Source organism: Ovis canadensis, chromosome 3, assembly GCF_042477335.2.
Source record: "Ovis canadensis isolate MfBH-ARS-UI-01 breed Bighorn chromosome 3, ARS-UI_OviCan_v2, whole genome shotgun sequence".
Lineage (NCBI taxonomy): Eukaryota > Metazoa > Chordata > Mammalia > Artiodactyla > Bovidae > Ovis > Ovis canadensis.
Genome location: NC_091247.1, coordinates 13,377,006 through 13,449,094, shown reverse-complemented (window position 1 = coordinate 13,449,094; position 72,089 = coordinate 13,377,006). Strand labels below are relative to the sequence as shown.

Here is a 72,089-nt window from a genome sequence, read left to right as displayed (position 1 = left end):
AAGAAATTTAAAAACTGAGGTATACTTGATGTGCAATGTGTTAAGTTCCAAGTGTACAATGTAGTGATTCTCATTTTTAAAGATTGTATCCCATTTATACTTATTATAATATAAACTATTGGGTATATTATCTGTGCTGAACAATACATGCTTGTATAAATAGGTCACTTGTTTTACACATGGTGGTTTGTACCTCTTAAACCTCTATCCCTATTTTGCCCCTTTTCTGCTCTGCCTCACTGTTAACATAGAGTTTGTTCTCTATATCTGCTTTTTTTTTTTTTTTGCTATCTTCAATAGTTTCTTTTATTTCTACATTCTACATATAAGTGATATCATACAATACTTGTCTTTCTGTTTTCTTTTTCTTAGGGGAAAATTGTTTTACTTAGTTTTCCTTTGTTTATTCAATGAAAGAGTCGTTCAATTCTACAGTGTTTTACAATTTTCAAAAGTTTCACATACATGATTTCATATAACTCCACAATTGCCCTTTTAAAAATTCCTTTCTTCTATATACCCCTGCATGGATCACAGCCTTGTCATTGCAAAGGGTTTTGTGTGACTCAAAAAATTATTAAAGAGATGGCAATACCAGGCACCTTACCTGTCTCCTGAGAAATTTGAAAGCAGGTCAAGAAGCAACAGGTAGAACCAGACATGGAACAGTAGACTGGTTCCAAACTGGGAAAGGAGTATGTCAAAGCTGTATACTGTCACCTTGCTTATTCAATTTACATGCAGAGCCCATCATACGAAATGCCAGGGGGGTTCATGTTTGGGAGCTCATGTATACCCGTGGAGGATTCATGTCAATGTATGCCAAAACCAATATAGTATTGTAAAGTAAAAATAAAAATTTTTTTTTAAAAAAGCTGAAACTCCAGTACTTTGGCCACCTCAAAAACAAAACAAAACAAAACAAAACAAAACCAAAAAGATTGGCAGGAGAAACGTCAACAACCTCAGCTATGGAGATAATACCACTCTAATGGCAGAAAGTGAAAAGGAACTAAAGAGCCTCTTGATGAAGGTGAAAGAGGAGAATGAAAAAGCTGGCTTGAAACTCAACATTCAAAAAGCTAAGATCTTGGCATCTGATCCCAACACTTCATAGCAAATAGGAGGGGAAAAAGTGGAAATAGTGATGGACTTTATTTTCCTGGGCTCCGAAATCATTGAGGATGGTAACTGCAGCCATGAAATTAAAAGATGCTTGCTCTTTGGAAGGAAAGTTACCTCAAACCTAGACTGCCTATTGAAAAACAGAGATGTAACTTTGTTGACACAGGTCTGTATAGTCAAAGCTATGGTTTTTCCAGTAGTCAGGTATGAATGTGAGAACTGGACCATAGAGAAGGCTGAGTGCCGAAGAATTGATGCTTTCACCTTGTGGTGCTGGAGAAGACTCTTGAGAGTCCCTTGGATAGCAAGGAGATCAAAGCAGTCAATCCTAAAGGAAATCAACACTGAATATTCATTGAAAGGATTGCTGAAGCTGAAGCTCCAAAACTTTGGCCACCTGATGCAAAGAGCTGACTCACTGGAAAAGACCCTGATGCTGGGAAAGATTGAAGGCAAAAGGAGAAGGGAGTGACAGAGGAGGGTTAGATAGCCTCACCGACTCAAGAGACATGAATTTGAACAAACTCCAGGAAATAGTGGAGGCCAGAGGAGCCTGGCGTGCTGCAGTCCATGGGATCGAAAAGAGTTGGACATGACTCAGTGACTGAACAACAACAAAAAGGAGGTGATCACATTAAAATGACCTCCTGATTCTCACTGAAAACACTTGATACAGTAGAACAATCAGATATGTCCTTAATGTTCCAGAAGTTTTGATACCTAGAATGCTGTATCCTATCAAATTATGATTCAAGTGAAAGAGCCAAACAATGATGTTTTTCATATTTGCAAGCACCTAAAAAGTTTCTATTCAGCTGGTATTTTACAAACAGTCTTTCACCATTGTGTTGGTCATTTGATTTATTAATAAATTTCAATTCCATGAGCTATAAATATTCATTTATACAATTTCAGATGGATGTGTATAGAGAAGTGCAATTTCTCCCCCTCTGTGTCCCTCTCTACCCTTACACTTCCATTCTTATTCCAGTGACTATATAGATATACAACATTATTTTGAAAACTAAAATGAATTCATACTTTCATACTCAGGTCTACTTAAGATTTCTATTTAATGACATTTCAAGAAAATAACAGAGATCTGCATGGTATTTTCTGCTTGCTGCATATTGTTATATTCGATAATTAATCACAATTAGTTTCTCCAGTCCTTATTGATAGGGTTTAAGGTTTTTCCCAAATTTTTATCTGTTATAAAATTGATTGACTAAAATAAATCATCTGGAATCAATATACACTTATGATATTAATAATAAACCTGCAAGTCGGACTCAAGAGTTGGAGTTTCTAGAATACAGTTTAAATCATATATTTTAAACATGTAGGTTTAAGGATAGACAGAAGTAAGAAATGTTTCAATATTCACACTACGCAATGGATAATTTTATGTTATCATTCATGATGCTCATTCTTTCTGGCCATTAGCATTTGGCAGTTGTATACTAAAAAATAAGAAACTGAAAAGATATAAAACCACAGAAATATAGTAAATCAGGAGAAAGATAAGAGAATAGTAAAAGTGAAAACTTAATGTGTAAGCCAAGAAAAAGTTTTGGAAGAGAAAATTAAGGTGTTATAAAAAATCCTGATATTGAGATAATTAAGTAAAATATACTCCATCTTCTCCTTTTCCTTTTCTCCATTCATTATCTCCTCATTCAAACACTTTCAAAGACAATCAGCAGCTATAAATTAAGTAATTAGTTTTAGCAATTTACTGAAATTGAAGAATTTTGGAGGATAATTCTTGATAAAAGACAAAAAATAGTCCAGGAAATATCTTCGAGAAAAGGCTTATCTCAAAGCAATAATTCTAAGATGCAATGTGATGAATCTTCATAGAAAAGAGAAGAAATGGTGAGGGGGTGTGTCATGCTTTAAGTTGAAGCAGAGCCAATTTATGGGTCTTCATCAATGGATGTAATTGACCACAATGCCTATTCTCATATGGGTTAAAAATGCTCACCTCCTTTGCTTGATCACCAAAAGCCAGTAGAAACCAGATTCAAATGGAGAAGATTCCCTTGTGTGTTCATCAAGGGGGTGCTGCCTGAGGTTTCCTCCTGCCCAACAGCTTCCTCAGACCCTGTTTCAGGTCTTTGTTTCTTAAGCTGTAGATAAAAGGATTGAGCATGGAGGACAGAACTGTGTAGACAATTGTTGCCATGTGGTCCCTGACAGTGTAGGTGGACATAGGTTGTAAATAGACATAGAAGATGCTTCCATAAAAGAGTGTTACCACAGTGAGGTGCGAACCACATGTGGAGAAGGCTTTGCATTTCCCAGAAGTTGAGGGAATTTTGAGAATTGCAATGAGGATTCGTATATAAGAGAAAGTAATGAATAGAAAGGGGGTCACCAAAAGAACAGGTCCTTCTGTCATTATCACAATTTCATTGATTAATGTGGGGGAGCAGGACAATTTCATCAGAGGGCTGATGTCACAGAGAAAATGATGGATAACTTTAGAGTCACAGAAGGTGAGCTGATTCAGCAGAAGTACATGTAGGAGTGAGTGGAAGTGAGGCAATGAGCAGGAGAAGGCCACCATCAGGACACAGCGGCGGTAGCTCATGGTGGTGACATAGTGGAAGGGGTCACAGATGGCCACATAGCGGTCAAAGGCCATGACTGCCAGAAGGCAATTATCAGTGTTTCCCAGAGCATATATGAAATACATCTGGGTAAGGCACCCAGCATAGGAGATGGTCTTATGTGACAGGAAGTTCACCAGCATCCTGGGGACAATGGTTGTTGTGAAGCAAATGTCAGTGAAAGACAGGACACTCAAGAAGAAATACATGGGGATATGAAGTTGGGGGTCAGAGTGGACAGCAAGGATGATGAGCAGGTTCCCTGTTATGGTGACCAGGTATATAATGAGGAAGAGGATGAAGAGTGGCTTCTGGTCCTCAGGCCATGAGGAGAGTCCCAGGAGGACGAACTCAGAAACACTACTGGTTTGGTTGAGTCTTTCCATTGGCTTGGTTCTGGTTAAATACAAGACATCCTGTTATTTCACATGCTACCATTCCATAGCCCAAATCATGATAAGTCTTTGTTTCCTCTATTTGGTCATCATTACCAGCTATTCAGGCAAAGCTTGCCACTCTCATGGTTCTTGATGTGGACCTCCCTTCCCAAACCCACGGGCATCACATGCAGGATACAGGAGGCTCGGGGCTGGTACACTGGGATGACCCAGAGGGTTGGTACAGAGAGGGAGGTGGAAGGGGGGTTCAGGATGGGGAACACGTGTACACCCGTGGCGGATTCATGTTAATGTATGGTGAAACCAATACAATATTGTAAAGTAATTAGCTTCCAATTAAAATAAATAAATTAAAAAAAAAGTTGGAGGGGCAGAATAAGAGCTTTCCCTTAGAAGTCATCAGAGGTGGACCTCTCTGATTCAAGCTCCTTAGATCCCAATCTGGGGGAAGCTCTGTTTCCCTACTGGGAACATAGCAATTCAACTGAGAAATCAGTTGTGCCATTCATGTTTTAGTTTGGGTGACAGGTCATCAACAAACAGAATATGTAATATAATATTATGAAAAACTCTATATCTGCAGAGTGTTTTAAAAAAGTGTTTTATGTCAACTTCTTAGAGTCAGCATACTCACCCCTGCCTTTTCTATAGACACATTCCATAAGAATTTCAATCATTTTTAGATATTGGTTATTTATAGATGCTTGGTTACCATAAGAATCTCTACAGTGAACATACTGTATCAAGAAAGTGTTTAAAATCATTTTTTTTAGAGGCAGCATACTCTCACACATTTTGAACATACATTGGTATACTGTGCGTGCATGCTCAGTCACTTTGGTAGTGTCAGACTCTTTGAGACACTATAGACTATAGCCCGCCAGGCTCCTCCATCTGTAGGGTTCTGCAGGCAAGAATATTGGAGTGGGTTGCCATTTCCTTCTCCATTGGCATAGTACGTTGATGCATTAATATATTACTTCATTGAAAAAATAGATGCTTTAGTTGTAAGCTACTGAACAGTTTTTAAACCTCAGTTACTTCATATGTAATATTGGACACAAATATCTACATTCTCACGAAGGTTTAGTGAGAGAGGGCAGTTAAAACACTTGGAACAAAGACAAGCATATTGTAAACATCCACGAGAAGATGTTGATACTCATCAATCCCTGTGTCATCATTCCTTATGCGCTATTTCCACATGTTCTCATAATCAGTTAATTCACATGTATAAAATACCACATTCTTCATTGTTGAACTGTCGGGCTAATTTCAGGATTTTCCAGGATTTTATAGAAGAACACCTTGCTTATGCCTTGAGCTTTGAGTGAATTAGTAGAGTTAATATCCAGTTATTTATTGAAAAGTTATTACATGCCACATTTATGCTAAGTACCTCACTACATCCCCCAAAAAGAGGAACTGAGAGGCATGTGTTTTTATCAGGAGACTGAGGCTTATGGAGGTGAAGTGGTTTGCCCAAGGTCATGAAGGAAGTGAGTAGGAATCAGGATTTGAATCCTACTCTGATTTCAGACATGCTCTAGGCTCATGCTCCCAAATGTTATGCTACCCTCCTCTAGTTTTGGTATACTCATTATCTGTCACAATTTGGCACACACACTGTTTTCCTCATTTTGAAAATTTCCTACATGAATTATCCTTCTACCCTTTTAAAGTGACAAGTCTTTCTTCCTCCATGTTCTTCTAGTCACAAGAAAGTTGACCTACCTTTCTGTGTTGAAGAGATGGTGGAATTTGAAAATTGAAATATCCTTGCTTGATCAAAGGGCCCAAATGAGGCAGAAATAATTAGCCATGCTTGACTGGGGTGTGCCTGGTGTGTGGAGCTGTGACTGTGCCGTGGACAGTACCCTGAAGACAAAAAGTATGGATTTGATTTATCTTGCATCATCTGCTCACAAGTTGATTCCTGATGTTTTATGAATAGTCAGGGAATATCACGTGCATAAGGAGGTTTATCACACACAGATCAGTATTCAAAAATGGGTCACTTGTGAAAGGTCTGCCTGGAAAATGTGGAATATTAAAAATCAGTGGTGATCTGGTGAATTAATGAGATTGGACCTCCAGGTTGTAGATGTGAGGAACACCCAGGCTGATGACTAGAAAGAGAGGAAGGTTTGGGATCTGAGAATCAGGAAGATTAGCTCTAAAAGGACAGGGTGTATGAATGATGCTGGGAATACAATTCTTTCTTTCCTCTTATTTCTGTTGAGGGATTTTGCTTCCACCAAAACATATGGTATAGGTGTCTAGAAGTCCAGCTGGATGGATTTAAAACCAAGTGACATATGGAAATGTTACTTGGATCTTATGACTTCTCAATCTATGAAATATTTGAAAGTATCAGGGAGAAAAGAGTAATATATCAAGCTGGGTTGGAGTAGTCAAGTGAGTGGCCAGCTTCTGAAGCTCACCTCCATGTCCAGATGCTTTTCTTTCCTTCCCAGCCACTCCAGAAATTGATGTGCACTACGTCTGTTCATCAGGTCAAATCTGCTTCTGAGCCAAAGTTCAGCTTCTGTATGTGTCTTCCACATGCAGACTGGACTGATTGACAAGGAGAGAAGCAGGGATGGAGGAGGAGCCGACATACTACTCCAAAGGGATAACACATTCCCCTTTCCTGACCTCAACCCCCATTTCTTCCCTAACACCTGGTCCCTAGCATGATACTGTTCCTCCCAGCTCCAGATATCAGAAGGCAGAGATGCTCTGACTCAAGTGGGAGGACTCTCCTGATTGTGGAAGCCCAGCCAGCTTCTCATGAGTCTGAGATCTGCTCTGCTGGTCTCTGGGGCACTTATTAGGCTGAGGGAGTTGTGATGTGAGGACCTCTCAGAGGAGTTTGTCCTTGAATCTCTGTAGGCAGAGAAAGCAAATGGGAATCACAGCTAGCACTGCTGACTCCAGGGGGACAGGGGACCCCTGAGGCTTCCTGTTAAGAAAGCACTGATCTCAGAGTTTCTGAACCTCAGTACATCATCTCAATACTATGCTTCAATTTCCCCAACTATGGGCTATTGTGAGTGGACAAATATTTATGTGGGTGAGTACTTTTATTTGGGGGGATTCAGACATGGACCAAGGTGTAGTCTAGATCTGGCAGATCTTAAGTCAATATGAGAACATTGTACTTTTCAGGGGATTCAGTTGAGGGAGATGAATGGTGTGTATGTGCTTGCCAGTGTCTGGGGAGGCATGTGGATTAGATATTTTCTGTGTGGGATTAGGTTAATATGGGGGTATTGGGTGCAGGGGGAGAAGGGGACGACAGAGGATGAGATGGCTGGATGACATCACCAACTCAATGGACGCGAGTCTGTGTGAACTCCGGGAGTTGGTGATGGACAGGGAGGCCTGGCGTGCTGTGATTCATGGGTTCACAAAGAGTCAAACACGACTGAGTGACTGAACTGAACTGAACTGAATGTATTTTTAATGCACAGGGTCAGGCAAAATTTATTGTCATATTTAACAAAGGAGGTTTGGAAAAAATGTATGTATTTCAGAGTTCATGTGGTATGCATACAAAATAGAATATTACTCAGCCAGAAAAAATGAAATTTTGCCTCTGGCAACAACATAGATGGACCTAGAGCAGTGTTTTGAGGTTAAGTTCTTTCTTTAAATTTTTTAAAATTGAGGTATGGTTGATATACAACATTATGTAAGTTCGGGTATCCAACATAGTGAATCGCAATTTTTAAAGGTTATACTCCATTTATAGTTATTATAAAATATTGAGTATATTTTCTGTGCTGAACAATATGTCCTTGTAGGTTATTTATTTCCTACATAGTGGTTTGTACCTCTTAATTCTCTACCCTTATCTTGTCTCTTCCCTCTCTCTTTGCCTACTGCTAATCTATAGTTTGGTGTATGTATCTATGAGTCTGTCTTTTTAAAATTTTCAGTAGTTTGTCTTTTAATAGTATATATATAAGTGATATCATATAGTATTTGTCTCTTTTTTTTAGGGGAAATTGTTTCATTTAGTGTTTTGTTTTTATTCAATGAAAGATTCTTTAAATTCTATAGTACTTTACAACTTTTAAAAGTTTCACTTACACAATTTCATGTAATCCCACAGTAACCCTTTTTAACAAGTTCCCTATCCCTGTGTTTCCCCTCCCCTTCTCCTTCTCCCTGCTGGTAACTATTAGTTCTTTTTGTATAGCTGTGAGTCTGTAACCATTTGTTCCATGCAAAGTTATTATAATACTATTGACCTTATTAAGATGTACATTGCTACTGCTAGGTCGCTTCAGTTGTGTCTGACTGTGCGACCCCATAGATGGCAGCCCACCAGGTTCCCCTGGGATTCTCCAGGCAAGAATACTGGAGTGGGTTGGCATTTCCTTCTCCAAGATATTTATTTATAACTGGAAGTTTGTATCTTTTAGTTTCCTTCAACTATACCCTCTCCCCTCCAAAGTCCATCTCCTCTGGCTACCACCCATCTCTTCTCTGTACGTGTGAGACTTTACGTTTTGTTTTGCTTGTTTTGTTTCAGATTCCACATTGAAATGAGATCATATGATATTTTTCTTTCTCTGTATGATTATTTTACTTAGAATCATACCCTCTATGTTCATCCATGTTGTTGCAAATGGCAAGATCTCATTTTTTCTGGCTGAATAATATTCTATTTTGTATGCATACCACATTGTTTTAAAATCTATTTATCTACTGATGGATACTTAATTAGCTTTCATACTTTCTCTATGGTAAACAATGCTTCAGTGAACGTTAGGGTGCACTTTTTTTTTTTTTCAATTAGTGTGTTTGTTTTCCTCAAGTAAATGCTCAGAAGTGAAATTGCTGGATCATGTGGCAGTTCTATTTTTAACTCTTTGAGTTCCTTCCAGTATAATTTTCCACCCAATTTAAATCTGTTGTAGTTAAAAGACCAATTAGATTCCAACATGTAGGGTGGAGTCCCGCAACATGTCTCTCTTGTACTCAGGTGCCTGCTTTAACCAAGGTGTCATCCTGGTCATAGAAACATAAAGGAGCAGTTGCTCGCTGACAGTCACAGTATGTCACTGATGTTCAAAGGCAGGTATCCTCTCTTAGTGCTACAGCAAATGTAACAGCAATATGTGTCTAAAGTGATAATCCTAACTTACTATTGTCTAGGCAGGTCTTTGAGAAACTCATTGATATCTTCTCTCTAAATTGTATACAAAATGTCTCAGGAAATTATTATAGTTTGGCTTTGGCCCAGTACTTCATCTCTTGGAAAAATGAACCCTGGAAACATCCTGTATTGGCCCTGACTCAGCACTACACATAAGAGAGGCAGTTAAAAAAACTACACTCTTGCTTTGAGGTAGTTTTGTAAGAAAGGAATATTGAATCCCTTTCCTGCCTTTATTTTTCATTAGGTGATCTCACTTCAGCTCCCTTAGTTCTTCCACTTTTTTCGATTACTACCTGTCCTAAAACTAAGATCATGGTATCCAGTCCCATCACTTCATGGCAAATAAATGGGGGAAACAATGGAAACAGTGATAGACTTTAATTTGGGGGGCTCCAAAATTACTGCTTCTGGTGACTGCAGCCATGAAATTAAAAGACACTTGCTCCTTGAAAGAAAACTATGACCAACCTAGACAGCATATTAAAAAGAAGATACTTTGTCGACAAAGGTCCATCTAGTCAAAGCTATGGTTTTCCAAGTAGTCATGAATGGATGTGAGAGTTGGACTATAAAGAAACCTGAGCAGCAAAGAATTGATGATTTTGAACTGTGGTATTGGAGAAGACTCTAAAGAGTCCCTTGGACTGCAAGGAGTTCAAACCAGTCAATCCTAAAGGAGTAGACAGCATATTAAAAAGCAGAGATATTACTTTGCCAGCAAAGGCCCATTTAGTCAAAGCTATGATTTTCCCAGTAGTCATTTATGGATGTGAGAGTTGGACTATAAAGAAAGCTGAGCACCAAAGAATTGATGCTTTTGAACTCTGGTATTGGAGAAGACTCTTGAGTGTCCCTTGGACAGCAAGGAGATCCAACCAGTCCATCCTAAAGGAAATCAGTCCTGAATATACATTGGAAGGTCTGATGCTGAAGCTGAAACTCCAATTCTGTGGCCAACTGATGTGAAGAACTGACACATTGGAAAAGACCCTGATACTGGGAAAGACTGAAGGCAGGAGGAGAAGGAGACGACAGAAGTTGAGATGGTTGGATGGCATCACTGACTCAATGGACATGAGTTTGAGCAAGCTCCAGGAGTTGGTGATGGACAGGGAAGCCTGGCTTGCTGCAGTCCATGGGGTCGCAAAGAGTTGGACACGATTGAGTGACTGAACAGAACTGAGCCTGCCCAAACCCAGACTGCACTTCTCTGGATAATCAGCTCTGGTTCAGCTCTACTGCCTTCTATAGGCGTGCAGAAAGATGAGCTCTCCAGAGCTGCTTTTTTTTGTCCATTTGTAGGAAGAAGTGCAACACCAGTGGCTCAGATGGTAAAGAATCTGCCTGCAATGCAGGAAACCTGAGCTTGATCCCTGGGTTGAGGAGATTCCTGGAGAAGGGAATGGCTGCCCACTCCAGTATTCTTGCCTGGAGAATCCCATGGACAGAAGAACCAGGCGGGCTACAGTCCATGGGATCACAAAGACTTGGACTTGACTGAGTGATTTCAAACAAGAAGACCAGAAAGAAGTAGAAAGACAAAGAATGATGGGATTATCTCTAAATAGAGGGACTGAGGCATTACTCATGTTCAGTCTTAATTTGGCCCAGCTAAAGGAAATCATGCTCCAGAACATTTTTCCTTTCGAAGTAGGCATAGTCAAAATTTGTTGTTGTTCAGTTGCTAAGTCCTGTCTGACTCTTGGAGACCCCATGGCCTGTAGCATACCAGCCTCCTCTGTTCTTTATTATCTCCTGTAGTTTGCTCAAATTCATGTCCATTGAGTCAGTGATGCTAACTTCATCCTCTGCTGACTGCTTCTCCTCTTGCCCTCAATCTTTCCCAGCATCAGGGCCTTTTTCAACGACTCAGCTCTTCACATCAGGTAGCCAAAGTATTGGAGCTTCAGCTTCAGCACCAGTCCTTCCAATGAATATTCAGAATTGATTTCTTTTAGGATCGACTGGTTTGATCTCCTTGCTGTCCAAGGGACTCTCAAGAGTCTTCTCCAAAAGCATCAATTCTTTGGTGTTCAGCCTTCTTTATGGTCCAACTCTCACATACATATGTGACTGCTGGAAAAAACCATAGCTTTGACTATACAGACCTTTGTAGACAAACTGGTTGGACTTTTAAAAATTTTATTATTATTATTTACTTTACAATATTGTGTTGGTTTTGCCATACATCAACATGAATCTGCAATGGGTGTACACATGTTCTTAATCCTGAATCCCCCTCCCACCTCCATCCTCATACCATCCCTCTGGGTCATCCCAGTGCACCAGCCCCAAGCATCCAGTATCATGCATTGAACCTGGACTGGTGATTTGTTTCATATAAGATATTATACATGTTTCAATGCCATTCTCCCAAATCATCCCACCCTCTCCCTCTCGCACAGAGTCCAAAAGACTTTTCTATACATCTGTGTCTCTTTTGCTGTCTTGCATACAGGGTTATCGTTACCATCTTTCTAAATTCCATGTATATGCGTTAGTATACTGTATTGGTGTTTTTCTTTCTGGCTTTCTTCACTCTGTATAATAGGCTTCAGTTTCATCCACCTCATTAGAACTGATTCAAATGTATTCTTTTTAATGGCTGAGTAATACTCCATTGTGTATATGTACCACAGCTTTCTTATCCATTCATCTGCTGATGGACATCTAGGTTGTTTCCATGTCCTGGCTATTATAAACAGTGCTGCAACAAACATTGGAGTACACCTTTCTCTTTCAATTCTGGTTTCCTCGGTAAGTATGCCCAGCAGTGGGATTGCTGGGTCATAAGGCAGTTCAATTTCCAGTTTTTTAAGGAATCTCTACACTGTTCTCCATAGTGGCTTTACTAGTTTGCTTTCCCACAAACAGTGTAAGAATGCTCCCTTTTCTCTACACCCTCTTCAGCATTTATTGCTTGTAGACTTTTGGATCACAGCCATTCTGACTGGCGTGAAATGGTACCTCATTGTGGTTTTGATCTGCATTTCTCTGATAATGAGTGATGTTGAGCATCTTTTCTTGTGTTTGTTAGCCATCTGTATGTCTTCTTTGGAGATATGTCTATTTAGTTCTTTGGCCCATTTTTTGATTGGGTCGTTTATTTTTCTGGAATTGAGCTTCAGCAGTTGCTTGTATATTTTTGAGATTAGTTGCTTGCCGGGGTCCAGCCCCGGTGGATCCAAGGAATTTGAAGGTGGGGACAGAGTATTTTCCTTGGAAAAATACATATTTAATTACAGATATATATAGAGATTAGAAACGGATAGTGTAGTAGGAAGATTAGTGGAGAAAAAGAGGCTGAATAACTTGGATTACGTGGAATAGCATCCATGCTCCAGATGGGAATTCAGCCAGAAAAACGAGGAGCAAGAAAGAAAAGACATGGGGGTATCAGTCTTTCCAGAAACTGATCCGATTTCTTTATTTTTGGGTTTGCTTATATACCTTTTGTTACACATAGGGATGAACACAGAGTCACGCGGGGGTCAGCAGTCCTGACCTTTATCAAAATCAGGTGCTTCACATAAAAAGGGATTTTATGATCCTTTCTTTCTGGTAACCGAAAACTTATTTTTTCCAAGGGTGTTTTTTCTTAAATCAGGCACCACCCTCCAAATAAAGTTACATTCCTATAGGGTGAGGGTGTAGTGAGTTACAATCAAGAAAGGAATTTATTTAACACAAGGTTAACATGATTAATCTTAAAGGTTAATACTTATTTCTCCTATATGCTTAAAGGTTAATACTTAATTCTCCCGTATGTTCGTTATATTCATCATAAGGGCAGGGAATATGGAGATTTAGCAGCAGACATCAGCCCAACAAACAAAAATCCTTTCACCAATGTTCCCCTTAAGATCTATTTAGTCTTAAGGTAGTGATAAAGTTACATTTTCACATTGCAAGGACACAGTGATTTATAACAAAGTACAGTGATCTATTACAAAAGAGAAAATTCATTAACTCAAAAAGTCTAGTATTGCTAACATCAAAAACTACTATATTTCCTTTTCTATATTCCAAATACATTGATTAATATATTCCCAGGTGCCTAAGGATATGGAGGCCTGGTGGCAATCATTGACTCAACAAGAAGAAAAAGCCCTATGCTAATTAAGACTCTCAAAATACTCCAAAACTCTCTGTTTATGGTTGAGAGGTAGTAAACAATCATGTGCTAGTGGCAGCAGTATGGATAATCCTGTCACACAAGCTAGTCTGTCAGCAGAGAGGTTTGACCTGAGACATCCTTGTCCTACCCAGAGCAGGGAATTAGCAGCAATTATTGACACACCAAATGAAAAGCCCTTTACCAATATAATTCCTAGCCAACCCACTATACTAATAATTTCTAACTCCCCCCAAAGAATTTGCCTTTTGTAGGTCTAAAACATCTCGTGCCTCTCAGATTGGGAGGCTGTAAACAATCACATGAGGCCAGACGAACCTATACAGGTGGGCTAGATAACCTTCAGAGGAGTCCGTAAGCTGAAACACTCTTGTCATGCCCAGGAATTTTTATTGCCTTGGAGCTGCAAGTTAACTCCTTCTCCGAGAGAAATGGTGATGGGGGAGAGCCCCCCATAAAGTCAGAGGTGTAGGTGAGAGCATAAAACAGACTCTGGTTTTGGGGTTAGATGCTTGGGAACAGGGGGTTTCCTGAGGCTTGATCACGCCTTTGCATATGCCAAGCCTCCTTCCTCATGACCTTTGCCATGGGCGGAGTTCCTCACGCTGGCCCCCGGCAGTTGCTTGTCAGTTGCTTCATTTGCTATTATTTTCTCCCATTCTGAAGGCTGTCTTTTCACCTTACTTATAGTTTCCTTTGTTGTGCAGAAGCTTTGAATTTTAATTAGGTCCTATTTGTTTATTTTTGCTTTTATTTCCAGTATTCTGGGAGGTGGGTCATAGAGGATCCTGCTGTGATTTATGTTGGAGAGTGTTTTGCCTATGTTCTCCTCTAGGAGTTTTATAGTTTCTGGTCTTACATTTGGTCTTTAATCCATTTGAGTTTATTTTTGTGTATGGTGTTAGAAAGTGATCTAGTTTCATTCTTTTACAAGTGGTTGACCAGTTTTCCCAGTAACACTTGCTAAAGAGATTGTCTTTAATCCATTGTATATTCTTGCCTCCTTTGTCTAAGATAAGGTGTCCATCAGTTCAGTTCAGTTGTTCAGTCGTGTCTGACTCTTTGTGACCCCATGAATTGCAGCACGCCAGGCCTCCCTGTTCATCACCAACTCCCGGAGTTCACTCAGAATCACGTCCATTGAGTCAGTGATGCCATCCAGCCATCTCATCCTCTGTCGTCCCCTTCTCCTCCTGCCCAGCATCAGAGTCTTTTCCAATGAGTCAACTCTTCGCATGAGGTGGCCAAAGTACTAGAGTTTCAGCTTTAGCATCATTCCTTCCAAAGAAATCACAGGGCTGATCTCATAGGTGCATGGATTTATCTCTGGGCTTTCTATTTTGTTCCATTGATCTATATTCCTGTCTTTGTGCCAGTGCCATACTGTCTTGATGAATGTGGCTTTGTAGTAGAGCCTGAAGTCAGGCAGGTTGATTCCTCCAGTTCCATTTTTCTTTCTCAAGATTGCTTTGGCTATTCGAGGTTTTTTGTATTTCCATAAAAATTGTGAAATTTTTGTTCTAGCTCTGTGAAAAATACCGCTGGTAGCTTGATAGGGATTGCATTGAATCTATAAATTGCTTTGGGTAGTATACTTATTTCCACTATATTGATTCTTCTGATCCATGAACATGGTATATTTCTCCATCTATTAGTGTCCTCTTTGATTTCTTTCATCAGTGTTTTATAGTTTTCTTTTCTTTTTTTTGGGGGGGGGTTCATTGCTGGATGGCTATTGTATATATGTTTTATTTTTTAAATTTTTATTTTTACTTTATTTTACTTTACAATACTGTATTGGTTTTGCCATACATTGACATGAATCCACCATGGGTGTACATGCGATCCCAAACATGAACCCCCCTCCCACCTCCCTCCCCACAACATCCCTCTGGGTCATCCCTGTGCACCAGCCCCAAGCATGCTGTATCCTGCATCGGACATAGACTGGTGATTCGATTCTTACATGATAGTATACATGTTTCAATGCCATTCTCCCAAATCATCCCACCCTCTCCCTCTCCCTCTGAATCCAAAAGTCCACTATACAAATCTGTGTCTTTTTTGCTGTCTTGCATACAGGGTCATCATTGCCATCTTTCTAAATTCCATATATATGTGTTAGTATACTGTATTGGTGTTTTTCTTTCTGGCTTACTTCACTCTGTATAATCGGCTCCAGTTTCATCCATCTCATCAGAACTGATTCAAATGTATTCTTTTTAATGGCTGAGTAATACTCCATTGTGTATATGTACAACAGCTTTCTTATCCATTCATCTGCTGATGGACATCTAGGTTGTTTCCATGTCCTGGCTATTATAAACAGTGCTGTGATGAACATTGGGGTACATGTGTCTCTTTCAATTCTGGTTTCCTCAGTGTGTATGCCCAGCAATGGGATTGCTGGGTCATATGGCAGTTCTATTTGCAATTTTTTAAGGAATCTCCACACTGTTTTCCATAGTGGCTGTACTAGTTTGCATTCCCACCAACAGTGTAGGAGGGTTCCCTTTCTCCACACCCTCTCCAGCATTTATTGCTTGCAGGTTTTTGGATCGCAGACATTCTGACTGGTGTGAAGTGGTACCTCATTGTGGTTTTGATTTGCATTTATAGTTTTCTATATATAGGTCTTTAGTTTCTTTAGGTAGATATATTCCTAAGTATTTTATTCTTTTCGTTGCAACGGTGAATGGAATTGTTTCCTTAATTTCTTTTTCTATTTTCTCATTATTCGTGTATAGGAATGCAAGGGATTTCTGTATGTTGATTTTATATCCTGCAACTTTACTATATCCATTGATTAGCTCTAGTAATTTTCTGGTGGAGTCTTTAGGGTTTTCTATGTAGAGGATCATGTCATCTGCAAACAGTGAGAGTTTTACTTCTTCTTTTCCAATTTGGATTCCTTTTATTTCTTTTTCTGCTCTGATTGCTGTGGCCAAAACTTCCAGAACTATGTTGAACAGTAGTGGTGAAAGTGGACACCCTTGTCTTGTTCCTGACTTTAGGGGAAATGCTTTCAATTTTTCACCATTGAGGATAATGTTTGCTGTGTGTTTGTCATATATAGCTTTTATTATGTTGAGGTATGTTCCTTCTATTCCTGCTTTCTGGAGAGTTTTTATCATAAATGGATGTTGAATTTTGTCAAAGGCCTTCTCTGCATCTATTGAGATAATCATATGGCTTTTATTTTTCAATTTGTTAATGTGGTGAATTACATTGATTGATTTGCAGATACTGAAGAATCCTTGCATCCCTGGGATAAAGCCCACTTGGTCATGGTGTACGATCTTTTTAATGTGTTGTTGGATTCTGATTGCTAGAATTTTGTTAAGGATTTTTGCATCTGTGTTCATCAGTGATATTGGCTTGTAGTTTTCTTTTTTTGTGGCATCTTTGTGAGGTTTTGGTATTAGGGTGATAGTGGCCTCATAGAATGAGTTTGGAAGTTTACCTTCCTCTGCAATTTTCTGGAAGAGTTTGAATAGGATAGGCGTTAGCTCTTCTCTAAATTTTTGGTAGAATTCAGCTGTGAAGCCATCTGAACCTGGGCTTTTGTCTGCTGGAAGATTTCTGATTACAGTTTCAATTTCCGTGCTTGTGATGGGTCTGTTAAGATTTTCTATTTCTTCCTGGTTCAGTTTTGGAAAGTTGTACTTTTCTAAGAGTTTGTCCATTTCTTCCAAGTTGTTCATTTTATTGGCATATAATTGCTGATAGTAGTCTCTTATGATCCTTTGTATTTCTGTGTTGTCTGTTGTGATCTCTCCATTTTCATTTCTAATTTTATGGATTTGATTTTTCTCCCTTTGTTTCTTGATGAGTCTGGCTAATGGTTTGTCAATTTTATTTATCCTTTCAAAGAACCAGCTTTTGGCTTTGTAGATTTTTGCTATGGTCTCTTTTGTTTCTTTTGCATTTATTTCTGCCCTAATTTTTAAGATTTCTTTCCTTCTACTCACTCTGGGGTTCTCCATTTCTTCCTTTTTTAGTTGCTTTAGGTGTAGAGTTAGATTATTTATTTGACTTTTTTCTTGTTTCTTGAGGTATGCCTGTATTGAACTTTCCCCTTAGCACTGCTTTTACAGTGTCCCACAGGTTTTGGGTTGTTGTGTTTTCATTTCCATTTGTTTCTATGCATATTTTGATTTCTTTTTTGATTTCTTCTGTGATTTGTTAGTTATTCAGAAGCATGTTGTTCAGCCTCCATATGTTGGAATTTTTAATAGTTTTTGTCCTGTAATTGAGATCTAATCTTACTGCATTATGGTCAGAAAAGATGCTTGGAATGATTTTGATTTTTTTGAATTTACCAAGGCTAGATTTATGGCCCAGGATGTGATCTATCCTGGAGAAGGTTCTGTGTGCAGTTGAGAAAAAGGTGAAATTCATTGTTTTGGGTTGAAGTGTCCTATAGATATCAATTAGGTCTAACTGGTCTATTGTATCATTTAAAGTTTGTGTTTCTGTGTTAATTTTCTGTTTAGTTGATCTATCCATAGGTGTGAATGGGGTATTAAAGTCTCCCACTATTATTGTGTTATTGTTAATTTCCCCTTTCATACTTGTTAGCATTTGTCTTACATATTGCAGTGCTCCTATGTTGGTTGCATATATATTTATAATTGTTATATCTTCTTCTTGGATTGATCATTTGATCATTATGTAGTGTCCTTCTTTGTCTCTTTTCACAGCCTTTGTTTTAAAGTCTATTTTATCTCATATGCGTATTGTTACTCCTGTTTTCTTTTGGTCTCTATTTGCATGGAATATCTTTTTCCAGCCCTTCACTTTCAGTCTGTATGTGTCCCTTGTTTTGAGGTGGGTCTCTTGTAGACAACATATATAGGGATCTTGTTTTTGTATCCATTCAGCCAGTCTTTGTCTTTTGGTTGGGGCATTCAACCCATTTATGTTTAAGGTAATTATTGATAAGTGTGATCCCTTTGCCATTTACTTTATTGTTTTGGGTTCGGGTTTATACACTCTTTTTGTGTTTCCTGTCTAATGAGTATCCTTTAGCATTTATTGGAGAGCTGGTTTGGTGGTGCTGAATTCTCTCAGCTTTTGCTTGTCTGTAAAGCTTTTGATTTCTCCTTCATATTTGAATGAGATCCTTTCTGGGTACAGTAATCTGGGCTGTAGGTTATTTTCTTTCATCACTTTAAGTATGTCTTGCCATTCCCTCCTGGCCTGAAGAGTTTCTATTGAAAGATCAGCTGTTATCCTTATGGGAATCCCCTTGTGTGTTATTTGTTGTTTTTCCCTTGCTGCTTGTAATATTTGTTCTTTGTGTTTGATCTTTGTTAATTTGATTAATATGTGTCTTGGGGTATTTCACCTTGGGTTTATCCTGTTTGGGACTCTCTGGGTTTCTTGGACTTGGGTGATTATTTCCTTCCCCATTTTAGGGAAGTTTTCAACTATTATCTCCTCAAGTATTTTCTCATGGTCTTTCTTTTTATCTTCTTCTTCTGGGACTCCTATGATTTGAAAGTTGGAGCGTTTAATATTGTCTGAGAGGTCTCTGAGATTATCCTCATTTCTTTTAATTCTTTCTTCTTTTCTCCTCTCTGATTCATTTATTTCTACCATTCTATCTTCTACTTCACTAATCCTATCTTCTGCCTCCATTATTCTACTATTTGTTGCTTCCAGAGTGTTTTTTTTTAATCTCATTTATTGCATTATTCATTATATATTGACTCTTTTTAATTTCTTCTAGGTCCTTGTTAAACCTTTCTTGCATCTTCTCAATCCTTTTCTCTAGGCTATTTATCTGTGATTCCATTGTGATTTCAAGATTTTGGATCATTTTCACTATCATTATTCGGAATTCTTTCTCAGGTAGATTCCCTATCTCTTCCTCTTTTGTTTGGTTTGGTGGGCATTTATCCTGTTCCTTTACCTGCTGGGTATTTCTCTGCCTTTTCATCTTGTTTATATTGCTGTGTTTGGGGTGGCCTTTCCATATTCTGGCAGTTTGTGGAGTTCTCTTTATTGTGGAGTTTCCTCACTGTGGGTGGGCTGTATCACTGGCTTGTCAAGGTTTCTTGGTTAGGGAAGCTTGTGTAGGTGTTCTGGTGGGTGGAGCTGGATATCTTCTCTCTGGAGTGCAGTGATGTGTCCAGTAATGAGTTATGAGATGTCAATGGTTTTGGGGTAACTTTGGGCAGCCTGTATATTGAAGCTCAGGCTGTGTTCCTGTGTTGCTGGAGAATTTGCGTGGTATGTCTTGCTCTGGAACTTGTTGGCCCTTGGGTGGTGCTTGGTTTCACTGTAGGTATGGAGGCATTTGGTGAGCTCCTATCGTTTAATGTTCCCTGGAGTCAGGAGTTCTCTGATGTTCTCAGGATTTAGACTTAAGCCTCCTGCTTCTGGTTTTCAGTCTTATTTTTACAGTAGTCTCAAGACTTCTCCTTCTATACAGCACCATTGATAAAACATCTAGGTTAAAGATGAAAAGTTTCTCCACAATGAGGGACACCCAGAGAGGTTCACAGAGTTACATGGAGAAGAGACGAGGGAGGGGGAGTTAGAGGTGACACGAATGAGATGAGGTGGAATCAAAAGAGGAGAGAGCAAGCTAGCCAGTAATCATTTCCTTATGTGCACTCCCCAGTCTGGACTGCTTAGAAATGTTCACAGAGTTATACAGAGAAGAGAAGAGGGAGGAAGGAGACAGAGGTGGCCAGGAGGATAAAAGGGGGAAATGAAAAGGAGAGAGACAGATCCAGCCAGTAATCAGTTCCCTAAGTGTTCTCCACCGTCTGGAACACACAGAGATTCACAGAGTTGGGTAGAGAAGAGAAGGGGGAGGGAGGAGACAGAGGCAACCTGGTGGAGAAAAAGGAGAGTCCAAAGGAGGAGAGAGCAGTCAAGCCAGTAATTTTGCTCCCAAGTAAAAATGGGTACTGAATATTGGGTTTTTAAAGGTACAAAATTGATAACAAATACCAAAAAGGAAAGATTAAAAATCTAGAGTAGAGGTTGGATTTTCAAAAATACAATATTAAAGAAAAAAAGAAGAAGAAAAAACAAAGTCACAAACATTATTAAAAAAATATATATGAAGTTTGCTTTAAAAATAGGGTCTTTTTTTTGGAAAAGTAATAGTAGGTTATAAAAATAAAAATTAAAGGAGTAATAGAGGACTTAAAAATTTAAAAAAGTTAAAAAAAAGAAGCAAAGAAAAAAAAGAATAATCGTAAAAATAGTAAAGATATATCTAGGACTTTCTCTGGTGTTGTTGTGGGCAGTGTGGGGTCAGCTCATTTTCGGATAGTTCCCTGGTCTGGCTTATATTTCTCGAGATCTATAGGCCCCTTCCTACATAGTCAGTACTAATGACAGGGTTTTAATCTATTGCACCTGTCACTTCCAAGGTGGTTCCCTCTGTTTTAGCTTCTTCTGTTTGCTGATCTCTTCAGTGTCTGATTTCTGCTCTGACACAAGGGGGTGGTGGTGGACACTTTTTTTAGGCTCACTTGTTCAGTCACTCTGTGGGGAGTGAGGGACACTGCCAACAAATGGCGTGTACTCGCAGTGCCTCAGCCACACTGGGCCTGCCCCCACTCATGGGGCACACAGCTCAGGCTCTAGGTTGCTCCACCAGGAACCATCTGAGGCTGGCCCTGAGCTGCGTGCACCTCCCAGGTCTGAGCCACTCAGGCTCAGGCACTCAGGTAGTCCTCAGAGGCGCAGACTCAGTTAGGCCTGCGTTTTGTGCCCTTCCCAGGTCCGAGTAGCTCAGGTGTTTGGCGAGCGCGGTTGCTGCGACTTATCGCCCCTCCCATCCCTGCTGCTCAGTTTTCTGGGTGTACAACTGGCGCAGCTTCTCAGACGGATGATGACTGTCCAAAACCCCAAGAAGTCTTAGTTAGCAAAGAAGCCTGGTTGCAGTTTGGTAGATAATGTCTCTCTGGGGCTGCGATTGCCCTTTTCCAGCCCTTCTGGCTCTGGCTGCCTGTCACCAGAGGTGGATGGTCTACAGCCGGCTAATTCTGTTCCATCCTTTGTTCTGTGCGTGGTCCTGGTGGTGTCTTGTGTTAGAGCTTTTTGCATGGTAGCTATCCCACAGTCTGGTATGCTAGCCCAAGTTAGTTCGCTCTAGTTATATTTGGGGTATTCCAGCCCAATTCTTAAAAAGCAATGCAGCCCGCACCTCCCTGCCCAGCCCCCGCTTGCTAGTGGCGGATGCTGGTGTCTGCACTGCTTCTCCGCTGGGGGAGTTACTGTTGGGCTCGTAATCTGTGGGGTTTTTAATTATTTATTTATTTTTCCTCCCTGTTATGTTGCCCTCTGCGCTTCCAAGGCTTGCCACAGACTCAGCAGTGAGAGTGTTCCCTGGTGTTTGGAAACTTCTCTCTTTTTAAGACTCCCTTCCCAGGACGGAGCTCCCTCCCTACCTCTATTGTCTCTTTTTTTGTCTTTTATATTTTTTCCTACCTCTTTTCGAGGACAATGGGCTGCTTTCCTGGGTGCCTGATATCCTCTGCCGGCATTCAGAAGTTGTTTTGTGGCATTTACTCAGCGTTTAAATGTTCTTTTGATGAATTTGTGGGGGAGAAAGTGGTCTCCCCATCCTATTCCTCCGCCATCTTAGGACTACCCCTGAATTTTTTTAAAATTTATTTATTTTAATCGGAGGCTAATTTCTTTACAATGTTGTATTGGTTTTGCCATACATCAGCATGAATCTGCCACGGGTGTACACGTGTTCCCCATCCTGAACCCCCCTCCCACCTCCCTCCCCGTACCATCCCTCTGTGTCATCCCAGTGCACCAGCCCCAAGCATCCTGTATCCTGCATCAAACCTGGACTGGCGATTTGTTTCTTATATGATGTTATACATGCATGTTTCAATGCCATTCTCCCAAATCATCCCACCCTCTCCCTCTCCCACAGAGTCCAAAAGAGTGTTCTATACATCTGTATCTCTTTTGCTGTCTCGCATACAGGGTTATTGTTACCATCTTTCTAAATTCCATATATATGCATTAGTATACTGTATTGGTTTTTTCTTTCTGGCTTACTTCACTCTATATAATAGGCTCCAGTTTCATCCACCTCATTAGAACTGATTCAAATGTATTCTTTTTAATGGCTGAGTAATACTCCATTGTGTATATGATTGGAATTTAAATAGAATTCTCAGCAGCACTGTCTCCTTTGGTATGGACATGTAAATAGTACCGTTAACTTAAATCAATTGGATTCCCAAGACAAAGAGTAAACTAGTGAAAGTGTTAGTTGCTCAGTTGTGTCTGACTGTTTGTGACCCCATGGAACTGTAGCCCACCAGGCTCCTCTGTCCATGAAATTCTCCAGACAAGAATACAGGAGTGGGCTGCAATACCCTTCTCCAGAGATCTTCCCAGGATTGAACCTGGGTCTCCTGCATTGCAGGTAGATTCTTTACTGTCTGAGCCACCACATGAGACAAAGAGAAAATTGGTGAGTTGAAGGTAAATTTTGTGAGGTGAAGGGTAACTTTACCCTTGACCCTCTCATTTCCTTGTATTCAGATGAAGCACACATTTGGCTGGTATTAATCTTTAGTGTGCACCAGTGATGAATCATCCCCAAAGCCTTTGCTTATTATCTCCAGGTCCCCAGCTTTTTTTTTTTTCAATTGAGGAATAATTTTTATTTAGTAAAATGACAAATCTTATGTGTACAACATTTTACTGATGACTTGGTCATCTATTTCTTGTTGATGACCATTTAATTTGTGTTTAGCTTTTCCTAATATAAAATACTATGAATATTTTTGAGTTTTTAATAAACATAAAGTACTTTTATGTTTATAAGAATTTCCATACTGCTTTCCAAAGTGATTGTGTAATTTTATATTTCCAGTTGCTGCCTCTAGGTCATGAGGTTATGGTAATTTTAAAATTTTTACTTAAAAATTTTTTGTATTATGTTTCTATGCTAAAAAAAGCCTTAGAATTTCTAGAAGAAATATTAAATTATACATTTTAAACATATAGTTGTAGGAAGAGATGGAGAAAAAAATGGTTTCAACATTCCTATTGTGGAATGGATAATTTCTTGGTTCTTGTTCTTTCTAGTCATTAGCAATTTTTAATTGTTTGGAAAAAATGAGGAAATTGAAAAGAAAGAAAGACATAGCAATATAATAAAGGGGGAATGGAAAAACGAGAAGAGAAAAAGTGAAAACTTAAGTTTTAAACAAAAAAATTTTGAAAGAAAAATGAGGAATTATGAAAATCTTCAAATTGAAAATCAGCTAAAATGTACTTTCTTCTTCTCCTCCTCCTGCCTCTCCTTTCTTCCTTTCCCTTTTCAAATGTTTACAAAGGCATCCAAGAGCTACAAATTAGGAAATTATTTTTAGCGATATGCTGAAATGTGAAGGATGTTGGTGGATAAGTCTTGAAAAGAGCTCAATTTGTTCAGGAAGTATCCGTGGGAAAAAGGATTAGTTTAAAGCATCTCATTTGGAAGATTCAGTGTGATGACTTTTCATAGGAGAGAGGAGAAATAGAGAGGGAAAGTATCTTGATTAAGCAGAGGCAGAGCCAACTGAAGGATCATCATCATTGGATGTAATTACCCATAATGCCTCATCTCACATGGGTTAAAAAAGCTAACCTCCAAGAACTTGCTTGTTTACCAAGAATCAGCAGAAACCAGATTCAAGCGGAGCAGAATCCACACGTGTGTTTCTCAAGAGGGTGCTCCCTATGGTTTCCTTCCAACCATCAGCTTTCTCAGGCCCTGCTTCAGGTCTTTGTTTCTCAGGCTGTAGATAAAGGGATTGAGGGTGGAAGTTAAAACTGTGTAGACAATTGTTGCCATGTGGTCCCTGACGGTATAGGTGGACACAGGCTGTAAATAGACATAGAAGATGCTTCCATAAAAGAGTGTTACCACAGTGAGGTGAGACCCACACGTGGAGAAGGCTTTCCGTTTCCCAGCAGCTGAGGGAATTTTGAGAACCGCAAGGAGGATTCGTATATAAGAAAAAGCAATGCATAGAAAGGGAGTCACCAAAAAAACAGATCCTTCTATCATCATCACAATTTCATTGACAAATGTGGAGGAGCAGGATAATTTCACCAGAGGGCTGAAGTCACAGAGGAAGTGGTGGATAATATTAGAGTCACAGAAAGTGACCTGATTCAGCAGAAGTGTATGTAGGAGTGAGTGGAAATGAGGCAATGAGCAGGAGAAGGCCACCAGCAGGACACAGCGGTGATGGCTCATGATGGTGACATAATGGAAGGGGTCACAGATGGCCACATAGCGGTCAAAGGCCATGACTACTAGAAGCCAACTGTCAGTGTTGCCCAAGGCATAGATAAAATACATCTGGGTCAGACACCCAGCATAGGAGATGGTCTTATGTGACAGAAAGTTCACCAGCATCCTGGGGACAATGGTTGTTGTGAAGCAAATGTCAGTGAAAGACAGGAAACTCAAGAAGAAATACATGGGGGTTTGGAGCTGGGAGTCAGAGTGGATGGCCAGGATGATGAGCAGGTTCCCTGTTATGGTGACCAGGTATAAGATGAGGAAGAGGATGAAGAGTGGCTTCTGGTCCTCAGGCCGTGAGGAGAGTCCCAGGAGGATGAATTCAGAGACTCTGCTGGTTTGGTTGAGTCTTTCCATTGACTTGTGTCTAGTTTATACAAGAAGGTTTGTTATTTGTCGTGTTCCAATTCCACAGCCCAAATCATGATAACCCAGCAAGTCTTTGTTTCCTCTATTTGGTCACTGTTAGTAGCTGTCCTGGGAAAGCTTGTCCAGCTTATGGTCATTGATGTGGTCTCCCCTTCCCAAATTCATGGGCATCATAAGGGCCTTGTATTGCAAGCTGGAGAGACAGAAGAAGAGTTTTCCTTTAGAAATTCCCAGAGGTAGCCCTCTCTGATTCAAGTTCCTTAGTTCCTATTCTGGGAAAAGTCCTATTTCCTTACTGGGAACATAGCAATAAAACTGAGAAATCTTTGCCTTTGTGTAGTTTATGTTGTACTTTGGGAGATAGATCATCAACAAACAAATACATAACATAGGATCAGGTATGGATAAATTTTGTTAAGCAAACAGAGCAACATAAGAGAATGGAGCTGACTGGGGAGCGGAGGTGGAGGTATTTTAGACAGGGAAGTTAGAGAGCCCTCATATTTTATTAAAGCAAATTCTGTTGTTGCATAATTCTAAAGGTTTTTTTTTTTGCACTGTTTTGGATATTTGTGAAAATAATCAACAGGGCAAATCTAGGGAGAATGGTAAATGTAGTTCAACAGTATTTTTTCCTCCTCTTGGCAGAGAATGAGAGGTTCATCCTTCTTAGTTCATGGGATGTTGTATATAATTTTTCCTTTCTTTAATTCCCCTGTCCTAAATCTCATGTGTACAGGATGGGCATCCTTTGTTGATTATTCAATTCATGTTTAAAAAATTCCTCTTTCATATGTTTATTCAAAAAATATATGAGAAGTATGTTTATATACATTTTTTCAATCATATCCAGTTGTCCAATAGTGGATATTGAAAAAGCCTGTTTCTTGGTACTGCAAAAAACTAGGTAATGAGAGATCTTACACTAGCAAAGTGCTTGAAATAAAATTTTTTAGAGTCAGCATGTCCACCCATGCCTTGTGAATAGACATATTCCATAGGGATTTTTAAGTATTTTGAGACGTTGGTTATATATTTTTGGTTACTGTAAAAATCTATACAATACACACTTACATTATCCCTCACTGTCAAATTGTCAGGCTAATTTCAGGTTTTTACAAGATTTTATGGAAGAAATATTTGTTTAGGCATTTAGCTTTGAGTGAATAATTATTACTTAAAGCTCAATGCATAACAAATATTTCTTCCATAAAATCTTGTAAAAACCTGAATACGTCCTGATAGCTCAGTGGGTAATGAATCCTCCTGCAATGCAGGAGACACAGGAGACGCAGGTTTGATCTGTAGTTTGGAAGATCCCCTGGAGAAGTAAATGGCAACCCCCTCCAGCACTCTTGCCTGAAAAATTCCATGGACAGAGCAACTTGGGGGGCTATAGTCCAAAGTGTGCAGAGTCAACACGGCTGAGTGACTAAGAGAGCAAATGAAGTCAATATTGTTATTAATCAATATTTATCGAAAGTTTTTTCAATATCATGCTTATGCTAAACATCTCACTAAACCCCACAACAAAGAATTGGGAGACGTGTGTCGTCACCAGGTGCCTGAGTTTTATGGAGATGAACCAATTTGCCCAAGGTCACTAAAGGCAGTAAATAGCCATCAGGATTTGAACCCCACTCTGATTTCAGACTCACTCTAAGCGTATGCTCCCAGGCATTGTGCTAAATCTCTTCTAGTTTTGGTATATTAATTTTCTATTGCAATCAGGCAAGGTTCTGTTTTCTCATTTTGATAATTTCCTACATGAATTACCCTTTTATTCCCCTTAACTGACAATGCTTCTTCTCCCATACTCACTTGCAAGAGAGGTGAGTTATCTTTCTATGTTGTAGAGATGGTAGAATTTGAAAATATGAATATCCATGATTAACTGGCCATAATCAGGCAGAAATAATTGGCCATGCATGACTGGGATATGTCTGGTATGTGGAGCTGTGGCCCTGTGGTGGACACTGCCCTGGGTTGAAGACAAAAAGTAGGGGTTTGTTTTGTCCTGCATCACCTGCTCACAAGCTGGTTCCTGATGTTTTGTGAATAACAAGGGAGATACCTTCTTTTTGTCTGTAAAGCAGTTTATCACACACAAACCAATGTTAAAAAAATGAGTCATTTGTGAAAGGGCTGCTTGGGGAATGTTCAATACAACAATTAGTGGAGATTTGGTTGAATGGCATCACCGACACGATAGACATGAGTTTGGGTTAACTCTGGGAGTTGGTGATGGATAGGGAGGCCTGGTGTGCTGCAGTCCATGGGGTTGCAGAGTCAGACACGACTGAGCGACTGAACTGAACTAACTGAACTGGTGAATGAATGGGGTTGAGTACTCCAGGTTGTAGATCTGAGGAACACTCAGGCTGATGACTAGAAAAAAGGAGGAAGGTTTTGGATCTGAGAATCAGGAAGAACATTCTAAAAGCACAGGGTGAGTGAATGAGGCTGGGGATTCCACAGTTTTGTCTCTGTTCTACTTGTGGGCTCTGCTTCCATTAAAACATGTGGTATAGGGGACTTCTCTGGTGGTCCAGTGGCTAAGACTCCATGCTGCCAACACGGGGGCTTGGGTTTGATCACTGGTCAGGGAACTAGATCCCACATGACAAAATTAAGAATTCATACCCTACAGTTAGGAGTCCACATGCTGCAGTGAAGACCCAGTGCAGCCAACATTTTTAAAAATGTGGTATAGATAGCCTAGAAGTCCAACTGGATGGATTTAAAACCAAATGGCATATGGAAATTTTACCTGGACCTTATGACTTCTCAATCCATGAGTTATTTGAAAGTATCTTGGAGGAAAGAGTAAGGTACCAAACTGGATTGGAGTAGCCAAGTGGGTGGCCAGTTTCCTGAAACTCACCTCCATGTCCAGATGCTTTTCTTCCCTTCCCAGGCCCTCCAGAAGCTGATCTGCACCACATCTGTTCATCAGGTCAAGTCTGCTTCTCAGCCAAAGCTCAGGTTCCTCATGTGTCTCCCATGAACTTCTGGGCTGATCGACAAGAGAAGCTGGGATGGAGGAGCAGCTGATCTACTACTCCAAAGGGATAACACATTTCCCTTCCCTGACCTCAACACCCACTTCTTTCCTAACACCTGGTCCTGGGCTCACTGCCACTCTCCCAGCTCCAGATCTCAGAAGGCAGAGATGCTCTGACTCAAGTGGGAGGACTCTCCTGATTGAGGAAGCCCAGCCAGCTTCTCATGAGTCTGAGGTCTGCTCTACTGGCCTCTGGGGCACTTGTTAGGGAGTTGAGGTGTGATGACCTCTCAGGGGAATTTGTCCCTAGAGAGGGAGTAGAGAGCAGACAGAGAAAGCAGAATGGGAATCACTGTCAGCACGACTGACTCCAAGGGGACAGGGGAACCCTGAGGCTTCCAGTTTAGATGTTAGGACTAATCTCAGAGCTTCCAAACCTCACTGTGACATCTCAAGGGCATGCTTCAGTTTCCTTTACTGTGGGTTATCAAGAGTGGACAAATAATTATGTGGGTGAATACTTTTATTTTTGGAGACTCAGATGTGGACCAAGGTGTATTCTAGGTTTTGGGAGGTCATAAGTCAATGTGAAAAGGCTGCAGTTTCCAGGGGATTCCATGGGGGTAGATCAATGGTGTGTACACGCTTTCCACTGTCTGTCTGCATGTGGAGTAAATATTTTACTAGGTGAGATTAGGTTAACATTAATGTATATTTAAAGGGCAGGTTGCAGCAAAAGTTACTGTCACATTTAGCAAAGGAGCTTTGGAAAAAATGTATGTAATTCATAGTTTAGACTAAGAGTAGTGTTTTGAGGTTAAGTGTTGGGGAAAGGAGATATTTACTAGAATGTTGGCCTTGTCACTTAGTAGTTGCTTTTAATAAGCTTCTTAGCCTCTATGAGCTTCAGGCTCTTCATCTGAAAAATTAGTGTAACAATTCCGGCACCAAAACAAGAAATGAAATTTCCTTTTGAGTTCTATACTGAGAATATTGTATATTATGGTGAATAATCAGAGAAGGCAATGGCACCCCACTCCAGTACTCTTGCCTGGAAAATCCTATGGACAGCGGAGCCGGGTAGGCTGCAGTCCATGGGGTCGCTAAGAGTCGGATACGACTGAATGACTTCACTTTCGCTTTTCACTTTCATGCATTGGAGAAGGAAATGGCAACCCACTTCAGTGTTCTTGCCTGGAGAATCCCAGGGACGGGGGAGCCTGATGGGCTGCCATCTATGGGGTCGCACAGAGTCGGACATGACTGAAGTGACTTAGCATAGCATGGTGAATAATATCTACAACAATATCATAGGAAATAAAACACATTCTGCTACCACCCTCAGAGTACCACTGCCTCACACAGAGCATGTATTTATTGAAGAATGATCACTACAGTAATGTTAGTTAACACATACATATATTTATGTTGTTTCAACTTATTAACTTGTTTTGGTGAGAACTTTTATATCTGCTCACTCAGAAATTAAAAAAAAAATTTTTTTTTCAAATTGAGGTATAGTTGAAGAGTTGACTCATTGGAAAAGACTCTGATGCTAAGAAGGATTGGGGGCAGGAGGAGAAGGGGACGACAGAGGATGAGTTGGCTGGATGGCATCACAGACTCGATGAACATGAGTCTGAGTGAACTCTGGGAGATGGTGATGGACAGGGAGGCCTGGTGTGCTGCGATTCATGGGGTTGCAAAGAGTGGGACACGACTGAGTGACTGAACTGAACTGAACTGAACTGATGTACAATATTATATAAATTTGGGTATCCAACACAGTGATTCATAATTTTTAAAGTCATATTCCATTTATAGTTACTATAAAATATTGGGTATACTCCATGTGCTGAGCAATATGTCCTTGTAGGTTACTTATTTTATGCATAGTGATTGATAACTCTTAATTCTCTACCCCATCTTGCCTCTTCCCTCCCCTCTTCCCTACTGCTAACCTATAGTTTGTTCCATGTATCCATGAATCTGTGTCTTTTTTTTAGTAGTTTGTTTTTCAGTAGTCTACATATAAGTATTATCAGACAGTACTTGTCTTTCTCTGTTTTATTTTTTTAAGGGGAAATTGTTTTATTTAGATACTTGTTTTTATTCAATGAAAGATTCTTTAAATTACATAGTGCCTTTACAATTTTGAAGTTTCACTTACATGATTTCATATAATTCCATAATAACCCTTAAAAAAATCCCTAAACCTCTATTACCCCTCCCTTCTTCCCTCTCACCACTGGTGGCCACTAGTTTGTTCTCTATATCTGTGAATCAGTCATCATCTGTCCTCACACAGAGTTATTACATTATTATTGACCAGACTTCTTATGATGTATGGTGCATCTCTGCAGCTTATTGATTTATAGCTGGAAGCTTGTATCTCTTAATCCCCTTCCACTTTCCCCCTCCCCTCCAAATCCCCTCTGGCTATCACCCATTTGTTCTCTGTATTTATGAATCTGTTTTCATTTTGTTTTTTTTTTTTTTTAGATTCCATATCAAAGTGATATCATATGGTATTTTTCTTTCTTTGTGTGATTTATTTCGCTTAGTATAATATCCTCAAGTTCATCCATCTTGTTGCAAATGGCAAGATTTCATTTTTATGGCTTAGTAACATTCCATTTTATATGCATGCTACTGAAAGGTATGTGGGGTTTGGCTGCTCACCTCTCAAAAGTCAACAGACAGACCAGGTTGGTGGAAAGGAAAGTTGGCTTTATTTCAGCTGCCGGCCACTGGAGGGGAGGGTGGCTGACATCTGTCCAAAGGCTGACTTCCACCCCGCCCCCAACAAGCAGGGGGTGAGAGCTTTTACAGACAGAGTGGCGGCAGGGTGGGAGTGGGGTCGAGCTATGTATGGAAACAGCATAGTCATTTTCAAACAGGTCATCATTGATCTGACCAGCATCATCTTGGTTGTTTCAGGTACAGTTAATAATCTTCAGTTTCAGGGTCCATATGTTCCCATTTCTTTTCAGCCAGTTCTCAGAATTGTGGCCCCTTAGGTCCTGGGTGCTGTCTGGTCATCAAGCAGTTAACTTCTCCACCTGGTATCCTAGTATCTGTAAGACAGCTCACAGGATATGGCTCAGAATATTATCTACAGCTCTTGAGAAAGAACTAAAGGTCCTTGACTTTAGTTCATGCTTAATGACCACGTTATTATTATTTGGTCTCCTTTGACTGCTTTCCTTTGTTTCTGCAGTTCCTCTCTGATTAAACTCATTCTTTGATTAAACTTTACCGCAGACAAAAGGCAGGCAGAGGACATGGCGGTCGTTGGGGTGGGCACCACCCAACAGTAGCATCCTGCTCTGTTTCATGCACACCACATCTTTGTTTAATCTATCCATCTACTGATGAGCACTTAGTTAGCTTTCATACCTTCTTTATTGTAAATAATGCTTCAGTGAACATCAGGGTGCATTTTTTTTTTTTGGATTAGTGTTTTTGTTTTATTCAGGTAAATACCCAGAAGTGAAATTGCTGGATCATTTAGCAGTTCCATTTTTAACATTTTAAATTCCTTCCAGTCTCTCTCATAATCAAGTACTTGCTTTAACCAGGGTGTTATTCTGGCTACAGAAACATAACGTAGCAGTTACTATCTGACAGTCACATTATGTCACAGAGGTTCAAAGGCAGGCATCCTCCCAGTGCAACAGCAAACGTAATAATATGTGACTAAAGTGATAAGCCCAAATTACTATAGTTTAGGCAGGTCTTTAAGGAACTCATTGATATCGTCTTCCTAAATTGTACATAAATTGTATATAAAATGTCTCAATGGACATGAATTTGAGCAAACTCCAGGAAATAGTGAAGAACAGAGAAGCCTGGCATGCTGCAGGCCGTGGGATCTCAGAGTCGGACATGATTTAGCGACCAAACAACAACAAAATAAAAGGTCTCAGAAAAATGTTTTAGTGTGGGTTTGGTCCAATTCTTCCTCTCATGGAAAAATGAATTCTGGAACATCTCTTGTATTGGCCATGACTCAGCACTACACATAAGATAAACAGTTGAGAACACTAAACTCTTGCTTTGAGGTAGTATCTTATGAAAGGAATATTGAATCCCATTCCTGCCTTTATTTTTCATTAGGTGTTCTCTCTTCAACTGCCTTAGTTCTTCCACTTTTTCTGATTACTACCTGTTCTAACCCAAACTGGGCTTCTCTGGATAATCACCTCTGGTTCAACCCTACCGCCCTCTATACGCATGCAGCAAGATGAGGCTCTCCGGAGTGGCTTCTTTCGTCCCTTTCTGCTAACGAATTGATGCTTTTCAACTGTAGTACTGGAGAGGACTCTTGAGAGTCCCTTGGACAGCAAGGAGATCAAACCAGTCCATCCTAAAGGAAATCAACCCTGACTAATCATTGGAAGGACTGATACTGAAGCTGAAGCTCCAATACTTTGGCCACCTGATGCAAAGACCTGACTCACTGGAAAAAACTGATGTTGGGAAAGATGGAGGGCAGGAGGAGAAGGGGGCGACAGAGGAAGAGAAGATTGGATGGAATCACCTACTCAGTGGACATGAGTTTGAGCAAACACCAGAAGACAGTGAAGGACAGGGAAGCCTGACATGCTGCAGGTCATGAGGCGGCAGAGTCGAACATGACTTAGCAACTGAACAACAACAATTACCAAATAAGTCACTATATAATCTGTCTGCTACTTGGAGTTTGCACTATTTTTATTATGATGGGGTGGAAAAGTTTTCTGCTTTGAAGATCATACTCCTGTCTTTTTATGGATGCACAGTATTTTTTGAAACACAAATGTCTCCCATTCTGCATCTACTACAGCCCTTATACATTAAAACAATAATGCAATTAATCATAATTGATTTATTTCCTATCAATAAGATTTTATGTTTTGGCCTATTTTTATATCAAAAACTAAGATTCACTCAAATAAAATCTCTATACTTAACGGTTATGGAAATATTTCTGTGAGATTCTTAAGACTTGAAGTTTCTAGAATAAGTATTAAATTATATATTTTAAAACATACTTTACAATATTGTATTGATGTAATTAACCTCCAATTAAAATAAATAAATTTATATTAAAAAAATAAAATCCTCAAAGATGATGCTGTTAAAAAAAACAACATACTTTAGTGATAGATTGAGGGAGGAAAGGTTTCAGCATTCCCCCTGTGGAACGGATAATTTCTTGATTCTTATTCTTTCTGGTCATTAGCAATTTCTAGTTGTTTGGTTAAAAATGATGAAATTGAAAAGAAATAAAGTCATAGCAATATAATAAGGGAGGAATAGAAAAACTAAGAGGAGAAAAAGTGAAAAAACTTGTTTTAAACAAGAAAATATTTTTGAATGAGAAAAATGAGGAATTATAAAAATATTCAAAGTGAAAGTTAGCTAAAATGTACTCTTTCTCCTCCTCCTCTCCTTTCGTCTCCCCTTTCAAATGTTTGCAAAGGCATCCAACAGCTACAAATTAAGTAATTATTTTTAGCAATATACTGAAATGTGAAGGATTTTGGAGGATAAATCTTGAAATGAGAAATTTGTTCAGGAAATATCTGTGGGAAAAAAGATTGGTTTAAAGCATCTCATCTGGAAGATGCAATGTGATGAGTCTTCATAGGAAAAAGGAGAAACAGTGACGAAGAACATCATGATTTAAGCAGAAGCAAAGTCAAATAATAGGTCTTCATCAATGGATGTAATTGACCACAATGCCTATTCTCACATGGGTTAAAAATGTTAACCTCCAAGAGCTTGCTTGCTCACCAAGACCCAGTAGAAACCAGACTCACATGGGGAAGATTCCCTTGTGTGTTCATCAAGAGGGTGCTGCCTGAGGTTTCCTCCTGCCCAACAGCTTCCTCAGACCCTGTTTCAGGTCTTTGTTTCTTAAGCTGTAGATAAAAGGATTGAGCATGGAGGACAGAACTGTGTAGACAATTGTTGCCACGTGGTCCCTGACAGTGTAGGTGGACACAGGCTGTAAATAGACATAGAAGATGCTTCCATAAAAGAGTGTTACCACAGTGAGGTGAGACCCACAGGTGGAGAAGGCTTTGTGTTTCCCAGAAGCTGAGGGAATTTTGAGAACCGTGAGGAGGATTCGTACGTAAGAAAAAGCAATACATAGAAAAGGAGTCACCAAGAAGGCAGATGCTTCTGTCATCAACACAATTTCATTGACAAATGTGGAGGAGCAGGATAATTTCATCAGAGGGCTGAGGTCACAGAGAAAATGATGGACAGTATTGGAGTCACAGAAAGTGAGGTGATTCAGTAGAAGTGTGTGTAGGAGGGAGTGGAAGTGAGGCAATGAGCAGGAGAAAGCCACCAGCAAGACACAGCGGCGGTGACTCATGATGGTGACATAGTGGAAGGGGTCACAGATGGCCACATAGCTGTCAAAGGCCATGACTACTAGAAGCCAACTGTCAGTGTTGCCCAAGGCATATATAAAATACATCTGGGTAAGGCACCCAGCATAGGAGATGGTGTTATGTGACAGAAAGTTCACCAGCATCCTGGGGACAATGGTTGTTGTGAAGCAAATGTCAGTGAAAGACAGGAAACTCAAAAAGAAATACATGGGGGTGTGCAGTTGGGGGTCAGAGTGGATGGCCAGGATGATGAGCAGGTTCCCTGTTATGGTGACCAGATATATGATGAGGAAGAGGATGAAGAGTGGCTTCTGGTCCTCAGGCCGTGAGGAGAGTCCCAGGAGGATGAATTCAGAGACACTACTTGTTTGGTTGAGTCTTTCCATTGACTTGGGTCTAAGTTATATGCAAGCTGTTTTGTTATTTCACATGCTCCAATTCCATTGTTCAAATCAGGAGAACCCAACAAGTCTTTATTTCCTCTTTTTCATTACCATTAGCAACTATACTTTCCCAAAGAATCTGTCTGCAATGCAGGGGACCTGGGTCAATCACTGGGTTGGGAAGATTCCCTGGAGAAGGGAATGGCTACCCACTCCAGTATTCTTGCCTGATGAATTCCATGGACAGAAAATCCAGGCAGGCTATAGTCCATAGTGCCACTAACATTTTCACTTTCACAGCAGGTGTGCAGGGAAAGCTTGTCATCCTCATGGTCCATGATGTGGTCTTAGCTTCCCAAATCCGTGAGCATCATAAGGACCTTATATTGCAAGCTGTAGGGACAGAAGAAAAGTTTTCCCATAGAATCCATCAGAGTGGTCTTCTTTGATTCAAGTTGCTTAGTTCCTGTTCTGGGAAAAACTCTATTTCCCTAATGGGAACATAGCAAAAAACTAATATTTGCTTTGTGTAGTTTATGTTGTATTTTGGGAGCTAGATCATGAGCAAACAGAATCTGTAACATTATATCAGGTGAAGAGAAGTTTTGTTAACAAAATAGGGTATTATAAGACAAGAGAGATGGCTGGAGGGTGTGGATGGTGAAGCACAGAAGTCACAGAACCATCATTCCTTCTAAAGCACATTCAGTTGTTATCCTATTGGATTTAACTTTGCATGTCTGGGAAACTGGTTAGGGTTTGCTGGGACAACCAACAGGGCAAGTCTAAGAAGAATGGTGAAGCTAGGTCAACATTGTTCTATTTTCCTTGTTTGGGCACAGAATGGGAAGCTAATCCTCCTTACCTCATGGCATGATATCATTTTGCAAGATTTTATGGAAGGAATATTTGTCCATGCATCTAGTGATTTGAGTGTATCAGTAGTTAAAGCAAAAACAACCAGTGTTTACAAATACAAATACATATTCCCTATGAATCCTATGGTAAGCATTTGACTAAATCCCATGATAAGAAATTGTGAAGCATGCATTGTTTCAGGAAACTAAGGTTTACAGAGGTGAAGCAGTTTTCTCATGGTTACTAAGGAGTTGAATAGCAATCAGGTATCGAACACCAAGCTTATGCTCTTAAGCATTACGTACCTCTCCTCCAGTTTTGGTATATTTCTTGTCTATCACAATCAGGCACTAACACTGTTTTCCTCATTTTGACAGTTTCCTACATGAATTACCCTTCTATGTCCCTTAACTGACAATGTTTCTTCCTCCATGACCAGAATCCATCCTTGGAGTTGCAAAAGAGGTAGCCTGTCTTTCTGTGAAGTAGAGATGGAGGAAGTTGAGATTTTGACTCTCCATGATAAACTGGCCAAAATCACGTGGAAAAATTTGGCTATGTGTGACCGCTGTGTGTCTAGTGAGTGGAGCTGGGGTCCTGGAGTGGACAGTGCCCTGGACTAAAGTTGAATTGTGGGAGTTTGATTTGTCCTCCATCACCTGTTCACAAACTCATTCTTGATGTTTAATGAATAGCAACTGAGATACTACGTCTGTAAAGCAGTGTATCACACACTGATCAATATTCAAAGATGAGGTATTTATGGAAGGATTGCCTGGGGAATGTGGAATACAAAAATTAGTGGAGAGTTAGTGAATTAATGGGATTCGGTGCTGCAGGTCACAGATGTGAAGAACACACAGGTTGATGACTAGAAAAAAGGAGGAATATTTTGGATCCGAGAATCAGGAAGAATAGTTCTAACAGCACAGGGTGAGTGGATCAGGCTGTGAATATGATGGGTTTTCTTTTCTTTCTCTGCTATTGGTGGGGTTTTACTTCCAATAAAACAAATGGTATAAATCGGTTAGAGATCAAACTGGTTGAACTAAAGACCAAATGCCACATGGACGTTCTCCTTGGACCTCATGATGTCTCAATCTATGAGATATTTGAAAGTATCTGGGAGAAAAAAAAGTAAGGTGCCAAAGTGGGCTGGAGTAGCCAAGTGGGTGGCCGGCTTCTGAAGCTCACCTCTATGTCCAGATGCTTTTCCTTCTTTCTCAGCCTCTCCAGAAGCTAGTGCACACCATGTCCGTTCATCAAGTCGTGTCTGCTTCTCAATCAAACCTCAGCTTCCTCATGTGTCTCCCATGAAATTCAGGGCTGATTGACAAGGAGACAAGAAGGGATGCAGGAGGAGCTGATATGCTACTCCAAAGGGGTAACACGCTTTCCTTCCCTGACCTCAACCCCCACCCTTCTTTCTTAACGCCTGGTCCCTTGCTTGCTGCTGCTCTCCCAGCTCCAGATCTCAGAAGGCAGAGATGCTCTGACTCAAGTGGGAGGGCTCCCTTGATTGTGGCAGCACAGCCAGCTTCTCACGAGTCTGAGGTCTGCTCTGTGGCCTCTGAGATGCTTATTAGGCTAAGGATGTTGTGGTGTGATGACCTCTCTAGGGGGTTTGTCTCCAAAGGGACAGAGGTCCCCTGAGGCTTCCTGTTTAGATGTTGGGACTGATCTTTGATCTTCTTAATCTCTCTGTGACATCTCAAGGGCATGCTTCTGTTTTCCCAACTATGAGTTATGAGGGATGGACAGATATTTATGTAGGTGAAAACTTTAATTTGGGGGGATTTGAATGCCAACCAAGGGGTATTCTAGATCTGGGGAAGACAAGTCAAAATGAAGAGGTTGCAATTTTTAGGATATTCAGTGAGGGGTAGTTCAATGGTATAAATGTGCTTTCTAGTGTCTGGGGAGACACATGGATTAGACATTTTTGTATGTGGGATTAGGCTAATGTAAGTTTATATATGCTTAAATCACAGGGTCAGGCAATGGTTATTGTCATATAGCAAAGGAACTTTGGATCAAATAATGCATGTGTTTTCAGAATTTAGTCTCAGAGCTTTGGGGTTCAGCAATGAGGAAAATAGATACTTGTTAGAATGCTGATCTTGCCTTTTAGTAGTTGCTTTTGAGAAGTTACTTAGCCTCTATGAACCTCAAGTCCTTCCTCTGCTAAATGAAGATATAACTCTTCTTGGCACTGAAATCAGAGAGAAAATTTCCTTTTGGATTTTATACAGAGAATACTTGTGTATTTTGGTGAATATCATTCACAGAAAGGATATAGGGAAAAAAAAGTACATTCTGCTACTGCCCTCAGGATAAGCCAGTGCCTCATACAACACATGTGTGTCTTTTCCCTTACCTGTGAGTTTAATTTAAAAATTTTATCTACATATTAAGAGTAAATGCTATAGAGACAGAAAGTCCTGGGTTTGGGTTCTCCATCTTCTAATTACTATTCAGATGTCTGTCTTTCTTTCTATTAATTTAATCTCTTGACAAATACTATTTATTTACAGTTTATTGAGAAATAATGGACACAGAACATTGTTTAATGTGTACAACACAGTGATTTGACAGATGTATTTATTGCAAAATGATGACCACAATAAAGTTGGTTAACATATCCATAGTTTTGAGTTTTGTAGTGACAACTTTTAAAATCTACTGTCATAACAATTTTCAAATGTACAGCACAGTCTTGTTAAAATAAACCTAATCACTTTGCTGTATCTTTACTTGAACTATATAGATGATAGCAGATTGTTTCCTAAAGTGACTGTACCAATTTATATTGCTACTAACAGCATAATTTTATATTGCTTCATATTTTCTTAAACTTTTCACATTTATCCTCAGAATTCTAATTTTTGTTATCTGTTGGTGTGCAATGGCTTCCTGTTGTGATTTAATTTGAATTTCTCTGATTATTAATGTAGCACATCATATTTTCATATGATTATTGGTCATTTAGATTTTCTTCTCTTTTGTGACATGTTTATTTAATTTTTTTCCCTAGACCCTCATCTCCCTCAGCCCCCAGCTTTGCCTGTTTTTCTTACTGATTTCTAGGGATCTTTATGTACTCTTAATCTGGATGTTTTAATTGGTTTTATGAATTTCAAATACCTTTTACTATTTTGTTATTTGTCTTTTTCTGCTATGATGTCTTTGACATTGACACAGTCTAATCTACAATTTTCTTTTATGGTTAGTGCTTACTTTCTGTTTCTTATTAAAGAAATATTTTTCTATCTTAAGGAGAAAAAGATATTCTCCTATATTACTTTCTAAACATTTTTAGGTTTTGGTTTTCATATGTAAGTTTGTAATTCATCAGGAGTAAATTTTTGCATATGGTATGTGGTAAGAATCCAGTTTCACTTTTGCATGTGATTTTCCGACTGTCTTAAGCTGCATTCCAGAAAAAAATACGCCTCATTCGTGTCAAGTGTATACCAACAGGGGCAGGGTGTGTGTGTTTCTGGGCTCTCTGTTTTATAGCAGCTGTCTTGTTTGCCTAGTCTTTCATCAATATCCAAATAGCCTGCATTACAATAGGTCTAGAGTGGGTCTTGATATCTACCAGACTAGTGATTCTCAAAGTATTTTTATTAATCAGTATGTGGCATCACCTGAGGGCTTGTTAGAAATGAAAATTCTTGGACCTCACTCAGACTGACTCGAGGGACATAGCCATAGCTCCATGGCCATGCCCAGTCTTGGAGAAAAATGTAAAGATCAGGATTTTCTCTTCCAAACCCAAAGTGTTGATAGCAAAAACCCTATGTTGTATAGAAGTGTGATTGTTTCATGCATTAAGTGTTTCCTCCTTATCTAGCTCATCAAAATGAGAATTAGGATATTCAACGGAGGGTCCCATTGGTGATCCGACCTCTTTTATAGCAGCTCTTCCCTATCATGATGCGATATTATTGCTATTTAAACAAAACAAGACTCAATGATGACAAACAACAGAGCAATAGATTTTACACTACTCTTAACAATTGGTGTTTATTTATTAAAAAAATATGTCCCTGTTTAAAAATTCTGATGTTAAAAATATGTGCAGACTTGAAAGCACACATTGTTTCCTTCTAGTCTTTTGTATAACGGTGTGTGTGTTATGTGTCTGTGTGTGTGTGTGTGTGTGTGTGTGTGTGTGCAAGGGTGTATGTTTTCTTACTGGGCATATAATCTCACCAGATACACAAAAATATACCCACCCACCCCCCCCACACACACACAGATATAAATACTTTTTTTTTTTTAAACCCTAACAGGTTTACTCATAGACATTTTCGTTTATATTCGTAATGGCTTTTCAGGTCAGTCCTAGAGATATACCTCCTTATGTATACCTATTACAGATTATTTCTCTCTATGGAAAAATTGAACCACTATTTATCTATTTCTCTATTGATGGGCATTTAGATAATTTTTAATTTTTCTAATTTTTTCTATTATGAAAAATGCAATCAGTGAATATCTGTATACATGTAGATTATACACTTGATATAGCATTACTGAAGGCATGAGTCCAGAAATACAAATAATGGGACATAGGGAGTGGTTGGGAATTTTCAATCATGCAGCTTCTCACATAAAGACTAGGTTAGTCTTTTCTATGGGGTGCTCCTTAAAGGAAGATTCACAGGCCTACGTGAGACCTATTGAATAATAGCTCCAGGAAGAACATAGAAGAGTAATAAATGATAAAATACTCAGATATAAAATAAAGTATAAAATCACTGAGTAATAATAGAGAATAAAGGAAGAAACAGACGTGAACAGTATAAAGTCCTTGCCTAGATGACTCTACTTCTCAGAGCACTCAGTATGTCTCTGAATGGTTCCAGAAGTTCCTAGTTATATCTGCCTTTAATGTTCACATATGAGTTTTTATACTCTCCTTGGAGTCATTAATTCTAAGTACATAGAATTAATGTATGTACTTTCTCTGGGAAGCAGACAGATCTGGATGATTATGATGGTGGCAATACGGGAATCTCTAAGGGGAACTAAAGCTAAGAGAGGGAACAAGACCCGTGCCTTGAGGCATATTTGAGGCACCAGATGACCAGGGTAGAGACCCAGAAGAAACTCAGCCTCATGCATACTGGCCTGATAATCAGGGCAGTTGTGTGCTGAACTACTAGGTCACCTGGCTAAGCGGGGCTAAGAGCTGGGCTTTTGTTCACTACAGAGCCTAGAACGTTGTGCTGTCAAAAATATGGAAGAAGGAAGAGGCACAATCCCTGGATAACTGTTGCACTAGACACACTCCTCGCTTGGTGGAAGTTTCAGTTTCTTAAGAGTCTCAATCCTGTCACTCTCTCTCTGCTTCTCCTTCTCTGAATAATTGCAATGACTTTCAGAAAGCTAGTTTATTACAGAAACTACAATGAGAGGCAAATTATATTAAGGGAATCAAAAGTTATTGAACAGATATATGTTAAGTTCTAGGAAATTTTGTGGGAAACAAAGGTTTCTAGCATTTGGAGCAATGAAAATGATGTGGTTTCCTGGAGAAGAGGAAGACAGGAAGAGAGATGCTCATACATGAAAACTGGAAGCCAAGACTTTGGTAGACCTGGAGCCTATTCCTGAATCATCATAAAGTCTCCATGGTTAATAGTTGCATGTGTAAAGAAATGGACACAATCCAACATCCGTGACACATGTGAGTCATTTCTACTGACCAACAAGAGTTTATTATGTGTATCAGGAACTAGCAGAAACAGCATCTAGAGCCTCAGAGAAACCCATGAACATATCCCCAAAAGGCTAGGATTTCCTCCTGCCCATCAGCTTCCCCAGGCCCCTCTTCATGTCTTTGTTTCTCAGACTGTAAATGAAAGGGTTGAGCATGGAGGACAGAACTGTGTAGACAATTGTTGCCACTCGGTCCTGAACAGTGTAGCTGGACAAGGCTGTAAATAGACATAAAAGATGCTTCCATAAAACAGAATCACCACAGTAAAGTGGGAGCCACAGGTGGAGAAGGCTTTGCATTTCCCAGCAGTTGAGGGGATCCTGAGAACTGCTATGAGGATTCGCACATATGAGAAAACAATGCATAGGAAGGGTGTCACCCAAAACACCAGCCCTTCTGTCTTTATTGTGAGATCATTGACAAATATGGAGGAGCAGGACAATTTCAGCAGAGGGTTGATGTCACAGAGGAAGTGGTGGACAACATTGGAGTCACAGAAGGTGAGCTGATTCAGCAGAAGTATGTGTAGGAGTGAGTGGAGGTGAGGCAATGAGCAAGAGATGGCCACTAGCAGGACACAGCGGTGGTGGCTCATGGTGGTGACATAGTGGAAGGGATCACAGATGGCCACATAGCGGTCATAGGCCATGGCTGCCAGAAGGCAATTATCAGTGTTGCCCAGAGCATATATGAAATACATCTGGGTCAGACACCCAGCATAGGAGATGGTCTTCTTCTCTGACAAGAAGTTCACTAGCATCCTGGGGACAATGGTTGTTGTATACCAAATGTCAGTGAAAGACAGGACACTCAAGAAGACATACATGGGGGTGTGCAGTTGGGGGTCAGAGCGGATGGCCAGGATGATGAGCAGGTTCCCTGTTATGGTGACCAGGTATATGATGAGGAAGAGGATGAAGAGTGGCTTCTGGTCCTCAGGCCGGGAGGAGAGTCCCAAGAGGATGAACTCAGAAACACTGCTGGTTTGGTTGAGCCTTTCCATTGACTTGGGTCTAGTTAGATACAAGAAGGTTTGTTATTTATCATGCTCCAGTTCCATAGCCCAAATCACAAGGACCCAGCAAGTCTTTGTTTCCTCTGTTTGGTCGCTATTGGCAGCTGTGCTGGGAAAGCTTGTTACCCTCGTGGTCTTTGATGTGGTCCTCTGTTCCCAAATCCATGTTATCATAAGTGTCTTATGTTGAAACCAGGAGGAACAGAAGAAGAGTTTTCCTTTAGAAACCTCTAATTCAAGTTCCTTAGTTCCTAGTCTGGGAAATCTAGGAAGTTCCTATTGCTGGGAATACAGCAATAGAACAGAAATTCTTGCCTTTATGTAATTCATGTAGCTTGGCTGATAGATCAGATTATTACAAACAGTGTATGTAATATAATATCAAATAATGATACATTTGTTAAAACATAGGGTATTAATAATGTAAGAGATCATTGGGGGTGGGGAGTATTTTAGATACTGAAGTCATAGGACCCTCATTCTTTATCAAAGCAAATTCAGTTGTTATAAAATTAAACTTTATCTTTGCATGTCTTCAATAGAAATAAGCATTTGCCAAAATAATCAGTGGGGAATATCTGAGAGGAATGTTGAACCCAGTTCAACACTGTTTCTTTCCTTGTCTGGACACAGAATGAGAGGTTCACCCTCCTTAGATCACGGCATGCCGTCATCAGTCTGTGCAAGTCTCCCCTCTTTTGTAAATCGTTTTTCCTTTCATTAATCCCCTGTCCTAAACCACGTTTGTACAGAAGGGCATCCGTTGTTAACTATTCAATTCATGTTTTAAAATTTCTTCTCTCACATATTTATTCAAAGATATCTTTGAGAAACATGTAAGTATGTGTTTTGCAGTCATACCCAGTTACCTAATAATGGACATTAAAATTGCCTCTCTTTCTTGCTACTACAAAATACTCTATAATGATAGATCTTACATCAGCAAATGTTCTTTAAAGAAATTTTTTAGAGCCAGCATATTCATCCATACTATGTGAATTACATATTACATCAGAAGTTTCAAACATTTTGAGACATTGGTTATTTATAAATTCTTGGTTACCACAAAAATCCCTACAATGAATATACTTATATCATTAAAGTGTTTAAACTAATTTTCAGAGGCAGTGCATTCTCTAGTACATTTTAAATGGACATATTGCACTGGAACTTTAAGGCATTTTAAAGCCTTATGCGCGTGTGTGTGCTCAGTTGTTCAGTCATGTCCAACTCATTGAGGCCCCATGGACTACAGCCGGCCAGGCTCCTCTACCCATGGAATTTTCCAGGCAAGAATATTGGAGTGAGGTGCTATTCCCTTCTCTGGGAGATCTTCCCAGGGATTAAATCCACGTCTCTTACACCTCCTGCACTCACAGGCAGATCCTTTACCACTAGCAAAACCTGGGAAGCCCTTAAACTCTTATATATTAATTTATTTAACATTGTTAAATTAATATGTTGCTTCATTTACAATTAACTGCTCTTATTCTAAGTTATCAAACATCTTTAAACTTAAAATACTTCATGTATAACATTGGACTCAAATATTCACATTCTCATGAAGATTTAGTGAAATAACGCGTGAAAACACTTAGAAGAGAGACAAGCATATTGTCAGCATGCAGGAGAAGCTCTTGATCCTCATCAGTCCCTGTGTTGCCTTGCTTTATCTTCTATTTCTTGATGTTCTCAAAATCAATTAATTTATGTACATAAAGTATCACATCTCTCACTGCCAAATTGTCTGACTAATTTCAGGATTTTGCAAGTTTTTAATGGAAGGAATATTTGTTTATGCATTGAATAATTGGATTAATTGGTAATTAAAGTTAATAATAATGACCAATATTTGTGAGTAAGTATTATGTACCAAGTTTATATTAACTAACCTACTAAATCCTAAGGAATTATGAAGCATTTTAAGAGACTGAGGCTTACAGCGTTGAAGTGGTTTGCTGAAGTTCACTAAGGACATTAAGGCTCCCCTGATAGCTCAGTTGGTAAAGAATCCACCTGCAATGTGGGAGACCTGGGTTCAATCTCTGGATTGGGAAGATCCTCTGGAGAAGGGAAAGTCTACCCACTCCAGTATTCTGGCCTAGAGAATTCCATGGACTGTACAGTCCATGGGGTTGCAAAGAGTCAGACATGACTGAGTGACTTTCATTTTCACTTTCAAGGATGTGAAGAGCAATCAGTATTTGAACTCCAAGCTGGCTCACTGTAAGTTTATGCTCTGCAGTATTATGCCACCCCTCCTCTAGGTTTGATATGTAAATTGTCTATAACAATCAACATAGGCACCATTTTAATTGTTTTGACAATTTCCTACACAGTTTGCCCTTCTATCCTCCTTATCTGACACACTTTCTTCTCCCATATTCAGAATTTATCCTTGTATTTGCTAGAGAGGTGGCCTATCTTTCTGTGTTGTAGTGTAATTTGAAAATAAGAATATCCATGATTAACTAGCCAAATCGGGTGGAAAAAATTGGCCATGTATGACTGGGGCATGTCTGGTGTGTGGAGCTGGTGTCGTGCAGTGGACAGTGTCCTCTGGTGAAGACAAAAAGTGAGGGGTTTGATTCATCCTGCATCACCTGCTCACAAGCTGGTTCCTGATGTTTTATGAATAACAAGGGAGACACTATGTCTGTAAAGCAGTACATCACACACAGATCAATATTCAAAAGTGAGTCATTTGTGAAAGGGCTGCCTGGGGAATGTGCAATACAAAAATTAGTGGAGATCTGGTGAATTAATGGGATTGGTTGCTGTAGGTCAGAGAAGTGAGGAGCACCCAGGTTGAAGACAAGAAAAGAGGAGGAAAGTTTTTGACTTGAATATTCTAAAAGCAGAGGGTGAGTGGATCAGGCTGAGACTTCAATCTTTTTTTTTTTTCTCTTTCTACTGCTGAGGTTTTGTTTCCATAAAAACAAATGGTATATATGGCCTAGAAGTCCAAATGGATGGACTTAAAACCAAATTCCAGAAGGGAGTTTTACCTCCCTGGACCTATGACTTCTCAAACCATGAAATATTTGGAAATATTGGAAAAGAGTAAGGTACAAACTGGGCTGGAGTAGCCAAGGGAGTGGCCAGCTTCTGAAGCTCACCTACACATCCTGATGCTTTTGTTTCCTTCCCAGCCACTGCAGAAGATGATGTGCACCACGTCTGTTAATCAGATCAAGTCTGCTTCTCAGCCAAAGTTCAGCTTCCTCATAAGTCTTCCATGAACTTCTGGACTGATCGACAAGGAGACAAGCAGGGATAGAGGAGGATATGATATACTACTCCAAAGGGGTAACATGTTTCCCTTCCCTGACCTCAACCCCCACTTCTTTCCTAACACTTGGTCCCTAGCTCACTATTGCTTCTGCCAGCTCCAGATCTCAGAAGGCAGAGATGCTCTGACTCAAGTGGGAGGACTCTCCTGATTGAGGAAGCCCAGTCAGCTTCTCATGAGTCTGAGGTCTGCTCTGCTGGCCTCTGGGGTGCTTGTTAGGCTGAGGGAGTTGAGGTGTGATGACCTCTCTGGAGAGTTTGTCCTGGGATCTCTGTAGGCAGAGAAAGCAGAATGGTAATCACAGCCAGCACTGCTGACTCCAAGGGGACATGGGACCTTTGAGATTTCCTGTTCAGATGTTGGGACTAATCTCAGATCTTCTGAACCTCAGTGCACTATTTCATGGGCCTGTTTCAGTTTCCCCAACTGATATGCTTTATCAAGGATGGACAACTACTCATTGGGGTGAATATTTATTTGTTTGAATTGGAGGCTAATTACTTTACAATATTGTATTGGTTTTGCCATACATCAACATTCAAATGTGGACCAAGGTGTATTCTAGATCCTGGCAGGTCATAGGTTAATATATTGGAAGGTTAACGCTTTCAGGGAATGCACTGGTAGATCTATGTGCTTTCAGTGTCTGTGCTTTCCAGTATCTGGGTTGGCATGTGGACTAGACATTTTTCCATGTGGTATGCAGTTAACATTTATGTATGTTTAAAACCCAGAGCCATGCAAAGGATATTGTCATACGTAGCAAATGGTGTTGGATAAAAATGCATGTGTTTTCAAATTTTAGTCTCAGAGCACTGTTTGAAGTTTAGTGTTGAGGAAAATAGATATTTATTAGAATACTGCCCTTTTCTGTTAGTTGTTACATTTAAAAAGTTACTTAGCCTTTTGAAGCCTCAGGTTCTTCCTTTACTAAATGAGGGAAAAACTGCTCCTTGGCATGAAAATTGAAGAGAAAATTAACTTTTGAATTTTATTCAGAAAATATTGTGTATTTTGGTAAACATTATCCACAGTAAAGTTATAGGAAAGAAGGTATGGAAAAAAAAAAAAGGTACATTTGGCTACCACGCTCAAAATAAGCTGCTGCCTCATGCAGTACCCATGGGTCCTTTTCCTTTGTGGTGAATTTATTTTTAAACTTTCGTCTACATATCAAGAATAAATAATGTAGAGACAGAAGCTCCTGACTTTGGATTTTGTCTCCTCCACTTACTATTCATGTGTCTGTCTTTCTATTCATTTATCCTCTTGACAAGTGTTATTTATTTATTCCAGCTTTATTGAGATATAATGGACATATGACACTGTTTAAGGTGTCCAACACTATGATTTGATAGATGTTTTTTATTACAGAATGATTACCACAATAATGATAGTTAACATGCATAAGAGTTGGGTTTTTGTTCACTACAGAGCCTAGAACATTCTGCTGTCAAAAATATGGAAGAAGGAAGAGGCACAATCTCTGTATAACTGTTGCAATAGACACACTCCTCGCTTGGTGGAAATTTCAGTTTTTTAAGTCTCTATTGTCACCGTCTCTTTAATTACTGCAACGATTTTAAAAAAGCTAGTTCATTACAGAAATTACGTTGAAACTCAAATTATATTAAGAGAATCAAAAGTTATCGAACAGATGTATGTTCTAGGAAATTTCGTGGAAAACAAAGGTTTCAACAGCATTTGGAGCAATGAAAAATTGCAGTTTCCTGGAGAAGAGGAAGGCAGAAGGAGAGTTGCAGATATATGAAAACTGGAAGCCAAGATTTTGGTAGACCTGGAGCCTATTCGTGAATCATCATAAAGTCTCCATGGTTAGTAGTTGCATGTGTAAAGAAGTGGGTGTAACCCAACATCCATGACCCTTTGAGTCATATCTACTGACCTACAAGAGTTTATTATGTGTATCAAGAACCAGTAGACAGGATATGGAGCCTCAGAGAAACCCTTGAAAATATCCCCAAAAGGCTAGGTTTTCTTCCTTCCAGCTAGGATTTCCTCCTGCCCATCAGCTTCCCCAGGCCCCTCTTCATGTCTTTGTTTCTCAGACTGTAAATGAAAGGGTTGAACATGGAGGACAGGACTGTGTAGACAATTGTTGCCACTCGGTCCTGAACAGTGTGGCTGCACAAGGGCTGTAAATAGACATAAAAGATGCTTCCATAAAACAGGATCACCACAGTCAAGTGGGAGCCACAGGTGGAGAAGGCTTTGCGTTTCCCTGCAGCTGAGGGGATCCTGAGAACTGCTATGAGGATTCGCACATATGAGAAAACAATGCATAGGAAGGGGGTCACCCAAAACACCAGCCCTTCTGTCTTTATTGTGAGATCATTGACAAATATGGAGGAGCAGGACAATTTCAGCAGAGGGTTGATGTCACAGAAAAAGTGGTGGACAACATTGGAGTCACAGAAGGTGAGCTGATTCAGCAGAAGTATGTGCAGGAGTGAGTGAAGGTGAGGCAGTGAGCAGGAGAAGGCCACCAGCAGGACACAGGGGCGGCGGCTCATGATGGTGACATAGTGGAAGGGGTCACAGATGGCCACATAGCGGTCATAGGCCATGGCTGATAGAAGATAACTATCAGTGTTGCCCAAGGCATATGTAAAATACATCTGGGTCAGACATCCAGCATAGGAGATGGTTTTCTTCTCTGACAGGAAATTCACCAGCATCCTGGGGACAATGGTTGTTGAGAAGCAAATGTCAATGAAAGACAGGAAACTCAAGAAGAAATACATGGGGGTGTGCAGTTGGGGGTCAGAACGGATGGCCAGGATGATGAGCAGGTTCCCTGTTATGGTGACCAGGTATATGATGAGGAAGAGGATAAAGAGTGGCTTCTGGTCCTCTGGCCGCGAGGAAAGTCCCAGGAGAATGAACTCAGAGACACTGCTGGTTTGATTGAGTCTTTCCATTGATTTTGGTCTAGTTAGATATTAGAAGGTTTGTTATTTATCATGCTTCAGTTCCACAGCCCAAAGTACAAGAACCCAGCAAGTCTTTGTTGTCCTCTATTTGGGCACTATTAGCAGCTGTGCTGGGAAAGCTTGTTACCCTCTTGGTCCCTTGATGTGGTCCTCCCTTCCCAAATCCATGTCATCATAAGGGCCTTTTGATGAAACCTGAAGGAAGAGAAGAAGGGTTTTCCTTTAGAAACCATCACAGCTGGACCCCTTGATTCAAGTTCCTTAGTTCCTTGTCTACAGAATCTGTGTCCCTGCTGGGAATACAGCAGTAGAACAGAAATTCTTGCCTTTGTGTAATTCATGTAGCTTGGGTGATAAGTCAGATGATCACAAACAGTATATGTAATACAATATCAGGTAGTGATAAATAGACGTAGCAGTATAGAATACATTAAGGATGTATATTGTTACCCAGCTTATTTAACTTATATGCAGAGTACATCATGCAAAATGCCGGGTTGGATGAAGCATAAGCTGGAATCAAGATTGCTGGGAGAAATATCAATAATCTCAGATACACAGATGATACAACCTTTATGGCAGAAAGTGAAGAGAAACTAAAGGGCCTTTTGATGACATTGAAACAAGAGAGTGAAAAAGCTGACTTAAAACTCAACATTCAAGAAATTAAGATCATGGTATCCAGTCCCATCACTTCATGGAAAATAGATGGGAAAACAATGGAAACAGTGACAGACTTAATTTTCTTGGGTTCCAAAATCACTGCAGATGGTGATTGCAGCCATGAAATGAAAAGATGGTTGTTCCTTGGAAGAAAAGCTATGACCAATCTAGACAGCGTATCAAAAAGCAGAGATATTACTTTACTAGGTCCACCTAGTCAAAGGTATTGTTTTCCTAGTAATCATGTATGGATGTGAGAGTTGGACTATAAAGAAAGCTGAGCACCAAAGTATTGATGTTTTTGAACTGTGGTGTTGGAGAAGATTCTTGAGAGTCCCTTGGACTGCAAGGAGATCAAGCCAGTCAATCCTAAAGGAAATCAGTCCTGAATATTCATTGGAAGGACTGATGTTGAAGCTGAAACTCCAATACTTTGGCCACCTGATGTGAAGAACTGACTCATTGGAAAAGACCCTGATGCTGGGAAAGATTGAAGGCAGGAGGAGAAGAGACAACCGAGGATGAGATGATTGGATAGCATCATGAACTGGATGGACATGTGTTTGAGCAAGCTTTGGGTGTTGGTGATGGTCAGGGAAGCCTGGCGTGCTGCAGTCCATAAGGTCGCAAAGAGTTGGACATAACTGAGGAACTGAATTAAACTGAACTGAGTGATACACTTTTTAAGAAATAGGGTATTATCAGTATAAACAGATAGAGATCATTGGAGGTGGGGAGTATTTTATTTTATTTTTCACTTTCTTTTTTTAATATAAATTTATTTATTTTCATTGGAGGCTAATTACTTTACAATATTGTATTGGTTTTGCAATACATCAACATGAAGGACTCCCATTCTTCACCAAAGCAAATTCAGTTTGCTTTGCATTTCTCCTATTGAAATAAGCACTTGCCAAAATAATCAACAGTGAATATCTGAGAGGAATATTGAATCCAATTCAACAGTGGTTTTTCCTTGTTTGGACACAGAATGAAAAGTTCTTAACCTTTCAAAGGTTAAACCCTCGTTAACTCATGGCATGCTATCATCAGTTTGTGCAAGTCTCCCCTCTTTCCTAAATCATTCTTCCCTTCATTAATCCCCTGTCCTAAACCACTTTCGTACAGAAGGGCATCCTTTGTTAACTATACAATTCATGTCTTAAAATTTCTTCTCTATTTATTTAAAGACACCTATGAGAAACATGTAAATATGTGTCTTCCAGTCACACTCAGGACATCCAGTCTTATGTGTGTGTGTGTGTGCTCGGTCGCTCAGTCATGTCCAACTCATTGAGGCCCCAAGGACTGTAGACTGCCAGGCTCCTTTGCCCATGGAATTTTCCAGGCAAGAATACTGGAGTGAGGTGCCATTCCCTTCTCAGGGAGATCATTCCAGGGATTGGATCCACGTCTCTTTCAACTCCTGCACTGGCAGGCAGATCCTTTACCACAAGTGCAACCTGGGAAGGCCTTAAAGTCATATATTACATACTAATTTATTGATATATTAATTTATTTAACAGTGTTAAATTAATATATAACTTCATTTACAGTTAGCTGCTCATATTTTTATATGTAATTAAACATCTTTAAACCTCAAGTACTTCATGTGTCATATAGGACACAAATATTCACATTCTCATGAAGATTTAGTGAAATAATGCATGAAAACACTTAGAAGAGAGAAAAGCATATAGTCAGCATGCAGGAGAAGCTGTTGGTCCTCATCAGCCCCTGTGTCACCTTCCTTTATCTTCTATTTCCTGATGTTCTGAAAATCAACTAATTTATGTACGTCAAGTATCACATCCCTCACTGCCAAACTGTCTGGCTAATTTCAGGATTTGGCAGGTTTTTATGGAAACAATATTTGTTTATGCATTGAAGAATTGGATGAATCAGTAATTAAAGCTAATAATAATGACCAATATTTATGAGTAAGTATTATGTACCAAGCTCATTCTAAATATGTCACTAAATCCCAAGGAATTATGAAGCATTTCAGGAGACTAAGGCTTACAGAGGTGAAGTGGTTTGCTGAAGGTCACTAAGGACATGAGAAGCAATCAGGTTTGAACTCCAAGCTGGCTTACTCTAAGTTTATGCTCGCCAGTGTTAAGCTTCCCCTCCTCTAGTTACGCTATGTTAATTGTCTATCACCATCAACATAGGCACTGTTTTTATTGTTCTAAAAATTTCCTACTCGAATTGCCCTTGTACCCTCTGACACACTTTCTTCTCCCATACTTAGAATTTATCCTTGTATTTGCTAGAGAGGTGGCCTATCTTTCTTTGTTGTAGAGATAGTTTAATTTGAAAATGTGAATATCCATGATTAACTAGCCAAATCGGATGGAAAAAATTGGCCATGTATGACTGGGGCATGTCTGGTGTGTGGAGCTGGTGTCGTGCAGTGGACAGTGCCCTGTGGTGAAGACAAAAAGTGAGGGGTTTGATTCATCCTGCATCACCTGCTCACAAGCTGGTTCCTGATGTTTTATGACTAACAAGGGAGATACTATGTCTGTAAAGCAGTACATCACACACAGATCAATATTCAATAGTGAGTCATTTGTGAAAGGGCTTCCTGGGGAATGTGCAATACAAAAATTAGTGGAGATTCGGTGAATTAATGGAATGGATTGCTCTAGGTCAGAGAAGTGAGGAACACTCAGGCTGATGACTAGAAACAAGGAGGAAGATTTCTGATTGGAGAATCAGGAAGAACATTCTACAAGCAGAGGGTGAGTGGATCAGGCCAAGACTACAATTGTTTTTTTTCCTCTTTTCTTTCTACTGGTATGGTTTTGTTTCCGTAAAAGCAAATGCTATATATGGCCTAGAAGTCCAACTGGATGGACTTAAAACCAAATTCCAAAAGAGAGTATTACATCCCTGGACCTATGACTTCTCAGTCCATGAAATATTTGAAAGTATCAGGGAGGAAAGAGTAAGGTACCAAACTGGGCTGGAGTAGCCAAGGGAGTGGCCGGCTTCTGAAGCTCACCTCCACATCCCGATGCTTTTGCTTCCTTCCCAGCCTCTGCAGAAGATGATGTGCACCACGTCTGTTAATCAGGTCGAGTCTGCTTCTCAGCCCAAGTTCAGCTTCTGCATGAGTCTCCCATGAACTTCTGGACTGATCAACAAGGAGAGAAGCAGGGATGGAGGAGGAGCTGAGATACTACTCCAAAGGGATAACATGTTTCCCTTCCCTGACCTCAACCCCCACTTCTTTCCTAACACCTGGTCCCTGGCTCACTGCTGCTTCAGCCAGCTCCAGATCTCAGAAGGCAGAGATGCTCTGACTCAAGTGGGAGGACTCTCCTGACTGTGGAAGCCCAGCCAGCTTCTCACGAATTTCAGATCTGCTCAGCTGGCCTCTGAGGTGGTTGTTAGGCTGAGGGAGTTGAGGTGTGATGACCTCTCTGGAGAGTTTGTCCTGGGATCCCTGTAGGCAGAGAAAGCAGAATGGTAATTACAGCCAGCACTGCTGACTCCAGGGGGACAGGGGACCCTTGAGATTTCCTGTTCAGATGTTGGAACTAATGTCAGATCTTCTGAATCTTAGTGCACTATCTCATGGACATGCTTCAGCTTCCCCAACTATGTTTTATATGGACAAATACTCATGGGGATGAATATTTTTATTTTAGGAGATTCAAATGTGGACCAAGGTGTATTCTAGATCCTGGCAGGTCATAGTTTAATATATTGGAAGGTTAAAGCTTTCAGGGAATGCAGTGGTAGATCTACGTGCTTTCAGTGTCTGTATCTGGGTTGGCATGTGGACTAGATATTTTTCCATGTGGTAGCAGTTAATGCGTATGTATGTTTAAAGCCCAGAGCCATGCAAAGGATATTGTCATATGTAACAAATGGGCACTGGATAAAAATACATGTGTTTTCAGAATTTAGTCTTAGAGGAGTGTTTGATGTTTCAGTTCAGTTCAGTTCAGTTCAGTCGCTCAGTCATGTCTGACTCTTTGCGACTCCATGAATCACAGCACGCCAGGCCTCCCTGTCTATCACCAACTCCCGGAGTTCACTCAGACTCGCGTCCATCGAGTCAGTTATGCCATCCAGCCATCTCATCCTCTATTGTCCTCTTCTCCTCCTGCCCTCAATCCCTCCCAGCATCAGAGTCTTTTCCAGTGAGTCAACTCTTCGGATGAGGTGGCCAAAGTACTGGAGTTTCAGCTCCAGCATCATTCCCTCCAAAGAAATCCCGATTTTTAGTGTGGAGGAAAAGAGATATTTATTAGCATACTGCCCTTTTCTGTTAGTAGTTATGTTTAAGAAGTTACTTAGCCTATAGAAACCTCAGGTTCTTCCTTTACTAAATGAGGATAACATGGCTTCTTGGCATGAAAATATGAGAGAAAACTTCCTTTTGAATTTTATACAGAAAATCTGGTGTATTTTGGTGAACATCATCCATAGCAAAGTTACAGGTTTTGGCTACTGCCCTCAAAATAAACCACTGCCTCATGCAATACCCATGTGTACTTTTCCTTAGTGGCGAGTTTAGTTTTAAAACTTGAGTCTACATATTAAGAGTAAATGGTGTAGAGACAGAAAGTCTTGGTTTTGGGTCTTGTCTTCTCCACTTAATATTCATGTGTCTGTCTTTCTTTCTATTCATTCATCCTCTTGACAAGTATCATTTATTTTTTCCAGCTTTATTGAGATATAATGGACATATAACACTGCTTAAGGTGTCCAACACAGTGATTTGATAGATGTTTTTATTACAAAATGATTACCACAATAATGATAGTTAACATACATAGTTATGATTTTTGTAGTGACAACTTTTAAAATCTATTGTCATAACAACTTCAAGTATATAACACAGTCTTGTTAACCCGAGTCACCGTACTGTATCTTTATCTATACTACAAAGATGATAACAAACTGTTTCCCAAATTGACTGCACCAATTTATATTTCTACTTGCCTGGTGGATCATATGGTAAAGAATCTGCCTGCAGTGCACGAGACCAAAGTTCAATCCCTGGGTCAGGGAGATCCCCTGGAGAAGGGAGTGGCAACTCACTCCAGTATTCTTGCCTGGAAAATTTCATGGGCAAAGTAGACTGATGGGTTACAGTCCATGGGATCGTGAAGAGTTGGAACCACTGAGCAACTAACACACACATACTAGAGCACAACTTTATATTTCTAAATATTTTTTAAACCCTTAATAGTATCCTCAGAATTCTAATTTTTGTAATCTATTGGTGTGCAATGGCTTCCCATTGTGATTCAATTTGAATTTCCCTGATTATTAATGAAATGTAGCATCTTTTCATGATTATTGGTCATTTAGATTTCCTTCTCTTTTGTGAAATGTTTATTCAATTCTTTTTCATGGATGCCTATCCCCCTCAACTCCTGGCTCTGCCTGCTTTTCTTGCTGATTTCTTGGGATATTTATATACTCTTAATCTAAGTGTTTTGTTGGTTTTGTGAATTTCAAATATAATTTACCATTCTGTTATTTGTCTTTTTCTTCTATGATGTCCTTTGGTTTTAACACAGTTTACTATCTTCTTTTATGGTTAGTGCTTTCTTTCTGTTTCTTATTGAAGAAACATTTTCCTATCTTAAGAAGACAAAGATAGTCTCCTATATTATATTCTCAAAACTAATAGCTTCACTGCAGATGGTGATTGCAGCCATGAAATTAAAAGATGCTTACTCCTTGGAAGAAAAGTTATGACCAACCTAGATAGCATATTCAAAAGCAGAGACATTACTTTGCCGACTAAGGTCTGTCTAGTCAAGGCTGTGGTTTTTCCTGTGGTCATGTATGGATGTGAGAGTTGGACTGTGAAGAAGGCTGAGCTCTGAAGAACTGATGCTTTTCAACTGTGGTGTTGGAGAAGACTCTTGAGAGTCCCTTGGACTGCAAGGAGATCCAACCAGTCCATTCTGAAGGAGATCAGCCCTGGGATTTCTTTGGAAGGAATGATGCTAAAGCTGAAGCTCCAGTATTTTGGCCACCTCATGAGAAGAGATGACTCATTGGAAAAGACTCTGATGCTGGGAGGGATTGGGGGCAGGAGGAGAAGGGGACGACCGAGGATGAGATGGCTGGATGGCATCACTGACTCGATGGATGTGAGTCTGAGTGAACTCCGGGAGTTGGTGATGGACCGGGGGGCCTGGCGTGTTGCGATTCATGGGGTCGCAAAGAGTTGGACACGACTGAGTGACTGAACTGAACTGAACTGAACTTTCACATGTAAGTTTGTAGTTCATCAGGGGTTAAGTTTTGCGTATGGTATGTGGTAGAAATCCAGTTTTATTTTTCCATGTGAATGTCCAACACTCTTAGCTCCATTCATGAAAAGATGCTCTTCAGTGCCTCCTTCACAAGTCAAGTGTATACCAACGTGTGCGGGTATTTCTGGGTTCACGATCATATGCTAGCTGTTTTGTTGTCTGGCCCTTCACCAGTATCCACAGAGCCTTAATTACCATAGGTATATGGTGAGCCTTGATGTCTGGCAGACTAGTGATTCTCACGGTATTGTTTCTTAGTATGTCACATCACCTGAGGACTTGTTAGAAATGAACATTCTTGGACTTCACTAAAACTGACTCAAGGGACATAGTCATAGGTCCACGGTCATGCTTAGTCTTGAAGAAAAGTGTGAAGATCAAGATTTTCTCTTCCAAAGCCAAAGTGTTGATGCTGATAACTCTACGTTGTGTGAGTTGTGATTGCTGCATGCACCAAGTGTTTCATCTTTATTTAGTTCCTCCCAGTATGAGAATCAGGACACTGAATGGAGGGTCCCTTTACTGATCTGACTTCCTTTATATCTCCTCTTTTCTATGCTGGCATGAAATTATTGCTGTTTAAGCAAAATACAGCAATAAATACTACAAAGATACAGTCATCAAGACAGTATGGTCCTGGCACAAAGACAAAAATATAGATCAATGGAACAAAATAGGAAGCCTAGAGATAAATCCACTCACCCATGGACACCTTATCTTTGACAAAGGAGGCAGGAATATACAATGGAGAAAAGACGATTTCTTTAACAAATGGTGCTGGGAAAACTGGTCAACCGCTTGTAAAAGAATGAAACTAGAACACTTTCTAACACCATACAGAAAAATAAACTCAAAATGGATTAAGCAAAATATAAATGATGAAGAGGAACAGAAGAGCGGAAGATTTTGTTACAATTGTCTTAGTGATTAATGCTTTAATTAGACAAAAAATACATGTCTCTTCAACAAATTCCAACAATACAAATATGCATGAACTAAAAAGCAAACATCATTAGTCCATTGTTCTTCCCTAGATTTAAATATTTTATTAAAAAATTTAATACAGGTTATTAATTTACTTTTTATCCAGAAATAGGGAAACAATATATTCAAACATTAAATCCAACAACATACCTCATACACAATTTTATGATGTTGAGTTAACTATTTTTAATGGGATGATTTTTTCTTAATATATTAATAGCATATATTAATAATCTCACCAGTAACACAAACATATCCACTTATATATACTCAAGTGTATATACACATTCATATATATTTATCTTAGCAAGCTTTCTCTTAAACATTTTGTTTTGTATTCATAAGAGCTTTTCAGGTCAGTAATAGATATACATCTCATTATTTGTAACTATTGCATATTCTTTCTATGGAAAAAGGACACCATTATTTATCTAATTCCCTATTGATGGACATCTAGTTGTTTCTAATTTTTAACTTTCGTAAACAATGCTGGAAGCAGCGAGTGTCTCTTTACATGCAGCTTTGTACAGTTCATAGAGTATTACTAGAGGCATGGGTTTAAGAAATTCGAACAATGGGACATAAGGAGTGATCAGAAATTTTCAGTTATGAAGCTTCTCACAAAAAGACCAGTTTAGAGTTTTCCTTGGTGGTTCCAGTGGTTGAGAATCCACCTGCCAAAGCAGGGAACATGGATTTGAGCCCTCGTCCAAGAAGATTCCACATGCTGCAGAGCAACTGAGACCGTGCTCTACAATTACTGAACCTGAGTGCTCCTAGAGCCCATGCTCTGCAACAAGCGAAGCCCCCACAGTGAGAAGCCCCTGCACAGAGGAAGAGTAGTCTTGTTCACAGCAGCTGGAGAGAGCCCATGCAGCAACGAAGACCCAGCACAACAAAAAATAAACAAATAAAATAAATACAATTAAAAAAAAAGTCCTGGTTAGTTTTCTATAGGAGTTGCTTATTAAAGTGCAGATTCACAAGCCCCACATGTGACCTACTGAATAATAACCCTGGGAAGAAGGTAGGAGAATAGTATTAATAAATGATAAAATACTGTTATGAAATAAAGCCTAACATCACAGAGTAAATAATGGAGAATAAAAGATGAAACAAAAATGAAGAGAATAAAGTCCTTGTCTAGATGACTCTCTACTTCCCAGAGCAGCCTAATATATCTCTGCATGGTACTGGGAGCTCTTAGTTATATCTGCCTTCAGTGTTCACAAATGAGTTGTAAGTCTCTGCTCAAAAGCTGCTGAGAATAATTCTAAGTACATACAACTCTTTCCCTGGGAAGCAGACAGATGTGGATGGTTATGATGGTGGCAATAGGGGAATCTCTAAGGGGAACTGAAGCTAAGAGAGGGGCCAAGACCAGTGCCTTGAGGCACAGATACCAGATGACTAGAGTGCCAGAGGCAACTCAGCCTCATGCACCCTGGCCTGATTATCAGGGCAGTTGTGTGCTGAACTAATAGGTCACTTAACTAAGCAGGGCTAAGAGTTGAACTTTTGATCACTACAGAGCCCAGAACATCCTGTTGTCAAAAATATGGAAGAAGGAAGAGGCACAATCCCTGTTTAACTGTTGGAGCAGACACATTCCTCACTTGATGGAAGTTTCAGTTTTATAAGATCTCAATCTTGTCACTCTCCATCTAACTGTTTCTTTTTACTAAATCACTGCAATGATTTTCAAAAAATTAGTTCATCACAGAAATTTCACTAAAAGCAGAAGGATATTAAGGGAATCAAAAGTCATTGAACAGATGTAAATCAGTCACAGGAAATTTGGGGTAAAGACAAAGGTTTCAACAGCACTTAAAGCAATTAAAGATGTGGTTTCCTGAAGAAGAGGAAGGTAGGAAGAGAGATGTAGATATATGAAAACTGGAAGTCAAGATTCTGGTAGACCTGGATCCTAATACTGAATCATCATAAAGTCTCCATGGTTGATTGTTGTATGTGTAAACAAGTGGGCACATTTCAACATCTATGCCATGTGTGAGTCATACCTGCTGACTTACAAGAGTTTGTTGTGTGTATCAGAAACCAGCAGCAAAACCTATGAACATGTCCAGAAAGATTCTCGATAGGATTTCTTCCTGCCCATCAGCTTCCCCAGTCCCCTCTTCATGTCTTTGTTTCTCAAACTATAGATGAAAGGGTTGAGCATGGAGGACAGGACCATGTTGACTATTGTAGCTACTCGGTCCCGAGCAGTGTAGCTGGACAAGGGCTGTAAATAGACATAAAAGATGCTTCCATAAAACAGAATCACCACAGTAAAGTGGGAGCCACAGGTCAAGGCTTTGCATTTCCCTGCATCTGAGAGGACCCTGAGAATTGCTACAAGGATTCGCACATATGAGAAAACAATGCATAGGAAGGGGGTCACCAAAACACCAGTCCTTCTGTCTTTATTGTGAGATCATTGACAAATATGGAGGAGCAGGACAATTTCGTGGACAACACTGGAGTCACAGAAGTTGAGCTGATTCAACAAAAGTATGTGTAGGAGTGAGTGGAGGTGAGGCAATGAGCAGGAGATGGCCACCAGCAGGACACAGCAGTGGTGGCTAATGATGGTGACATAGTGGAAGGGGTCACAGATGGCCACATAATGGTCAAAGGCCATGACTGCCAGAAGGCAGCTACCAACCAAGCCAGACTTCAGCAATACGTGAACCGTGAACTCCCTGATGTTCAAGCTGGTTTTAGAAAAGGCAGAAGAATCAGAGATCAAATTGCCAACATCCGCTAGATCATCGAAAAAGCAAGAGAGTTACAGAAAAACATCTATTTCTGCTTTATTGACTATGCCAAAGCCTTTGACTGTGTGGATCACAAGAAACTGTGGAAAATTCCGAAAGAGATGGGAATACCAGACCACCTGACCTGCCTCTTGAGGAATCTGTATGCAGGTCAGGAAGCAACAGTTAGAACCGGACATGGAACAACAGACTGGTTCCAAATAGGAAAAGGAGTACGTCAAGGCTGTATATTGTCACCCTGCTTATTTAACTTCTATGCAGAGTACATCATGAGAAACCCTGGACTGGAAGAAACACAAGCTGGAATCACGATTGCCGGGAGAAATATCAATAACCTCAGATATGCAGATGACATCACCCTTATGGCAGAAAGTGGAGAGGAGCTAAAAAGCCTCTTGATGAAAGTGAAAGAGGAGAGTGAAAAAGTTGGCTTAAAGCTCAACATTCAGAAAACGAAGATCATGGCATCTGGTCCCATCACTTCATGGCAAATAGATGGGGAAACAGTGGAAACAGTGTCAGACTTTATTTTTTTGTGCTCCAAAATCACTGCAGATGGTGACTGCAGCCATGAAATTACAAGACGCTTACTCCTTGGAAGAAAAGTTGTGACCAACCTAGATAGCATATTCAAAAGCAGAGACATTACTTTGCTGACTAAGGTCCGACTAGTCAAGGCTATGGTTTTTCCAGTAGTCATGTATGGATGTGAGAGTTGGACTGTGAAGAAGGCTGAGCGCCGAAGAATTAATGTGTTTGAACTGTGGTGTTGGAGAAGACTCTTGAAAGTCCCTTGGACTGCAAGGAGATCCATCCAGTCCATTCTGAAGGAGATCAGCCCTGGGATTTCTTTGGAAGGAATGATGCTAAAGCTGAAGCTCCAGTACTTTGGACACCTCATGCGAAGAACTGACTCATTGGAAAAGACTCTGATGGTGGGAGGGATTGTGGGCAGGAGGAGAAGGGGACGACAGAGGATGAGATGGCTGGATGGCATCACGGACTCAATGGATGTGAGTCTGAGTGAACTCTGGGAGATGGTGATGGACAAGGAGGCCTGGCGTGCTGTGATTCATGAGTTCACAAAGATCTGATACGACTGAGCGACTGAACTGAACTGAATGTCACCAAAGGCATATATAAAATACATCTGGGTCAGGCATCCAGCATAGGAGATGATTTTCTTCTCTGATTGGAAGTCAACTACCATCTTGGGGACAATGCTTGTTGTGAAGCAAATGTCAGTGAAAGACAGGACACTCAAGAAAAAATACATGGGGATATGAAGTTGGGGGTCAGAGCTGATGGCCAGGATGGTGAGCAGGTTCCCTGTTACAGTGACCAGGTATATGGTGAGAATGAAGACTGGCTTCTGGTCCTAAGGCTAGGAAGAGAGTCCCAGGAATATGAACTCAGAGACACTGCTGGTTTGGTTGAGTCTTTCCATGATCATGGAACCAACTAAAACAGAAAAGATTCCTACAATGTAACACACATCTCCATGACTGAAAGCATCAACAAGCCAACAAGCCTGTGCTGCTTCTTACCTTCACTTTCTACCTATAGGGTTGTGACTAGCTGCCACATAGGCAACCTGTCACTTTTGTGGTCCTTGAACTTGCCCTTCCTTCTCAACTCTAAGACTTCTCATGCTTCTTGTGCTGATAGCAAGAACTTTTGAGGAAGAGCATAGTTGAACCTTCATTAGTTTACTTTTTTTAAAATATAAATTTATTTATTTTAATTGGAGGTTAATTACTTTACAATATTGTATTGCTTTTGCCATACATCAACATGAATCCACCCTAGGTATACACGTATTCCCCATCCTGAACCCCCTCCCTCCTTAAATCTAGAAACGACTGATTACTGAGAACGTATTCTGCAAAAATATTCTGGGAGTGGGAAACAATTGTGAACATGACATAGTCAGACCTGTTTGTGGGCCTGGCATTCTAATGGAAGATCTATCTGTCTGCATATCCATTTATCTTTCTATCTATCTATGGATCTATCTATTTGTCATCAGCTAGTTCTGCATTTTATAAAGAGAAATAAAGCCACATAAGGGTATAGAGATAGACAGAAATAAGGTGGGGAATTTATTATTTCAGATAAGGTGGTTTGATTTTTCTCTATATATAAAATCAAATTTTCAGTAGTGGTACATTAAAATTTATCTTTGAATTTCCTTTCCAAAAAGGGGGCTTGATAAAAATAATCAACAGGGAAATCAAAGGAATAATAGACCTAAACCAACAAAGTTTTACTGTTGGGCTTGTTTTACCCTCAGAGGCACTTATTTAGAAGCTAATACTTCCTAGTGATCATCAAATTATACACTAGTCCATACAAATCTTTATTCTTATATTGACTTTGTTACTTAATTTTTCCTCAAGCTCCTTAAACTTAATCATGTTCCCACATCTTGGGCCTCCAACTGTTAAGCAAGCACGTCCTATAATGCCATCAACCACTTGTTTCTTGATCTGTGTTTATAGCTTGAAAGGGCTTCCCTAGTGGCTCAGAGTGTAAAGAATATGTCTGCAATGCTGGAGATGAAGGAGGTTTGGATTTGATCCCTGGGTTGGGGAGATCCCCCTGTGGAAAAAAATGGCAACCCATTCCAGTATTCTTGCCTGGGAAATGCTACAGACAGAGGAGCCTGGTGGGCCATAGTCGAGGGGACTGCAAAGATTCAGACACAACTGAAGCAACAGAACACACATGCAGGCATCTCCTTGAAAAACATACCCTATTGCTTTACGTGTGGGCTTTTATTCCATTTACTTCAATAATGCTGTGGCATGTACCTCATTCTGTTTTTCTCTCTTTACACAATTTTTTTTTTTTTGGAGAACTATCTATGTTCTGGTTCTTTAATTAAGACTTTTTCCATTGCAGGTATGCAGCACACTTGATTTAACATGTTTCTCTAGATGTCCTCTAGGTTTATGCTACCGTGAACAATATTGATTCAAACACCCTCATGTTCACGAAGTGTTTCAAATTTTTCCTCCAGAAAGTGAGAAAGGGCTCATTGGATAGGTATTTTTTTTAATAGCAGTTCCAAGAATCATCCATCCATCCATTTCATTCATGCAACAATAAAGTGCTTACTTTCGAGCTGGCTATTATCAGGCAAGTTATTAAATATCTTGAAACTTCAGTTTTCTCATCTGTAAATAGAGCATACTAATATTTACCCTGTGGATCTCCCAGGTGGTGATAGTGGTAAAGAATCTGCCCACCAATCCAGGAAGTGCAGGAAATGTGGTTTTGATCCCTGTGTCAGGAAGATTCTCTGGAGAAGGAAATGGCAACCCACTCAAGTATTTTTGCCAGGAGAATCCCTTGAACAGAGGAGCCTGGCTGGCTACAGTCCATGGGGTTGCAAAGAGTTGGATACAACTGAACATCTGAGCACACAGAACAGTAGTTACTCTATACGATTTTTATGAGGTTTTCACAATAGCATGTGCTTAAAGCACTTAGAATGGTGCCAGGGACACAGTAAACATTTGATGCCACTGTCTTCTCCCCAGTATCTTCATTGCCAGTGACTTTTTCCTCAACCAAGCATTTGTTCATGTTCTCAAAATCAATGAATCTGATAATTAAAACAACTCTAGCTCTCATACTCTAATGCTCTAATCATCAAATAAACTTGATTTTAAGTTTACAACACCTTTTTAGATGGTACTTTTGTCCATGCTTTGAATAATATGAGAGTGAACTGTAATTAAGCACTTCCTTCATATAGGATGTACTTTAATTCTCATGACAACCTTGTCAGGCTAAACTATCATTCTTCTCATTTTGTTTCCAATGAGGAAACAGATATAGAGGCAAATAGGCCATACATCAAGTATATAGGAGACACAGGAATCAAACTCTAAATTAACTCTAAGTCTCAAAACTTAACCACTATGCCATTTTTAAAATATTTTCATAAAACTAAACTGATAAGGGCCTACATGGGAGCTCATTGTTAACATGGTTCATTATGTTGACCTTGCAAACAAAGAATAAAATCACAGTGACCCTTGAGACTGACCAAATTGCCCAAAGGACATTCTGTTTTCCCACTGGAGGCTCCCTTCTTAAGGCTATGAGACCACTAGATTCCAAACCTCTGGCTAAGTGACTGCAGGACTCAGCTAGCTACAGGCTAAAAATTAACCATCCCTTCAGAGAATTTTTCATTGGCAGGGTATAAGAAAGACCCCATCAGAAAGGGAGGACGCTGGTTCTCCTCAAGGGCCAGTCACCCTCTCATTTCCCTCTAATCAATTTCCATTTGCTTGTCTGACTACCTGGCTCACTTTCTGTTTCTCCACACTCACCAAGTATATATCTGAAACAATCATGCTGAAGATTTATTTTTCCTGGTTTAGTTATTTTCTATTTTGACATATACACATTTTTTTTTCTTTAAATGTGTTTCGTCCCACATTAAGAACATACCTTTGCTGTTGCAATGAGAAATCTATGTTTTCTGTGTTGGACAGATTGTAGAATTTGATAATTCTAATAGGCAAGATTCATTGGCAACAATAAGGGAGAATTTGGTCTTTGATGACTGGAACATTAAATGTGTATGTGACTGAGAGTTTAGTAGAAAGTGCACTGAGCTTGGGAGCAGGACGTGGGGGCTTGTGCTGACTTTCATTACTTGATCACTGAGCAATCTTAGGTATTCTAAAAAGATAATAAAATAGCATGTATAAGTGTGGTTTATAAAACATACATCCTCAAAAAACATTGTTCATGAAGGGAATGCCTGGGGATTGTGAGATGAAGAAGATTCAAAATGGTGAAGTAAGATTGAGTCTCCTGTGCTCATCTACACTGCGTACTTTAAAAAAATGGAATGAAATTTTGAAAATGAGTGGCAGATTCAGGTTTATGTATGGCAAAAGCAATCCAGTATTGTAAAGTAATTAACCTCCAATTAAAATAAATAAATAAAAAACCAATACAATATTGTAAAGTAATTAGCCTCCAATTAAAATAAATAAATTTATATTTTAAAAAAAGAAAAAACAATTCTAAAAAAAAAAGAAAATGAGAATTTGAGGAAATCATTCTAAAAGCCTGGGATGTGTCTGTGAGCAGAAACTTTTTTCTTTTCTACTGAGTTCCCCCTATCCACTCACTGGGGACCTGATTCCTCAAGAACCATGGGATAACAACATACCCTGGCCCAGCAGTCAAATAGGGTGGTCATTACATACAAAGTTAGTCTTACATGTTAGGCTGAACTGTGTTTTATACAGTGTCCATGTGATTGTTTGGAATGGAATTAAATTCAAAACTGAATATTGAGGCTGAAATAAGTACCTGATTGAGGTGACTGTTTAGGTGGGTAGTCAGTCTATACTGATCACTTTTCATATCCAGATATCTTCTCCTCTTGCCCAGTTTTTTTTTAATCTGTTCTTCCTATACCAAATTGGTTAAGTTCACATATCAGAAAGATGATCTTTTTGACCTTTAGCCAGTTATATGCAACAAGAGCTGAGAGGAAGGACAAAGAGCAGGTTGCTCTATGTTCTAAATGGGTCAAGCATTTTCTTGATACTGCCTCACATCCTTGTTTCTTTCTCAACCTCTGTCTCAGTACTTTTTAAAATATAAATTTATTTATTTTAATTGGAGGTTAATTACTTTACAATATTGTATTGGTTTTGCCGTACATCAACATGAATCCGCCACAGGCATACACGTGTTCCCCATCCTGAACCCCCCTCCCTCCTCCCTCCCCGTACCATCCCTCTGGGAGAATGGCATTGAAACATGTATAATATCATATATGAAATGAATCGCCAGTCCAGGTTTGATGTATGATACTGGATGTCTCAGTACTTTTCAATTTTTCTCTGTTTCTCATCATAGAAGGTAGAACTGCCCACACTCACTGTGGCAGGAACTCTCTTGGTTGGCAAAACCTGTCTGCTAGCTTTTCAGGGGTTTGAGCTCAGCTCCCCTGACCTTCTCTGGGTCCTTGCTAATGAAGGAGCTATGATGTGGTTATTACAACCTGCCCCCCTATGAGTTTGCTCTGTGACTTCTCTAGGTACAGAAATCACGGTGTGGCAGCAAAATTGAGTGCAACTGCCCTCAAGGGGGCAGAGGACTCCTGAGGAGCCCTTCTGAAGACAGAGGCTATTTTCAGAACCTTTTAAGCTTAGCATGAAATCTCCAGGACATGCTTTAAGTAAAGTGTTAGTCACTCTACCATCTGATTCTTTACTCTCTGAGCCACCAGAGAAGCACATAGTTTCCTCAACTGTGCGTAATCAGAGGTCATATAATATTGTGTATGTGTGTGTTTGGTGAATAGGAAATGGGTTATCTAGGAAGGAGAATTTGAGATGGAGATTAGAATGCAGAATGTTTATTTGGGAGTGCTTTTGGGTGGGGCTTTCCAGGTGACACAATAGGAAAGAATCCAACTGCCAGTGCAGGAGATGTGAGTTCAGTTCCTGGGTTGGGAAGATCCCTTGGAGGAGGAAATGGCAACCCACTTCAGTATTCTTGCCTGAAAAAATCTAATAGACAGAGGAGCTGGTGGGTTACTGACTATGGAATTGCAAATCATTGAACACAACTGAGCGACTGGGCATGCACACTCTTGCTTTAGCTTTTTTATCTTTTCTTGTGGCCACACCACATGGCATGCAGAATCCTAGTTCCCTGACCAGCGATGGAACTGGCATCCCTGCAATGGAAGCAAAACGTCATCCAGTGGACCACCAGGGAAGTCTCCTGGGGGTGCTTTTGGGATCAATATCTGTGGTTGAGTAGAGGGAGAAGTTGGGTTGTGATGAAGTCCCACTGAAGAGCCCAGCTGACCCCACTGGGAACTGTGGAGCTTTGATGTTAAGAAGTATGGTTTATACCCCCATGCTGCTGACTGGATGTAGGCTGTAGTGGAAGGTAGCATTTTCTTTGGTGAAGACGTTTCTTTTAGCCAAGATCATCTCTAGAGAAAGCTTAAAGTTGAGGACTCTCTTACAAAGCAACCTTTGATGAGCTACAGCACAGTCAGTGTTCATTTTTGACTTGCCCTTACACGGCAAGCTGACCCACTTGTAAATGATATTCAGGCTTTCTTCTCCTGTGTCAACTGGTTATAAATACTCTCTGCAGCCATTGCTTTCTGATTCCTCTCTTAGATCATAGGCCCGAAAAATGACACTGATGGGAAGTGTTCCCCTTATTTTCACAGTGTTTTATCTCTCACCTTCAGGATTGTATGTGTCTTGCTAAAGCTCCAAAGTGTTAGCAAATTCCTGGTTTTCTGGCCCATTACCATGGTGTCAGTGATACAGTGGGACAATGCTATCTTCTGCATAATATCCAGATTGTCTACATATTTTCAAAGTATATAGGATATATAATATATGTGTTGCTGTTGTTCAGTCACTAAGTCATGTCTGACTCTTCGCAATCCCATGGAGTGCAGCATTTCAGGTTTCCCTGTTCTTCACCATCTCCTGGAATTTGCTCTAACTCATGTCCATTGAGTCGATGATGCCATCCAACCATCTAATTTTCTATTGCCCCCTTCTCTTCTTGCCCTCAGTCTTACTCAGCATAGGGTCTTTTCCAAAGAATCAGATCTTCACATCAAGTAGCCAAAGTATTGGAGTTCAGCTTCAACACCACTCCTTCCAATGAATATCCAGAGTCAGTCCCTTAGGATTGACTGGTTTGATCTCCTTGAAGTCCAAGGGACTCCCAAGAGTTCTCCAACACCACAGCTCAAAGGCATCAATTCAAAGTCCCTCAGACTTGTTTATGGTCCAACTCTTACATCCATACATGACTACTGGAAAAACCATAGCTTTGACTATATGGATTTTTGTTGGCAAAGTGATGTCTCTGCTTTTTAATACACTCTCTAAGCTTGTCATAGCTGTTCTTCAAAGGAGCAAGCATCTGTTAATTTTGTGGCTGCAGTCATTGTCTGCACTGATTTTGGAGCCCAAGAAAATGAAATCTGACACTGTTTTCACATTTTCCGTATCTATTTGCTGTAAAGTGATGGGACCAGATGCCATGAACTTCATTTTTTGAATGTTGAGTTTTAAGCCAGCTTTTTCACTTTCCTCTTTCTCCTTCAACAGGGGGCTCTTTTTCTTCACTTTCTGCTGTTAAAGTGGTATCATCTGCATATCTGAGGTTATTGATATTTCTCCCAGCAATCTTGATTCCAACTTATGATTCATCCAGCCCAGCGTTTCGCTTGATGTACTCTGCATATAAATTAAATAAGCAGGGTGACAATATACAGCCCTTACTTACTCCTTTCCCAATTTTGAACCTGTCCATTGTTCCATGTCTAGTTCTAACTGTTGCTTCTTGTCCTGCATACAGCTTCCTCAGGAGGCAGGTAAAGTGGTCTGGTATTCCCATCTATTCCCATCTCTTGAAATATTTTCCACAGTTTTTCACAATCCACAGGTTCAAAGCATTAACATAGTCAGTGAAGCAGAAGTAGATGTTTCTTTGGAATTCCCTTGCTTTTCTTTTTCTTTTTAAATTTTTTTAAATTGGTTTTAATTCCCTTGCTTTTCCTATGATCCTGCATACGTTGGCAGTTTGATCTCTGATTCCTCTTCCTTTTCTAAATCTAGTTTGTACACCTGTAAGTCTCTTGCTGGCATGTGAAATGAGTGCAGTTGTACAGTTTTTTGAACATTCTTTGGCATTGCCTTTCTATGAAATAGAAATGAAAATGGATCTTTTCCAGTCCTGTGGCCACTGCTGAGTTTTCCAAATTTGCTGGCATAATGAGTGCAGCACTTTAACAACATCATCTTTTAGGATTTGAAATAGCTCAGCTGGAATTCCATCACCTCTGCTAGCTTTGTTCATAGGAATGCTTCCTAAGGCCCACTTGACTTCACAGTCCAGGATGTCCGGTTTTAGGTGAGTGAACACACCGTCATGGTTATCTGGGTCATTAAGAGGTTTTTTGTTCAGTTTTTCTGTATTCTGCCACCTTTTCTTATTCTCTTCTGCATCTGTTAGGCCCTTGCCATTTTTGTCTTCTGTTGTGCCTATCTTTGCATGAATTTTTCCTTCAGTAGCTCCAATTTCCTTAGAAAGAACTCTAGCCTTCCCCATTCTATTGTTTTCCTCTACTTTTTTTACATTGTTCACTTAAGGCTTTCTTACCTCCTTGCTGTTCTCTGGAATTCTGCACTCAGCTGAGTATATCTTTCCCTTTCTCCTTTGCCTTTTGCTTTTCTTCTTTCTAAGCTATTTTTTAAAATATGAATTCATTTATTTTAATAGGAGATTAATTATTTTATAATATTGTACTTGTTTTGCCATACATCAACATGAATCCGCCACAGGTATACACGTGTTCCCCAACCTGAACCCCCCTCCCTCCTCCCTCCGTGTATCATCCCTCTGGGTCATCTCAGTGCACCAGCCCCAAGCATCCAGTATCATGCATCGAACCTGGACTGGTGATTTGTTTCATATATGATATTATACATGTTTTAATGCCATTCTCCCAAATCATCTTACCCTCTCCCTCTCCCACAGAGTCCAAAAGACTGTTCTATACATCTGTGTCTCTTTTGCTGTCTTGCATACAGGGTTATTTTTAAGGCCTCCTCAGATGACTGCTTTGCATTCTTCCATTTCTTTTCCCTGGGGATAGTTTTGATCATCACCTCTTATACAATGTTATGAACCTCCATCCATAGTTCTTCAGGCACTCTGTGCACCAGATCTAGTCCCTTGAATTTATACATCACTTCCACTGTATAATCATAAGGGATTTGATTTAGGTCATACCTGGATGGCCTAGTGGTTTCCCTACTTTCTACAATTTGAACCTGAATTTTCCAATAAGGAGCGGATGATCTGAGTCACAGTCAGCTCCAGGCCTTGTTTTTACTGACTATATAAAGCTTCTCCACCTTTGGATGCGAAGAATATAATCAATTTGATTTCGGTATGGACCATCTGGTGGTGTTTACATATAGTCATCTCTTGTCTTGTTGGGAGAGTGTGTTTGCTATGATCAGTGCATTCTCTTGGCAAAACTCTGTTAGCCTTTGCCCTGCTTTGTTGTGTACTATATAGATGATAGCAAAGTTTCCCAAATTGACTGTACCAATTTATATTTCTACTAACAGCATAATTTTATATTGCTTCATATTTTCTTAAGCCCTTAATATTTATTCCCAGAACTTTAATTTTTGTTATCTGTTGGTGTGCGGAGGCCTCCCATTGTGATTTAATTTCAATTTCTCTGATTATTAACATAACACAACATATTTTCATATGACTACTGGTCATTTAGATTTTCTTCTCTTTGGGGAAATGTTCATTGAATTCTTTTTCAGAGAGCCTCATTTCCTTCAACCCCCTGCTTTGCCTGTTTTTCTTACTGATTTCTAGGGATCTTTATATTCTCTTAATCTGAGTGTTTTGTTGGTTTTATGAATTTCAAATATCTTTTACTCTTCTGTTACTTGCCTTTTTCTCCTATGATGTCTTTTGATATTAACATAGTCTAATTTACAATTTTCTTTTATGGTTAGTGCTTTCTGTTTTTTATTAAGGAAATTCTTTACTATCTTAAGGAAAAAGAGATATTCTTCTAGATTACTTCCTAAAACCTGTTAGTTTTTGTTTTTCTGATGTAAGTTTGTAATTCATCAGGAACTAATTTTTGCACATGATGTGTGGTAAGTTTCATTTTTCCATGTGAATTTTCAACTGAGTTAGCTGCATTCAAGAAAAGATGTCTCTCATTCATAAGTTAAATGTATAACAATGGGGGGCAGAGTGTGTATTTCTGGGCACTCTGTTTATGGCAGCTGTCTTGTTTGTCTAGTCTTTCACCAATATCCATATAGCCTTAATTACAATAGGTTTATAGTGGGCTATTATATCTAGTAGACTAGCGATTCTGAAAGTATTGTTTCTTAATCAGTATGTGGCATCACCTCAGGACTTGTTAGGAATGAAAATTCTTGGACCTTGCTCAGATTGACTCAAGGCACATAGCCTTGGCCATGGCCAGTATTAGAAAAAAGTGTAAAGATCGGAATTTTCTCTTCCAAACCCAAAGTGTTAATAGCAATAACCCTACGTTATGTAGATGTGGGGTTGCTTCATGCACTGACTGTTTCCTCTTTATCTAGCTTTTCTCCAAAATGAGAATCAGGGCATTCAATGGGAGGGTCTCACTGGTGATATGATTTCCTTTATATCACCTCTTTACTATAAACACATGATATTATTCCTGCTTAAACAAAACAAAACTCAATGATGGTCAGCAGAGCAAAAGATTTTATTACACTTTTTTTAGCGATTGTTTTATTTATACAAAAAAAGGTCCCTGTCTAACAAATTCTGATGTTACAAATATGCACAAAACATTTTGTGCAAGATATTTCTAGTTTGTTGTATAAGAACATATATATATGTGTGTGTGTCTCCAGCTGCATGGCAATGGAGCGGCTGTGAAGAGATACCCCCATGTCCAAGGTCAGAGAAACCCCAGTAAGATGGTAGCACTGGAATGGCTGTGAGGAGATACCCCACACCCAAGGGCAAAGGAGAAGCCCCAGCAAGATGGTAGGAAGGGTGAATTCTCATTTACACTCAAACCCCATTCCCACAAGAGATGCTCAGAGGGCTCAAACAAGCCTTGTGTGCACCAGGATCCAGGGACACCATAGAGAATGAGACAGAACTGTGTTTGAGCATCTCCTATGGAGGTATGGGTCAGCAGTGGACTGCTCTATGCCACAGGAACAGGGGCTCTGGGTACAGCAGACTTAGGTATGGCATGAGCCCTCTTGGAGGAGTTTGCTATTAACCCCACCACAGAGCTGCCGGAACTTTAACAGGACTGGGAAATAGACTCTTGGAGGGTACAAGGACCCAGGAGAAAGGAGCAGTGACCCCGCAAGAAATTGACCCAGACTTGCCTGTGAGCACCAAGGAGTCTCCAGTGGAGGTGTGGGTCAGTGATGGCCTGCTGCAGGGTTGGGGGTACTGAATATAGTAGTACATACTTGGGATATTTTGAAGACTGTCACCATTATCTTCATTACATCCTCCATAGTTTAGTGAGTGAAGTGAAGTCACTCAGTCATCTCTGACTGTTTGTGACCCTGTGAACTGTAGCCTACCAGGCTCCTCCATCCATGGGAATCTCCAGGCAGGAATACTGGAGTGAGTTGCCATTTCCTTCTCCAGGGGATCTTCCTGACCCAGGAATCGAACCTGGGTCTCCCGCATTGCCAGCAGATGCTTAAACCTCTGAGCCACCAGGGAAGCCATAGTTTGGCCCCAGATAAATAGCAGGGAGGGAATGCAGCTCCACCCATCAACAGAATATTGGATTAAAGAATTACTGAGCATGGCCCAACATGGTTTACAGAACTAAAGAGCTAGAGCAGCGAGCGGTGGCTGCACGACACTGGAGCAGCCAGCGGCCAAGAGGACATACCCCGCGTCCAAGGTCAGGAGTGGTGGCCACGAGGAGATAAGTCATGTCCAAGTTAAGGAGCAGTGGTTGTGCTTTGCTGGAGCAGCCATAAAGAGACCCAAAGTCCAAGGTAAGAGAAACCCCACTAAGATGGTAC

The 72,089-nt window shown here is 40.0% G+C and overlaps 4 protein-coding genes and 2 pseudogenes across 4 annotated transcripts; all 6 read right to left on the bottom strand.

Annotated features, from left to right (window-relative positions):
* Positions 1-3,181: 3,181 nt before the first annotated feature.
* On the bottom strand, positions 3,182-4,138 carry LOC138438058 (olfactory receptor 1L8-like). Its single transcript, XM_069586299.1, has one exon. It carries the CDS (start codon positions 4,124-4,126, stop codon positions 3,182-3,184), a length of 945 nt encoding a protein of 314 aa, XP_069442400.1. The 5' UTR covers positions 4,127-4,138.
* Positions 4,139-24,166: 20,028 nt separating this feature from the next.
* LOC138438057 (olfactory receptor 1L8-like) lies at positions 24,167-25,105 on the bottom strand. The gene has a single exon (XM_069586298.1). It carries the CDS (start codon positions 25,094-25,096, stop codon positions 24,167-24,169), a length of 930 nt encoding a protein of 309 aa, XP_069442399.1. The 5' UTR covers positions 25,097-25,105.
* Positions 25,106-33,945: 8,840 nt separating this feature from the next.
* Positions 33,946-34,890, bottom strand: LOC138438056 (olfactory receptor 1L8-like). The gene has a single exon (XM_069586297.1). It carries the CDS (start codon positions 34,888-34,890, stop codon positions 33,946-33,948), a length of 945 nt encoding a protein of 314 aa, XP_069442398.1.
* Positions 34,891-41,547: 6,657 nt separating this feature from the next.
* LOC138438055 (olfactory receptor 1L8-like) lies at positions 41,548-42,491 on the bottom strand (annotated as a pseudogene).
* A 5,301-nt stretch (positions 42,492-47,792) lies between these two features.
* On the bottom strand, positions 47,793-48,737 carry LOC138438054 (olfactory receptor 1L8-like). The gene has a single exon (XM_069586296.1). It carries the CDS (start codon positions 48,723-48,725, stop codon positions 47,793-47,795), a length of 933 nt encoding a protein of 310 aa, XP_069442397.1. The 5' UTR covers positions 48,726-48,737.
* A 10,011-nt stretch (positions 48,738-58,748) lies between these two features.
* LOC138436233 (olfactory receptor 1L8-like) lies at positions 58,749-60,904 on the bottom strand (annotated as a pseudogene).
* Between the last annotated feature and the right edge of the window lie 11,185 nt (positions 60,905-72,089).

Coding starts and splice junctions, on each gene's coding strand:
- LOC138438058 (XM_069586299.1), bottom strand. CDS start 4,126: ATGGAAAGACTCAACCAAACCAGTAGTGTTTCTGAGTTCGTCCTCCTG.
- LOC138438057 (XM_069586298.1), bottom strand. CDS start 25,096: ATGGAAAGACTCAACCAAACCAGCAGAGTCTCTGAATTCATCCTCCTG.
- LOC138438056 (XM_069586297.1), bottom strand. CDS start 34,890: ATGGAAAGACTCAACCAAACAAGTAGTGTCTCTGAATTCATCCTCCTG.
- LOC138438054 (XM_069586296.1), bottom strand. CDS start 48,725: ATGGAAAGACTCAATCAAACCAGCAGTGTCTCTGAGTTCATTCTCCTG.